Source organism: Camellia sinensis, chromosome 2, assembly GCF_055761805.1.
Source record: "Camellia sinensis isolate YWXY chromosome 2, ASM5576180v1, whole genome shotgun sequence".
In the NCBI taxonomy this organism is placed as follows: domain Eukaryota; kingdom Viridiplantae; phylum Streptophyta; class Magnoliopsida; order Ericales; family Theaceae; genus Camellia; species Camellia sinensis.
The window spans coordinates 196,941,835-197,013,923 of NC_138962.1; the positions used below are offsets into that span (position 1 = coordinate 196,941,835).

At 33.9% G+C, this 72,089-nt stretch overlaps 1 protein-coding gene across 4 annotated transcripts; it reads right to left on the reverse strand.

Annotated features, from left to right (window-relative positions):
• Positions 1 to 2,356: 2,356 nt before the first annotated feature.
• Positions 2,357 to 19,544, reverse strand: LOC114292553 (uncharacterized). Of its 4 annotated transcripts, XR_014362258.1 has the most exons (9): positions 19,225 to 19,522; positions 14,060 to 15,282; positions 11,910 to 12,033; positions 9,051 to 9,192; positions 8,227 to 8,320; positions 7,054 to 7,131; positions 5,781 to 5,895; positions 5,322 to 5,396; positions 2,357 to 2,957 (listed from the first exon to the last, which is right to left on the reverse strand). XR_014362258.1 is itself a non-coding variant. In XM_082916531.1 (8 exons), exons 2-8 carry the CDS (start codon positions 15,231 to 15,233, stop codon positions 2,668 to 2,670), a joined length of 1,977 nt encoding a protein of 658 aa, XP_082772657.1. In that variant the 5' UTR covers positions 15,234 to 15,282; positions 19,225 to 19,544; the 3' UTR covers positions 2,357 to 2,667. The 4 variants fall into 4 exon arrangements, 3 of the variants coding, with proteins under 3 accessions (XP_082772657.1, XP_082772658.1, XP_082772659.1); XM_082916531.1 differs by lacking the exon at positions 5,781 to 5,895 and having other exon boundaries at positions 19,225 to 19,544; XM_082916532.1 differs by lacking the exon at positions 5,781 to 5,895 and having other exon boundaries at positions 14,060 to 15,357; positions 19,225 to 19,513.
• Positions 19,545 to 72,089: the final 52,545 nt, after the last annotated feature.

Sequence of the window (72,089 nt, forward strand, 5' to 3'; positions counted from 1 at the left end):
CTAATTAGTGCATATAACATTATTCATTAGACTCCATATGATAAAATATTTAACAAATTAAAATTTGACACTTATAAAATACATCATTAGGGGTGATTTTAGGAGTGATAAATTAAGTGTTTTAAACATTTTTCATGAAAAAAAAAAATATGGCATGATGCCCACTTGATCAAGTCTCTACTACTAATTTTATTTTATTTTATTTGTTATTATTATTATTATTTGATAAACTAAGCGTTTCAAGCCTTTTTCATGAAAAAAAATATATGGCATGATGCCTACTAATTTTATTTTATTTTATTTGATATTATTATTATTCTTCTTCTATAGCACAAGATCTTCCTTTTTCATGTGAGTGAGAATTATTTTAAGAAGTAAATTATTAGATAATAAAATTATTAGTTTGCATATGGATGTCGAAACTTTGAAACTCCACACAGTTGCTTTTTGTACTTTTTATTCTTCAAATTTTACGTACTCAAGTGGTTCCATTCTAACCTAACACACATTTTAATTAGTAATAAAATATCCATCCCACTTATTAAATTAACAAATACATGACACATAAAATTGAACCTCACGTTTGCCTGTTTGTTTATTTTAACATGTACTTTAACGAATATTTTTAACACATCCATTATAAATGCTTTAAATCTCACTATAATTAAATAAAATTTTATATTGAAAACCCAATTAAATAAGAAAATTCTAAAAGCACAAAATCGATCACATAATCAGATATTTGTACATTTTTTTGAGTCTCACCTCCATATGAAAAGATTATATCTAATTCTTTAATTAGTTTATTTACAAGCAAAATTGTATTACTTATTATGGGTAGCCCATACTCTGATTTTATTTATGTATATATATATATATATTTTTGTTGCTCTGATCTTGTTTTGGGTAAGAACTCTTTTGATTGGTTGTTTAGAGGTCATGCACAAAGATTATGTGCTTGTTTGGTGTAATTTCTACCAATCTGAATGTTAATAATTAAAAATTAAAAATTAAAAGCATCTCCGCTACTTTTTAATAATCCACCGTTCGACTTTATTTTTGTCTAATAAATTTTACTAAAAAATTACACCAAAGTCTTATACAAATTTTAAAAATTAAAAAAAAAAAATTATAAATAGTTGCATAAAGTGCACCAAACAGTGCCTATGCAGGGAGGTGCATTAAAGTTTGATGTGTTTCAATTGGATCTTTAGGGATGCGATAAAGAAACAGGAATAAAGCAAATTACACTGTTTGTCCTTACCCTTCCATTCTTGTGTCATTTTAATTTTTATAATTTCAATGGATTCAATTTTGATTTTGAATTTTTTATTGTCTCAAATTAGTTCAATTGATCCTAATTATTAGTATTTTTTGACAAATGCACACATGAACAACATGTGTCATGCTTTTAGGAATAAAATTGAAAGCTTCATCAATTCAACGACTTAATCTTAACAAACTCATTAATAGTTTTTTGTCAAAAACCCTAACGATATTATCAATTGGACCAAATTAATATAATATTTAAAATTAAAGGTTAAAATTGACTCAATTAAGACTGTAGAGACTTTTATAACACAAGTAACAAAACGTAAAGACTATAAGTTTATGAATCCCCAATTTTTGTCTTGCAAAAATTACCGACACACAGTTTACACATGCTGTAACACTTGCAAGTTTCCTTTTTTGCAATCAATTTGATTACTTTTTACTTATTCTCATCCTCCATAATGTTTTAACAAACTTCCATATCAAAGTTGTCGCATTGAATGAACATATTTTTTTGCTTTAAAATATGTATATATATATATATGTTGTCAATTATTTTCCATTAAACCGAGGTAGGCCAAATTACAAAGCAACCAGAGAAATATAGGAAGGATAAAACGACTTCAACTTGAAACTAATTTCTTGAGCAATATCACACAGACTTCTTCCATGAAAGCATCGTTTTGTAGATAAATTATTCGACAATCTTACGTGTACTGTGTGAAAATCTGAATTTGGAAACAGTATTGGAAAAATAATGAAAACTGAAATGAAAAAAAATAGAAGGAAATACTTATAGACATAATGTAAAAATTCTATACTTTTAATTTAGAATTGTGTTCGACACAATTTCTCTAAGACAAATTTGTCTCGCTACAATATGCATGAGATTATTGGACGTTCACCTAACAACATACAACAATCAAACTTTATAGAGCAGCCTTTTAAAGCACCTCCTCCACCTGATACTTTAAATCTAATGTGACATTCCAAAAGTCATATTTTGACATCAAATATCAACTCTACCCAGTATATCGCACCAATAAGTTTACGAATAAAGAACCAACTACATATAAATAAAAAATACACAAAACAAAACAAATTTCATTATTATATATAGATAATAGAAACACACAATGTGACTCTAGAAAAACAACCCAAAGAGGTAGCTCTCTGTAAAGCACAAACCTAAAGGGTGAACAAACAACCCAGCAACAAGCAGTAAGTCCCAATGGACTTTAAACACCACTAGAAAGTCCAAGCATTTAGGGCATAACAAAATTACAAACCATCATGTTTTAGAGGTGCATGTCACCCTTTGGTAAAATTGTCTACTGTTTTATGACAACAAAGCACAGCCACACACGTCGGCAAATAAGTCCAAGAACACAGAAATCAGACATAGAAGCGCATTAGTCGTATAGCCAACATCAGCACGATGGAAAGGAGGAATGCCACTTCAAGATACTCGTCGCTTGGCACTTCACCTCCACCTCCACCACATCCACGTCCACGTCCACCTCCACCACCACGTCCACATCCACCACCTCCACTTCCACCTCCACCTCCACCTCCACCTCCACCTCCATCTTTCCGAAACAAGAACTTGAATATCTTTTTCCCAATCCTAAAGAATTCCAATAAGATCTTTTCCCATGCGTCAGGCTTTACACCTTCCTGTTGATCTGCATGAATAAGAATTAATAAAAAAATGAAAATGCTATGCTGGTTTTTTTTCCGTCACCATTTTGTATATACCCAAAAGCTTAAGGGGGTGTTTGTTTCAGCTTTTCAAAGCTAACTTATGGCTTTTAGCTTTGAAAAAGTTGTTTTGGACTGTTTGGTTAAACTTATTTCAAACAGCTTCTGATTCTAACAGCTTATTTTAACTCAAAAAAGCTGATTATGAGAAGCTGCTCACTCCTTACTTCTGATTATCAGCTTCTACTGTGGACATGTTAATTTATGGTTATACTCTTAAATTTTTTTATTTTTTATTTTTTTAAAAATAGAAAAAGACCCAAATAAACTATAAATTATTATTATTATTTTTTATGAGAAATGTAGACAAACAAAAAATAAAAATTAATTAAAAAAGCTATTTCACAGCTTATTTAACAAACACTACTCAGCAGCTTAAATCTATAATCCAACAGCTACACTAAACAGATTAACAACTTCTGATTAAAGTCATAATGTATAATCTGTTAAGCTATAATCTATAAGCTGTTTTAACAGCTATACCAAACGGGGCCTAAGTCCAAGTTATTGAGTAGCAAGGTAGTGGTGTTTTATATGCCCAAGATCAACCATGCAAACTTCCGATGTGGGACAGGGTGTTGCAAACTCCCCCACTTATAAATCCTCGCGTCCTCGCAAGGGTCAATAATCAATCAGAATACCACAACAAGCTCGTGACCAGCCCAGAATAAGTGGCCCACATGGTTGTGTGCATGGGTCAGCTCTGATACCATTTGTAACGCCCCACTACATGCTGGCCCAAATAACTTGTGGGTCGACCAACAATACCCAAAAGCTTAAGTCCAAGTTATTTAGTAGTCACTCTGGATATTTAAGATTGATTCTTTGTTAAGAAATCATTGTCATACCCTCATGATAAACAGAGATATATAGCAAGCAACGAAGGAAAAAAAAAGGGGGGGGGGGGGGGGGGGTGGTAACATAAGGTATAGAATATTACTGCAAAGGCATTCAAGAGACGAGAGAACTAAGGATATATATATAGTAGAAAAACTAATCCAATCCATAACAAAGTACCGCAAATACAACAAATACAAATAGACTAATCAATAAGATTGATGAAGTAACAATTAATAATAAAATAACAAATTGGAAAGCAATAGTCTAATTCCTTTTCTCAGCCAAAAAATTGTAACCCTGAATACATGGACTCTTTATAAAAACTTATTATTATTTCTCAGAAAAAATGCTAGAAGACAGTCTTCTCTTTTTGTTGTTTGGCCTTTGCAAAAAAGTCTTTAGCCACTCAAAAAGTCACAATCTCACATAGGAATCAAGGTTCTAAATAGTGGTTATGAATAAAATCCTGAATCGACTAAAAACCTATACATACCGTGACCTGGTCAATAGACATATATAATTTTTAGGAAAAAATCAATTTATCCCCTTGGGGTTTGGTCCTGTAACATTTTACCCCATATTATTCAAAAATAGTCGGACACCATCCATAAGGTTTCGTACTAAAGTGTAACCGTCAACTCCGCAAATGTCATGTAAAGTTACCTTAATACCCCTATGTCTTATTCCTTTTCCTCCTATTCTCAGTCTCTTCTATTAAAAAAAATATAAAAAATTAAAAAAAAACTTCCAAATCAAATTCATTAACCCTAAATCCTAACCATCTTTAAATTTTTTAACCTAAATATTAAATATAGTTTCCAACTTAACAAATTATTTAACATTAAATCCTATTACTTAACCTAGTTTTTCAATTTTAACCTAGACTATAAATATAATTTCTAACTTAAACCAATTATTTAACACTAAATCATTTTTATTTAACTTTTTTTTTTTAATTTTTAACTCAAACTTTAATTTAACCATACATACACACAATATATACACAAAAATGTGTATACAATTATATATAGTGGGTGAAATGAGGATGAGAATGGAAGAGGGGACCATGACGAGGAGGCTGGGGAGGGGGGTGGAAGGGGAGGTCGGAAATGGGAGAGCAGGTCAGGACTAGGGTTGGCTGTTTGCGTTAGGATTTGTAGGTTATGGAGAAGAAGACGACGGGGGCAAAAATTTCATTATGTGAACACATAGGCAAAAATGTACAGGGCCAAACCACAAAGGGGTAAATTGGATTTTTTCCTAAATTTATTATCACCATATATACAACGGAATGTATCAATATTGAAAATCAAAAAAATCAGTATGTATCAATTGGAATACTGAAATGTATCAATATTGAGAAACAAAAAAATTAATATGTATCAACCAACATAATACATATTGTTCAATATTTAAATCATAAGAAACACGAGTTTAGTTAGAAAGACCTGATGACCGTTGTTGGCTAGAGTGGTTGTGCGTCTGTGGGTTGCTACTCGGATTTGTCACTATGTTGTAGACTCCTGAAGAGGTGAGATAATATATTCACTACCATTTCTAATGATATTTTTGTAACAATAATATTACATAGCTCAAAAAAATTACTTAAAAACAAAGTTTTAGATGTATAGACTAGATTCGTTTTGGATGTGATCCATCACACTTCTCTAGTCTATATATATATTTTTTTTTTATTTGAACGGCAGAAAAGAGCTATATTGATGATAAAAAAACAACAAGGATTACAGAATACATCAACAGAGCGGGAAAACAATAGCAACAAAGCTAGACAAGATTGGTGAGCTACCAATCAAAACAACCAACAAAAACCAGCAGACAGTAGGAAAGAAGATCAAACTGCAGCAATGTAACATAGCAACCAAACAGCAGAAATGAAACAGAGGCACCTCCAGGTCTGAAACAGAGTTGAAACTCAGCAACTCAGATCAAACTGCAGCAATTCAACAACTCAGAACCCCTGCACAGAATCCCCAAACAGAGTCCAACCCACATATGCTGCTACTACACACCAGAAGATAGTAGAATATAAGCCAAAGCCTGCTGCAAAAACACTCAACCCCGACCACCTAAACAAACTCGAATCTGGCTGATATTAAAAAGAAAATCATTAATGGAGAAAGGGCAATCCTTAGAAGAGGCCTTCAGCCAAATAGCTAGCCTGATAATAATAGACTCTTTAAGGGGTTCTGCATATAATCCTTAGGCCAATATATACCTATATGGTCCCTGTAATTTTTCAGATTGTATAAACTTAGTCTAATTGATAATATTTGTTAAGAAATTGAATAGATATCAAGAGCAAAATAGTTTGTTAAAAAAGAAATGGACCATTTCAAATTGGATGCCAATCACTCAGTCATTCTGATATAAGTGAATTGACTATTTTACTCTTTCATTTCAGTCTAATTTCTAAATATTCTGAATTGGACTAAATTGACATAATATGACAAAGTCAAGGTAAAATCGATGCAGTTAGAATTACAATGACCAAATTGAAATAAGAGCAACAAGGGCAATGAATCTAAACTTTAAATATTATTTCTTAACCAATTATTTATCACAAAATCCATTGTATTTAACCTATTTTTTAAAATTTTAACCTAAAGTTTAATTTAACATACATAATACATAAAAGTAATATATATACACACAACTATATACAACGGGAGGATGAGAATGGGAGAGGGATCAATTTAGTCCAATGGATAATATTAATTAAGAAATTGAATAGACATCCAGAGCAAAATAGTCCGTTCCAAAAAGAAATGGACCATTTCAAATTGGATGCCAACCCCTCCATCATTCTGATGAGAGTGAATTGACTATTTTAGTCTTTGATTTCAGTCCAATTTCTAAATATTGTTATGAATTTGATTAAATTCACATAATGTGACAAACTCAAGGTAAAATCAATGCAATTAGAATTACAAAGACCAAATGTATATAAGAGGTAAACTACAAGGGCAATGACTGTATTTCACCCAAATTTATTACCATCAGCAAAATAAAGTGTATCAATATCAAGAAATAAAAAAAGTCGATATGTATCAATTGATAAATTATCAATATCAAGAAATTTAAAAACTGATATGTATAAGTTGATATACATATCGATTGATATTTAAAATCATAAAAGTAAATACAATGAATCAGAGAGACCTGACAACTGTTGCTGACTATAGCTAATGCCTTGCGTCTGCTGGTTGCCGCTTGTTATTGCCTCTGGCCTTTTGGCACCTAAATAGGTGAGATAATATATTCACTATCTTTTTCTTATGATATTTTTGAACAATAATATTACATAGCCTAAAAGAGTAACTTAAAAAATGTCAAAAAACAAAAATTTTGAAACGTCAACTAAATTTATTTTGGATGTGATTTCATTACGCTAAGTTTGAATGTACACCACCAAACTTTATTTTTTGATAAATTTTCACATTAGTTTTTAGACTCCCTCACTTTTTCTTTTTTCTAACTACTAGACAGTAGACACAAACTTGTCCACATTTTCATTAAATAATAAATAATATTAGAATTATTATATTTTTTACTATATTGTGATTACCATACGATGTGGCACACTTACAATCACTATTTCAATGAGTCTCGCAAGAATTTGATTAATATTCAATCATTATGTGTCTACCACATCAAACAATAAGCAAATTATAATAAAAAAGTGTAGCATTAATCTAGACAATAAGAAAGGACAATATAGCTTCTCTAATTTTAAGAAACATCATTCATACATACTAATGAAGAAATAAAGATAAATAAGCCACCTTCATTATGTTCCGGTCCGTGATGTTTTACATATATATATATATATATATTTTAATAATCGGTAGAATATAGGACAAGGCAAGTTGCACTCCCAACAGTAAGACCAATGTAATCATATCACTTTACTAGAGACGAATACATGAGACCAATGAGCAAAATTAATCAACCACTTTGGAGAAAACAAAATATAATCAAAGCAAAAATTCGTCTTAGCATGATATAAAGGTCTCAGACATGTAGGATCAGTTTAAGGTTGGATTTCTATCGATCAACCTAGGCTTTGTTAATGTGATTAATATAAAATTAGTATTATGAAAGATGTACAATTATTTTAACAATAATACCATGATGACTATATTTTCGTATCATGTTTTGCTTAACATCTCATGTGTGTTAATACTGCATTGGCAATAAACATGAGTGGTGGAATCCATTAAACTAATACAATGTTGACAAATAAGATGGTAAACCAATTGTGAAAAGAAACCATGATTATCCTAACATTACCAATATTTTAAATTTCATTAATAAATAAATGCATTTTTGAACCTGTCTTCAGTTGCCGCGCAAATTCCTGAACTTCATTAATGTTTATAAAAACATTCCACATCTCTTCATTAGTTGCTATAGCCTTGACCAAAGTCTACATACAAAGTGGGCCCAATAGATTTAGAGGACATAAATTGATGAAAATAATTTTCATGACAATAACTGCTTAAAACTTTAAGCTCCTTGTCACGTGATAAACTAATTCAAAAGATTAGCAAATAATATTCCTTATGTTCTTTGTGGGTGATTTATTAAGAGTCTTTTATTCTTTCTATTCAAACCGAATACTTTTGTTTCAAGAAAAAGATAGGCAAGTTGGTCATATACATGATTCAAAGGGATTCAACAATGATCACTTTGGAACATGTTGTGAGCATGATTTTAAATATCGAATGATATATAGCAATACCAGCCGATATGAATTTTTTTTTTTTTTTTGGTCTTTAATACCGATACACTCTGGTACACCAGTGGGAATAAAAATCGCATGCATATTGACCGGTTTGCGATATATATCGCTTCATAGCTGATTCATGACCTGATTCAGAGATGATATGTCAGGTCGGTTCACTGCTATGCAGTTCTTTTCACAGCTGATCATTTTAAAATTTTTGCAATACCTTGGTTACATTGTTTAAAACCTTGGTTGTGAGTGTACCTCATATCATTAATTGCTACTCGTCATTGAAAGCATGGTGTCTTGTCCAAGTGATTTATCAAAAGAAAAAAAAACAATAGTCTTGTCCAAGTGGGAAATGGATCTTGTCCAAGTGCAAGAGAAGAACAATTGTCTCAAATTACTGATTATGAGCAGAATAAGGCACCTGAATGGGCTTGACTCTGTTCATCAATTCAAAAGCTTTTTGAATAGTCATTCCTTCAACAGAATGCAGCTTTCCTAGACCATCAAGGCTTGAAATCAATGGAAGTGAACCGACTTTTGATCCAGCGTCAGATTGCAAAAAACTACACGAGGTGTCACATAATGGATAGGATTAAGATCAGACACATTCATATCCGAACTAGGCAAGGGAACCCAAATCAACTAGTGCAACACAAAATCACAATAAAAAGTTGTGTATATATATAAGTAAAATACGTGAACTATTGAAAAAGATAACAAGTCTAAATCATGAAGCACTAGACTACAACTAGAAGCAAGCCTAGATCATGTACTGCTATTCTATTCTCTCCAGAACTATTCTATTTCACTCTCTTTGGTATATTGTAATACTTTGTTTCTCTCCCTTTGCTATACTGTAACACTTTGCATTAAAAAGGGGCAATAATACTATGGTGATCACATTTGTATACCACAAATGGGAAAGTGTTACAGAAAGTAAAGAGGTTGGAGGATTGGGAATCAGAAAAATCAGGGAAATGAATTGAACGTCTTTTGATGATATGGTGGTGGAGATTTGGCACACAAGGGAATGCTTTTTTGAAGAGAATTATCTGCAGCAAATCAGGCAATGTGAACAACTCCTGGCTTCCTTTTGGCACATCTTCATACAATTCATCCAGGATCTGGAAAGATATCATTGCAATGGAAGGTAGGTGCACTACTTTGTTTAATTTCTTTGTGTCAAATATCGAGTGTTCTTTGGATGATGGTAGTGTTAGAAAGGTTAGTGCTATATGGGAAGTGATTGCATATGCAATTTTGTGGACAATTCAGAATGTTTGGAACAAGCTTGTCTTCGAGGATACACAACCCAATTGGAATCTCATTCCACTGCTCATTAAAATGAGAGTGGCATTTTGGGTCAAGGACTAAGCAAATCACCTTCCAAACTTTATGTTGCTTCTTTCAACATTTTATCCTTTAATAATTTCTAATTCCTCACTTTTTAGATTTCACCATTTGTTTTTCAATTTTGCACATTCTATAAAAACAATATTTTTTCTACCTATCTTTAAGATGCTTTGTTACAATTATTACTATGTCATTTCTATGTCTATCTTTTTCAGTATGGCAAATTTTACGGGTGAAAGAAAAACCGCCTACACCAAACAGACCGACCGCACCGACCGGTTTTCGGTTTGTTTTCTACACCGCCAAACAGTCAGTCTGTGTTGAGAATTTTTTTTCCTGAAATTCGGTTCAATGTTTGGTTTTGGAGATTTCATGCCAAACCAAACCGAATCAAATTTACAAATTATGCCAAATTTACCGAACATTCAAATAATATACAAGCATTAGCTCTTACTATTGTTGAATTTGATATTTGATAAATTAGTCTTGGTGCAACTACGTTGTTGTTTGTTGCCAAATCTTAATTAGATTGATCTTTTTTTTCAAAAAAAATAAATGAAGGTAGTTATTATTTTTTTTAAACAAATGCCCAAACTGGTAAACCACACCGAACCAAACCAAAACCAAATTTACCGGTCCAGTCCGGTTTACCTGTTCTGGTCGTTCTGTTCGGTGCCATAAGTGTAGAAAACCGACTTTACTGGTTCTATCAAAAAAAAATGCAAAACTGGACCGATTTCACTCCTAGTAAATTTTATACACAAATTTTATTAACTTTTTCTTCTACATCGTTACTACATTGTTACAATTTAGTTTCTTATAAACATCTTTTACTCTTTTCTTCTAATCATAATATTTACTAATTTCATAGTTTTACCTATTAGTGTTCGTATATTCAACATTGCTAATCTATACCTACAATTCTAGACTAATTTCTTTACCTGCACTAGTTTAGTAAAACGCTAAGACCCTTGCCTTCTTTTTACTGCACTCGAGTGCTGATGTGGTGCCCCTTGCCCATTTTTTGAAACGCTTAAAGGAAGGAGCAATGAGTTCGTTACAAATAGGAATGCAAATGGATCGAGCCGAGCTTTGGGATGTTGGAGCTCGGCTTGTTGAAAATTTGTTGAGCTCGAGTTCGAGTTGAGCTTAAGTGGAGCTTAAAAAAATCTCGAGCTCGAGCTTGAGCTCGACTCATCTATTATTTGTGAAAATCATGCTCAACTCGAGTCAGCTCAATTACTTAAAAGAGCCAAGGTCAAGCTTGAGCTTTGAAAGAAAATTAAAACTTAAATTACCATGCAAATTAAGAGAAAAAAAGAAGATTATGTGCAAAACGTAAGTAATGCTCATATTGTTGTTAGTTTTATCAACTAAATATGTAAATTAGCAAAAACTCCAAACATAAATACCGAAATAAATTAAATTAATGAAAATATATTATTAAAAACGAATATTAATTTATATAACATTTGTGTTCACGAGCCTACATGAGGCAAGCTTTGGTCTACTTGAGCTCAACTTGATAAATAAATGAACCTAAAAATTTTGCTCAAACTCATTCATTTAGTAAACGAGCCATATTCAAAAGAGCTTTCAATAACCCAAGCTCGAGCTATTCATGAATTGCTTGATTCGTTTGTAGCCCTATTTATGGGAATACCCTAGCAGTTATTTGCATATTCATATTAAGCTTCATGCTAGTGAGGGATATAAAGGGATTTTCAAGCTACACAACCCTCTTTATCCAAACATGGGATAAAAATGAAATACTGAGCAAGAAACATGTGGATTAATAAGTAGAGAAAGAACATTAATGAATATTATTTTGCCTTTCATAGATAAGTTGTAAACATAAAACTACACAAATAAATAAATAAAACCCACATAAGAAAACTTCCTAACCCAATATTTTTGTACTACTTACCTTGTAAACCCTGAGATGGCTGAGTCGACTTCATCTCCAGATGGAACGGAAAGTGGTATGCAGGAATTGGCTGGAATCTGAAAGTTAGCCTCAGAGGAAGTTGATGCTTCCATGGCTGTTTTCACTATACAAAACAAAATGTAATGAAGTTCACCATGAAATATATTGTAGCAAGTTCCTAACATATATATAACAACTACAAACTCTATTAAGTTTGACTGGACATGCATTAGTGAAGGTATGCAAAATTGGCGCTATATGGACTCCTAAAATTTGATTCAAAAACAAAGTACCGAATTAGTATTAGTTTAAAAAATTTATAAAAAAAAAAAAATTATAAAAAAATTCATAATAGAATAGCAAATTGATCATATATGCTAAGAAATTGATAAGCTTGGCTTGATTGCCGTTTGGATTTGGATTGTCCAGCATTCATTGTGCATATTAAGCCATTTGTATTAATTCCATCCAACTGGGTTTAAGATGGTTGGATAGCTAAGTAATGCCTGGCAGGTAACATCTTTGTACCTTTCGGGAAACTTCCCTGGTAGAAAGGTATGTTGCTAGAGAAGTTATTTGGTGGTCGTTGACATTGAGGAGCTTCTACATACCATCATTCTTCTCAGTTCACACCATTTTTTATTAAATTACGATTGTGTCCCGCAAACAAATTACCATTAAGGACAAAAGATGCACACCTTCCCTCTCAATCCCACCATTGCCAACCGCCACCCCTAGCCACCACCACCCTACCCCACAACATCATGACCCCCAGCTCCCCACCACTGCAAACCCCATTGCCAACCACCACCACCCTGCCCCACAACATCATGACCCCTAGCTCCCCACCACTGCAAACCCCTCGCTAGCCCTCCCACCACTGTGTCCCCCCTCCCTCCCCAACCCGTACCACCGCAACCCAATCCGCTGCCTAGGCCCCCACCATTGTGACCACCCCTCCCCCAAAGATCTAGGAGGAGGAGGAGGAGGAGGAGGAGGAGGAGGAGGAGGAGGAGGAAAAAGAAGAAAAAGACAAAGAAGGTGGCGGCGATGGAGAGGGGCAAGAAGGGAAGAGGTGGAGGTTGGGGAGTAGGTAACAGGGAAGAGAGAGAGTTGCGCCAGTGAGGGTGGCAGAGGGATAGAGATAGGGTTAGGGTTAGGGCTTGAAGGTTAAAGATGAGGATATTATGGGGATTAAGTGGTGTGAACTGAGAAAAAAAAGAAAAAGAAAAAAGATAGAATTGTTTGTGTGAACTGAATAATGATGTCAACTGACAAAAAAGTAGGGTGTGGGAATAGAAGCTCCTTCAACATTGTGCCAAGTTGCCAACACCCCAAGAGTCCCAATCACTTGAAACTTTAAATGATTATGTGACTCTTGAGTAAGGGTGTGTGCAGGTCGACTTAGGTTGATTTTTGGGGAAAAATCATCAACTGAATTATCCTTGGCAAATGGAGAATTTTTTAATATGCTTACCAACACAACCACCCTCAAAGCAGGTTGCTTGAATATTTCGGCGATTTCAAACCAATGGTTTGAACAAGTTGGATGGGTTATAAATACAAAATGAAATATAACATTAGTGAGCATATAACCTTAATTTATTTATTTTTTAAAATTTCAACCAAAAAATTTAGTATTTGTTCCAAATCCCAACACAAAACCAACAAATTAATCAATGCATGATGTTATTCAAAATTATACTTTACAAATTAATATAAAAAAGAGTCAATTAAAATATAAATATGCAATAAAAATGAGGGGGGAGAATTATTTGATGAATGGTATATAAGGTTAGGGAGAGATTGCTAGTGAGCAAGTGCAAGGTAATTTTTTCATATACATATAGGCAGGTTGGGTTGGTTTGCAGACAAGTTGACAAAAGACTGTAACTCAAATGCCATACCATAGATTGATCCATGTCTTCAGCCTTTAAGGCATAGCTTGCCTTTACTGGCATTGTGAGAGTAACCACCTTATTGGTGGCCATATTTATTTGAGCAATTTTCTTATTATTCTTCTTAGCAAGTATAGTGTATTCATCTTCAAATTTCACCAAATATCCTTTTTTGTATCAATTGGCCCACACTTAATAGATTTTGAGTTAAACTATTAGCATAAAGAACATCATGGATTAGCTTGGTGTTACCTCCCTTTGTTTGCACAGCAATGGTGCCTTTTCCTTCAATGTTCTGAACCTTCACATCTCCAAACTTCACTTTGGATTTCACTCCTTCATCCAAGCTAACAAAGCTGCTATTGTTTCCTGTCATATGGTTGCTGCATCTGCTGTCAATATACCTCGTGTCTTGCGCTTCTTGTTGAGTGTTCATGTAAGGATAGAACTGTTGGTTTGAAGATTCACGCTTTTCTGAAAAGTTAGCTTCATCCTTTATACGAAACCAACAATCTTTTTCAAGATGGTTAGGATTCTTGCATCTTGTGCATTTTTGGAAATGGCAGTCCATGCTTCCATGATTAGTATTCTTGCAAAATTTGCAGCGAGATTCAGATTGTGATATACCTCTTGCAGTCTGTTGAGTGTACCTTTTTCCTCCTCTTCCAGGGCCACGATTAGATTGGCGTCTCTGAAATTGATTGCCTTGATTTTGTTTCTCGTTTTCTCCATCCTTATTTTCTGACATTTTCATCTTTGTTTGAAAAGCTTGCTCCAACGGCTGATCAGAAAATCTATTCATTCTTTTTTCATCCACTTGAAGGGAACCCATTAGTTCATGTAAACTAAGAGTTGATAAATTTGTTGATTCTTTTATGGCAGCCATCACACGATTGTATTTGATTGGAAGGCTTCTCAAGACTTTTTCTACTACTCTTTCATCTTGTATTATACCTCCACAAGCCTTCAATTGATAAATGATAGAAAAAACTCTTAGAAAGAAAGTTTGGATGGACTCACCTTCCTTCATCGCCAAATTGTCAAATTCTGTCCAAAGAGTTCGAAGTTTGACATCGATCACCTTCGCCGATCCTTGAAACTCATTCTTCAAAACCTCCCATGCTTCTTTAGATTTTGTTGCGGCCATTATCCTTGGAGCAATTGATTTCGTGATTGCTTGTTGAATGTAGTACAAGGCTTTGGCATCTTTCATCTCATGTTCTTTCAGCTTCTCCTTCCTTGCCTCTGACCATGCTGATTCTTGGCTTTGAGGGCTTTCATAGCTATTTTCAACCAAATCCCATAGATCTTCTAAGATAAAAAGGGTTCTCATTTGAGTGCTCCAAAAATCGTAATTTTCTCCTTCAAAAATTGGTAGTCCGGCTGGTGAATATTTGAAGGTTGTAATGCTGGAACTTGCTGCCATCCTTTGGACTTTTGCTGACCTTCAATGCTCTTATACCACTGTTAGGTTGCTGCAGGGTGTGATGGGGCAGCAAGAATTCAGGAGAGTTAGGAAAGAGAAGTTCTGTGCAGAAATTTGTAAAAATCTGGAAATTTGTTACAAAAAATTGTGGGTATGAATCAGTTTTTATTTGTGGGAAAGAAGATGAAAAATATGTTCTCACTTCAAGTTATTTGCCTCTGTTGGGCTTGCATGGCTGAATAAATTAGATGCCTATTAATACTTGTTTACAGATCATTCTAGAGTGCAACTAACTCACTCGAGCTACTAACTACTAACAAAAGAATTTTCAGAATTGATTTTCATCAAGATTCCACTATTTTGCTTTGCACCAATCAAAAAGAGTGTACTGTTCGCAATCTGAGCTTGTGAAAGAAAATCAGACTCATCCCTTAAAACCCTTTGTTTATGGTTTACCATTGAGTAAATGCCACATCAGCTAAAATGTGTTTAACTGTGAAATTCTCTTCATTCCAGTTGTTTTGCCCCTTTTCAGAATTGATATCCATCAAGTTTCCATTTTTAATCAGCAGATGATAATAGTTAAATTTGACTCATGTGTATGCAATTTGGGTTTTGTAGTTGTCTCATTGTTAAAAATTGATGCTATATAATTTATTGTTTGGTTTATTTTTATGAAATTTTATTTAGGAAGATTGTCATCTTTTTTTTAATTCAAAGCACCATCTCTATCTAAACACCTTGAGACCTATGTGCAACAGTTATCTTTAACATTAGAGTTCCAGTAATTTATGCGTGATGGCACTCCTGTAATTATGCATTATTATCAATATAAAAGGGGATGAGGTCTCACTCATTCCCTATCTCTTTTTCTTCTCTAAACTTACATAATAAACTTTATTTTATGAGCGTTAAACTATTTGTTCCTCAATTGTGCAAAAAATATATTTTTCTATAACTGCCAGTCCTTTTAGTAGCATGTGCTATTTTTGCTTTGTTAATTATATCACATATTATGTCACATATTATCAATATAAAAGGGGATGAGGTCTCACTCATTTCCTATCTCTTTCTCTTCTCTAAACTTACATAATAAACTTTATTTATGAGGGTTAAACTATTTGTTCCTCAATTGTGCAAAAAATATATTTTTCTATAACTGCCAGTCTTTTTAGTAGCATGTGCTATTTTTGCATTGTTAATTATATCACATATTATGTCACACCCCAGATTTCTAAACCTAATGAGATGAACTAAAAAAAGGTAAGTCAGTACCTAAAAAGTCAAACCAATTAAAGAAGTTCATGATTACGTTAGGGTGCAATGAACCAGAATACGGTCGAAGGAATTCATTCCAGTCATGAAACTTGCAAACTCGTTATTTAGGGTTGTTTGGGAAGATCTACATAAGTGTACTTTTTGACTTTTTATGAAATATGGGTTGGGTATGGATTGCGTTTGAAGTGATGTGATAGAGAAGTGATGTGACAGGGAGGTGATCTGACTTAAATAAGATAATGTGACTTAAATAGGATAGTGACTTTTTGGCTTTTTGACTTTTTTAAGTTATGACAAACAAAGCCTTAATCTTGATTCAAATTCCATTTTATTTGACAATCATCTAAACATGTTGACAATGTTTCCAACTTCTAAAATTTCACAATAAAATTCACTTTTTCCCAAACGAAACATAAACTTCGAAGGTTAAATATTCATTAAAATAAAGCCTAGCCATTCACTTTCAAAATCATTTTAGAAAATTATAAAGCATGTGAGCACATAGACAAGCTCTAATTCATATACTTCATTATTTTCAATAAAAATGTAACTTACTTGACATCCTAGGAAGCATAGATACGGATACGAGATACGGATACGGCGATACGAGAAAACCTAAAAAAATAGGATACGGGTACGGCTAGGATACGTTTGTGGAAAATATATTTTTTAAAATTATTAATAGTGAGTTACACATAAGCTAAAGAATGTTAAGAAATCACAATGTAATTTTATAATGCACAATACTATCCTTTAAGGATTTTGTAATAATTTAAGCTAGTAGCTTGTTTACTTTTTAAATTTTTTATAGGTCTTGCAAATATTTCATTTCAGTATCAAGTTTAATATATTTATATTACAATAATAGAACGATTCACAACTTGTCTCTATGCTTTTTCATTTGACACTAGTGAAAAATATTATATTCAAGTTTACTTGCTTATTTATTTATTGATATTTAATTTTACCATTGTTATATTCTTTTGTTAATTCTTAGTTTCTATGTAGTTATAGGGGACATGCAAGAAATAATTAGGATACATCAATTTGATAAATTCTATTATTTAACTCACTATGCTCTTCTTATCGAAGAACTTACAAAGTATTAAAAAAATATTCTTATATTTATACTTGCAATTATATTACATTCTATTACTATGCAATAAATGTTACAATTCTAATTTCATAAAACAAGTAAACATGACTTGGAGTATCCGATACTTCAAAATTAAGTATCCAATACTCTAAAATTAATGAAAAATTAATTAAGAAGTATCCGATACTTTTAACAAGTATCCGATACGTATCCGCGAGTATCCAAGGAGTATCGGTATCCGATACGGATACGTCACCCTATTTGAAGTATCCGTGCTTCATAGTTGACATCCAATCTCCCATCTTTGACAACTAAACTTTAAAATATCATCCAAAGCATATTAATCATGTCAACTTACACCGCTAAGCATAGATCAAATACTTTAAAAAAATTATCTAAAGTAAAGTTTCAAAGGTATATGGCTTTAAAAATAAAGCCCTAATCTACCAAAATGTATAGAAAGATTATACATTTCAAACATGGCATAGAACAACTAATACTTCAAAATTTTCATTTTACATCATGGTTATCAAAATAGCAATGCAGATCGTAGAATTGTACAATTCTATATTGTCAAAATGATCCAAATTAGTGTTATAGTAGGATCGCAAGTAGGATCGTGTGGGATATTGTAGGACTTGTGATTTTGCACCTTATTTTTAATATATATCATCCTTATTTGTATCTTTACCTTATTTTTAATAGGAGGTACAATCTTATGATCTTCGATCCAATCCTACGACCCAATCCTATCCAATCCACAATACCCTCTCACTGATCCTACGTAGAATCTCGATCTTAACAACCATCTAACACAAGATTGTTAAAATCGGGATCTATGTGGGATCTTTGGAAGCGAGTCATGGATCAAATCATAGAATTAGATTGAGAATTGTAAGATTCTAATTTCAATGCAAAATAAAATGAAAAATTATCTATAATAATAATGTACGTAAAATAATTTTAAAATCATTAAAGAAAATGGTAATTTGATATAAGGCATCTTCTATGCTTACATTTATTAGAGGAGATGCTTCGAGAAGGATTTATGGCCAAATTTTTCATATAGACATACATATCTAAGAAATAAATAACAACAATTTTTTTTTTTGTTGGAATGGGATAGTAGTAGAATCATGATCGTAGTATGATTCTACAAAATTTAAGATCTTAATGTGATCCGGATTGTTTGGCTCAACTGGGGTTATACAATTTAAGATCCTAATGAGATCCGGATTGTTTGGCCCAATTGGGTTATAAATTGTAAGATCCTACGATCTGCATCGTGATTATGATAACCAACCATACTCTAACATGCCATTCAAGATAAATTAATTTTGAGTACTTTTTTCATAGACTTTCAAGATAAAACACCCTAGGCATGGCATCTAACAAGTAGTAACATCAAACATCCCATTTTCATGATTTTTTAAAATTACCTAATATTGAAAATAAAATACATACATGGAACATCACAAAATTCCTCATCCAAGAACAAAATAACAAAAAAATGCTTTTAAAATTAAGAACACCCTAAACGTGTTTACTTTAGAAAATCCTACCCTTTAATTTTTACCACAAAATCAAAAGAGATGAGATGAGAGGATTGAGTTTTACCCAAAAAAATTGAGAAGTCCTCCAAGTGAAGTAGACTTCAAGAGAGCTGCTTCGTCTTCAATGGTCACAGAAGCACCAAGAGGGGCATTTGGGTCTTAAGTGTACAAGTGTATAGAGAGTGTGTACAATCTTGGGCACGATGGAGGGGAGTGAGGAGAGCCTAACCCTTTCAAGTCTTTCAACTCAAGAAGACAATGCTAAGCTCACCAGATGAAGAGAGGCTCCTTGCCTGAGAAAAAAATGTGAAACAGAGAGACAGCTCTTGGTTTGTGAAAAAGACAAAAAAAAACAAAGACTTAAAAAGTGTAGTCTTCGAGTGTAAGTTTAAGCTACGAGGAAAGGAAGAATTATTAGAAATTTTAGAGACAAATTATAATAAAAAAAATAAAAATAAAAACTAACTTTTAATTTTTTAGTCTTATCAATTTAAGTTTAATATTTTAATTTATTTTCAATCTGAACTATTTATTTATTTATTTAAAATAAAATTGACAAAAAAAATATTTTAATCATTAAATTGTATATATAATATATCTAAAATATTATTTTTATTGATTTTAATAATTGAAATATCTATTTTTTCATCGATTTTAATTAATGAAAATAAACAAATAATTTACATTGAAAATAAATTAAAATTTTAGATATTAAATTGATAAAATTAAAATTTTATTTCATTATAATGCTCAAATCTTAAGAATTTTTTTTTGTAATTTTTCTAAAATTTTATTTTGTGATATTTTGACAATTAAAAGAGAGAAAATTAGTTTAAGGTCCCTCTTTCACTTTTAGTAATGTATAAGATCCACAATATTATTTTATAATATCTAAGGTCTCTCAATTTGACACTCTCAAATCAAACCCCTCTCTCTCTCTCTCTCTCTCTCTCTCTCACTCTTTCCTATTTCAACTCTCTCTCTCTCTCTCTCTAAATCCAAACCTCACTTCACTCCTTTCAATGGCCGCTCTAGATTCCACCGGAGCTCATCATCGTCGTCTTCTTCTCCAACTCTCTCTCCTCCGTCAAGCGAAGCTCAAAGCATCCTTATCCATGTACGATTTCACCGATATCGGAATCGAAGCATACCACGACGAGAAGACAACTCAATGGTGGAAGTGAACGACGATACCATTTCTCAGAACACAGAGCCGTTTGTGAATGGTGGTTTGGAGTTGACATCGTAGTCCAAAAGGCTTTGAGTATCAATTTCCATTGGCAACACCAGTAGTCAAACAAGCTCTATAAATTCACGAAGATACATACATGTATATATAGATATAGAGAAAGGGAGGCAAGGTGTTGGTTATCATAGTGGAGCTTCAGAGAGTTGATTAGAAATCAAAGCTTAGGTATTGTAGTAGTTATAAATTGTTTGTTTTGCTGTGTTTGGCCAAATAAATGAGTCAACCACCTGTGCATCATGGTTCAGGGAAGCAAGTGATGAGCTTAATGGGTGGTGTAGATGTTGAATTTGAAAACATCCTTATGTATCTCTGTGGTTATGTTTCTCTGCCATGTGTAATTATGATATGTGTTTGTGTATGTTTGTTTTGGATCAAATGCACCTCTAAAGAAAATCAAAGAAGCAGTATGGCAGAGAAAATTAAAGAAACAGCATGGTAGAGAAAATCAAATAAGCAACTTGACAGAGAAAATTAAAGAAGCAACATGAAAATCAAAGAAGCAACATGGCAGAGAAAATCAAAGAAGCAACCTGGCAGAGAAAATCAAAGAAGCAACCTAGCAGAAAAAATTAAAGAAACGGCATAGTAGAGAAAATCAAAGAAGCAACATAGCAGAGAAAATTAAAGAATAAACATAGCAGAGAAAATTAAAGAAACAACATGGCAAAGAAAATCAAAGAAGCAACCTAGCAGAGAAAATTAAAGAAGCAACACGGCAGAGAAAATCAGAGAAGCAACACGGCAGAAAAAATCTGAGAAGCAACCTAGCAGAGAAAATTAAAGAAGCAACACGGCAGAGAAAATCAAAGAAGCAACACGGCAGAAAAAATCAGAGAAGCAACCTGGTAGAGAAAATTAAAGAAGCAACACGGTAAAGAAAATTAAAGAAGCAACACGGCAGAAAAAATTAGAGAAGCAACATGGCAGAGAAAATTAAAGAAGCAACACGGCAGAGAAAATTAAAGAAGCAACACGACAGAGAAAATCAGATAAGCAACCTGGCAGAGAAAATTAAAGAAGCAACACGACAGAAAAAATCAGAGAAGCAACCTGGCAGAGAAAATTAAAGCAGCAACATGGCAGAGAAAATTAAAGAAGCAACACGGCAGAGAAAATCAGAGAAGCAACCTGGCAGAGAAAATTAAAGAAGCAACATGGTAGAGAAAATTAAAGAAGCAACACAGCAGAGAAAATCAAAGAAGAAACCTGGTAGAAAAAATTAAAGAAGCAACATGGCAGAGAAAATCAATGAAGCAACCTAGTAGAGAAATTAATGAAGCAACATGGCAAAGAAAAACAAAAAAAGTAACATGGCAGGGAAAATTAAAGAAGCAACCTGGTAGAGAAAATTAAAGAAGCAATATGGCAGAGAAAATTAGAGAAACAACTTGACAGAGAAAATTAAAGAAGTAACATGGCAGAGAAAATTAAAGAAGTAACAAGACAGAGAAAATCAGAGAAGCGACCTGGTAGAGAAAATTAAAGAAGCAACATGGCAGAGAAAATCAAGGAAGCAACCTAGTAGAGAAATTAATGAAACAACATGGCAGAGAAAATTAAAAAAGTAACATGGCAGAGAAATTAAAGAAGCAATATGACAGAGAAAATCAAAGAAGCAACTTGACAGAGAAAATTACGTATGACAGAGAAAATCACACAACTAGCCAGAGAAAACAAAGAAGCAACATGTTAGAGAAAATTATACATGCCAGAGAAAATTATACATGACAGATAAAATTAAACATACTAGAGAAAATTACATTGGGACTTTACTTGATGGTACTCAGTTCGATTCGAGTCGTGATAGGAGAACACCGTTTAAGTTTACTCTTGGCCAAGGTAAGGGTTTCGTAATCTTTTCATTATTTGATAGATCGATATTGGTTGTTCAACTAGAAAAGATTGTGAAGGGGAATTTCTCTAGGTTTGGAGAGGGGGAATTTCTCTGGTTTGGGAAAATTTCTTTGGGTTTGGAGAAGGGAAATTTCTCTGGAGAGAAGGGAAGGCCAAGAAGGCCAGAGAAATTTCCAAAATTTCTCTAGAGTGTGAAATTTCTCTGAAGGCCAGAGAAGGAAAATTTCTCTAGAAAGAAGGGAAGGTCAGAGAAATTTATCTAGGTTGGATAGAATTTCTCTGGTCCAGAATTTCTCTGGATAGAATTTCTCTAGTTTAGAATTTCTCTGGCAAGTCTAGAGAAATTCTCTAGATGAAATTTCTCTAGATCAGATTGAGGGACCATAGACATCATGAAAATATTAGATATCCTTTATGCTATAAAATCTTAATATCATAGACCTTAAAAAAAAAATCCATTAAAAAATTACAATTTATATTAATCGGGTTATTCCTTATATCAATAATGTTACATGATTTGTTTGAGACTACTTTAATAATGACAAAAGAGGGAGGAAGGTCACCAAAGTTTAAATAGAAAGCTTTGCAACGTGCCAAATTGTTGTTGGTCCAAAAAGAATTGAGAATAGGAAAAAGAACAGAAAAAAATATAAATAAAATAAATGTAGTCTAACATATCATTTAATTTAGTAATTGTGTAACATCACTTTATAATGTAAAGTTGTTAATTCGACTCTTTACAAAAATAAAAATAAAAATAAATAATGTCACTCTTTATAATGGTGGCATTAGTGACACTTCTCTAATTTTAGTCTGTACAATCTATTACTCATTATATCTGTCGTTCATCAACTTCCTTTCTCCATTTGTTACGAGTGGTTTGGGATCCAACTAAAAAAAGTGACATTTTTCCAAAATGTTTTGCTCTTAAGTTGATTTTTTTTATAATTAATATATGTAGGGGTTATTTTAAAACAGTGAGACAAATAAAAAGAAAATTATAAAAACATGTGAGGTACAAGTAATTTTGAGATGAGATGCAAGTGAAAGATTGTAAAGGTATAAGTGTGACTTACACCCTTTTATATTTATGTAAAAAAATAAATAAATTTCCCAATGAAATATAATTCTCCCACACACACATATATATATATATATATAGATATAGATATATATTCTAATATTCTAGGCCCATACGCCTTTGCTTTTTGGATGGCCAAAAGAGAGGCCTAACGACGTAGAGATAATTACCGTTAGATGGCCAAACGAGAGCAGCACTATAATAATTAAAGTGAAAGTAGAAGAACAACAATTGAAATCTAATTGGTCTTGAAAAAGTTAAGGAAAAAAAAAATTTATATTAAATCTCCTCAAACTACCGATCATTTACACTTTAGTCCTTTAATATTTTAAACCTAACAATTATCTCCTCAAATTATTTGAATTTGAACATTAAGTCTTTCTATTTTGTCAAGTGTTGTGCACATCATGACTATATTAAATTCTATGACTAAATTACTCTATTTTCTCTTTTGTAAAAGTTTAATATAATTATCATGTGCACAGCATTTAACAATTTTTCATCTAGATAACTAACAAATAACTAACAGAAGGATTTAATATTTAAATTCAAATAGTTTTTGTTCTATTCTTTTTTGGACCAATAAGGACTGGGCACGTGAGATGCTTCTCATGACCTTTTTTTTTTTTTTTTGACAAATTATATTAAACCCGAGAGAGAGAGAGAGAGAGAGAGAGAGAGAGAGAGAGAGAGAGAGAGAGAGAGAGAGAGAGAGAGAGAAGGGAAATGAAGTCCAACAAAATAACATATATAAAATATATGCGGGTTAGGCTTTTCTCATGTTGGTTATCTTAATTTAAGAGAACGTTTTGAATTGGTAAATCTATTTTGAGACTGATTTCAGTTATTTGAACAATTCACTTTTTAAAATTTGTTGGGTAGAATATTCATGCAAAAAATAAGATAATTGGATATCGATATCTATATATTTGAATTAAATTTATATTACAAAAAATAGATGATTATTCTTAAAATTATATTTGTCATCCATTTTTTAAAAATAAATATGATTCAAATGTCAAAACATATTTATTTTTTGCATAAATATCTATATGTTTGAATCAAATTTATATTACAAAAAATAGATGGTTATTCTTAAAATTATATTTGTTATTCATTTTTTAAAAATAAATATGATTCACAGTTACCAATATCAAATTATTTTAATTTTTTACATAAATATTACACTCAACTATTCCTAAAAAATATACAGTTTGAACCATCAAAATCGGTTTCAAAATGAGTCTACTATGTCCAAACACTCTCCCAAATTGAGATAGCAATTTGAAAAAAGCCAAACCCTATGTATGCAGTAGTCTAGGCCTATATGGTCTTTGATTGGGGAAAATTATTATTATTATTAGTTTTTGTCACTTGTTAAAATTTATTGTAAGAGATCATCCTAACACCACACACAAAAAGGAAAAAATGAATTTATTCACATATCTTTTTAATGAACAAATAATATATAAAATATGATGGATTCAAAAGTACAAATATATATATATTTTAAAATGTATTGATTCTATGTAAAATGGTAAATTCTATTATTTTACACCAATCAAAAAAATGTATATCATTCACACATACTTTGTGTGAATAAAATTGAACTCGTGAGGCTAAAGGCTCCTAGGCACTTTCGCTTTGTTTGTTTCAACAAAGAAATTGAAAATATTTTTTATAAAATTTAGTTGCAATTATAAAACTAATATATCAGTTATAGTGTTAGCAATGATGATGAGGTGGTAGAGGGTGGTGGAAGAGGTGGTTGTGGTGGTGAGTTGTGGTAATGTGGTAGCATTGAGTTTGGATAATGTTTTTCACTTTTAAAGTGGAAAGGATACTGTTTTTTTTTTACTGTTGGCCTAGTTGGAATTAGCATGCTACTACAGTGGAGGTCTGAGATGAGACCCAATCACAGTCGGCTTGTAACGCTTGGCATTATACCTTTTAAAGTTGCGCCTTCACTACTACTTCTGAGTTTTGTGAGATGGTAAACACTTGATCCTACATTCACCTTTTAAAAATGAAAATTATTTTTTGTCTAACAAATTTATTTTTGATTGACCACAAAAATAAGTTCTTCGTTCTTTCGTATTTTGAAAATGAGGACAACATATTTTGGGTTCGTTGGGGATGTGAGTTGACTTTTTGACTTTTTAAATATTTTAGCCTGAGACTAAAAAGTCTCATTTGAGATAAGTTTTTTTAGTTTTTTTCATTTTTGTGAGAGAAAAAAGAAAATGATTATGGTTTGAATGTAACATTTTGTCTTATTTAGTTAAAAAACTTATTTTATCTTTTTGTGACTATTTTAACTAAAAAATCCAATTTTAACTTATGGCAAACGAAGACTTTAAAAAATAATCCCAGTCAAAACAAACAGATTGTTTAACTCAAATTAAAGTGAAAGAAGTTTGAGACTAAAAATTGGAATAGTTGGTCTTGAACTGGACTACATATATGTGTAACTAAGGTTTTACTAGTACTTGGTAATTATTGGCCAAAACAATTTAAGTCAAGTTTGGCATAATAATATAAAAAGTCAAAAAGTCACTATCCTATTTAAGTCACATCATCTTATTTAAATCACATCACCTCTCTAATACATCACATCAAACCCAACCCAAACCCAACTCATATAAGCCAATAAGTCAAAAAGTACACTTTTTTAGAACATCTCAAACCAACCCTTAATTAACACATGCTCTTAATTAGTGGTGTTTGGGGCTTGGGTTTTTTTTTTTAAATTTTTTTCACAAAAAGACAAACTTTTTGCAAAATAAAAAAAAACACATCCAAACAAAATATCACATCTAACCCCATAATCATTTCACTTTTTTCTCTCATAAATATCACATCCAACCACAAAAAAACCCAACTATCTTCCCAAACACAACAAAAATTTTCTCCAATAATATCCTACAACTAAAAAAGCCTACATAAAAACTCACTTTCCAAACACCCACAATATCAAAAGTTTCAAAAATACAAAGTGAAACCCGAAAATTGAAAAAAAAAGATAAAAGACAGGTTTATTCCTAAACACGTGTTCTTTTCTTATTTTAATTATTTAAGTTTTAATTTTATTATTTTGATCCTTAAAATTGTCAATTTGATTCAATTTGGTCTTAACTTTAACATCCGTCTATATCGATAATAAGAATAGTATAGATAAAAGATAATAAAAAATGCTTGGGACCCCCTTCTTTAGGGACCCCACAACCCCCTTTGTGAGGGTCCTCAAAAAAAGAGAATCTTAATCATTGTTGAAAGATAATTTTGATTTCTAAAATATGTGTTCTTTGTTATTTTAGTCGCTTAAGTTTTAATTTTTGTCATTTTAATCATTAAAGTTGTTAATTTAAGTTAATTTAGGCCAAGTTTGGGTAGTTTAAAAAAAGCCAAAAAGTCAAAAAGTTACTCAAAAAGTTAAAAAGTCATTACTATTCACCAAAAGTCAACAATTACGGCTGCACAATTCCCAATTCTAATTTTCCCCTACAAACTAATTTTTACAATTTTTTATTACACATTTTTCCATAAAAAGTCAAAAAGTTAAACCAAACATTCATATTTTCAACCTCAACTTTTTAGTCTAAAAAGACAAAAAATGCACTTATTTAGTCTTCCCAAACTTGGCCTTAGTCCTAACTCCAATCATATTATTACACGTCTATTTACCTTGAATATATATATTATCATACCGTATCACCATACATAACGTCTTTTTCATTTCTCATTTATTTATTTTATTTATTTTCCTTTTGAGTTGTAATTCAAACCCCCAAATCATGACCATCATAAGATAAAGAGATTAAGGAGTCGTTTGGGAAGAGACTAATATAAAATGTAAGATAAATTGCATTTATATTTCCTGAGATTTAGGTTTAATACATATCATTCTCTGACATTTGAAAAATTATACTAATATCTTGTCATTGTAATTATTTAGACAGAATGAAGATACTGAACTAATGCACTTTCTCTTTTCTTATTTTACTTTACTTCCTTTGTTTTTTTTTTTCCCCCTTTCCTTTCCTTCGCTTTACTTTTTTTTTTTTCAATTTAATTTCCTCTATTTTTCTACTATGAGTTATTGTCTTTTATATAAGTAAGGGAGTTTGTGAAATGAGACTATTAACCATAAGGGTGGAAATATAATTTCTAGAACGTCAGGGGGTAGGATGTAATCGGACCAAATCTCAAGGGATGTTAGTATAATTTACCCTAAAATCTAATGAGTTTTGAAAAAAGAAAACTTGTTTGGTTATAAGTTTTGAGAAGACTTTTGAGTTGTATTTTAAAATTATTTTGGGTTTATTTTTTTTTAATATTTAAAAATTTTCTTAATTTTATTTTTTTAGGGTAAATATTTTTCATTCTAAATATTTATTTATTTTTATCGTACGCTGTATTTACTACATTTATGGCTGTATTTTTTAAATATTTTTTTATGTTTTAAAAAATTTTACTTTTTCAAATATTTTTAATTTTTTTAAAAAATTTTAAAAAATTTTGGATCACCTATATGCATATAAATCATAACAAATTATTTGGCCAATACTTAAAAAAATAACAAAATATTTTTTCAAAAAAATAAAAAATTTATTTTCTTCAAAAATTTTAAAAAATAAAATTTAAAGAACAAAATAAAAAATATTTTTTTGAAATTTTTTTAAAAAATGAAGTTTTGAAAAAAGTTTTTAATTATGAATTTCGAAAAAAATATTAAAAATTTTGTTTAGTTATGAGTTTAGAAATTTTTTGATCTAAATCATGATTTGAAAACTTAACCAAATGGAACCTAAGATTTTGTGTTGTGTTACTTATATATATAATATATATTCATTATGATCTAACCATCTAAATTACTCTAACATTACTTAATGACTAATAATTTAGACAAACAATAGAGATATGGTGAAATTGATTCAAATTGACAATTTTAATAACTAAAATGATAAAAATTGAAATTTAAAGAACTAAAATGAGAAGAAATATATACTTTAGGAATTAAAAGTTTCTTTTATTTATATTCTTATCATCAATTTAGATGGACGTTAGAGATAGGATTAAATTGACTCAAATTAAAAATTTTGAGAATCAAAATAATAAAATTGAAACTTAAGGGACTAAAATAAAAAATCAAAAAAATACATATTTTATAGATTAAAACTCTCTTTTATCCTTGAAAAAATAATACAATTGAATCTATAAAATTAAATGAGTCGACCCATGTACCGCTAATAATTTGCAAAACATCTATAATATTATGTTGAGTAGTGCTAGGGCCCTCGACAAATCGAGGCTCGAATTTATTTATTTATTTATATATTTATTTTTTTTGTATGTGGAAGGATTGTTATGTGTAGGGGTGTACTAAAAAATTTGTTAATTTCATATAATTTTGTATGTGTCTCTGCTATATTTATATTTCAAATCAGAAAGACTCGGAAGAAATTGAAATGGCTTTGGTATTGTTTATGCAGAAAAAATTGAAACAATACCAAAGCCATTTCAATTTCTTCCGAGTCTTTCTAATTTGAAATAGAAATATAGTAAGAACTCATACAAAACTATATGGAATTAACAAATTTTAACTAGTAGTCTAACCGATCAATCAATTTTATCACCTAACCACTCCAACCCAACTCACTCACCTTATTAAACCACACAGGCTAAGTTGGCGCGAGATATCTAGTTTTTTGACACATACATAACCACCATTTCAAAAAAAAATAAAATAAACAACACAGCCCAACAAATAAAAATAAAAAACCAACAACAACTAAATCAACACAACTCAACAAATAAAAAATAAAAAAATAAAAAGTAAAAAACAATTATGAGGCATTCGAGCCTCGTTTTTTCGAGCCCCAAGCATTAATCTAATATTATACTCAACACACTATGTATGTACATAGGAAAATGTTTGGTAGCTCAAAATTTTGTGGTTCAAATGGCTTAAATCTGTCAAAACGATGTCGTTTTACACTTAAAATCTGTCAAAACAACGTCGTTTTGAGTGATTTGAGTCACAAAATTTTGAGCTATCTAGCATTGTTGATGTACATATTTGTATTCGAATTGAATTCATGCTCGTAACCGAATATGTACCAGTGGGGTGATGTCAATAAATAAAATAAAACCCACATATCTATGAAAATTGCTGATTTTAGGTTCATCAAAACTTTGTTGAAATGGTCATTTTCCTCAAATGATCAAGGTCGGTTTCGACTTTTTTGGGATTCAAAGTGAATCTTAAGTATGGGGCCTTTCATACATATTTTTAAAAAAAAAAAAATTGCTGAAAAGATTATGTATCAAATTTTATTTTTTTGTTTTAAATTTTTGCATTTAAAGGTTGTTTAGAATAATTTAAATAAGTATACTTTTTCATTTTTTAATAAAAAGATATGCAGAAAATAGAGAGGTGATATGATCTACAAAAGATAAAATGATAAAAAGTGTACGTATATCGTGTACCCAAATGGTGCGTTAATAGTGTTCACAAAAAGACTATTAAAATTTACTTAAATATATAACAAAGTTTACAATAATAAAAAGACTAAAATATAAGATGGAGTACCAAATAAAAAGTAAATTAATTCTTCTATTCTTTGTTTTTTTTTTTTTTTTTCATGTCCAAAATTGTACTTCTAGGAATAGTGACATGTTTGATAGAGTTTATCAAAAATTATTAATATCATCATAATGCTAACTTAATCCTCAATCATTACAAATCAAATAATCAATTAAAGACAACATAAAAAATAATAAAAACATATAATTGTAATAGACAAAATATATATAATCAATGATCAAATAAATATTTAATCAAATAAAAATAAGAATTCATCTCTATTATAGAGTTTGTATCTTGAAATCTAACTTTATTTTATAAATTTGAGACTTTCCATCATAGTTGAACAAATAATAAAACAAATATATATATATATATATATCTATACATAAAAAGCTAAGAAATATGATAGTTCTTCAATTAGTTTTAAAAAAAAAAAATTAGATGAATACTTCTAATTCTTGTTACCGACAGAAACCAATTGGTAAAAACTTTGGTTTTATTATATGTTTATAATTATATCTCAAATGTATTTAAAATATAAATTGAGAGTCTCAAGATGTTGGGCATTTTTATTCAGATTGGACTTCTTATAAAAAACTTTAGATCTTTTTAAAAATTATCTTTGACCTCAAAAAATAAAATTATATAAAATGATGAGTGTTTTTGATTCTTTTTTTAAATTTCTTTCACTAAGTTAATTTATAATTTTTTTGAAATTTTTTCTAAAACAAATTTATGAAAACCAAACTATGGCCTTAATATTTTATAGAAGTAGGAAAAAGTAAGGGAAAGGCCGCCCTTCTTCTTTCATAACACCAATAATTTATTATGAAATAAATACAAAATGAAAGAAGAAACTCAATGTGAATACGCTTTCAAAATAAGAAATTAAAGAATAATGCTATATGTATTAATTGATATATCAATTAGTATACTAACTGATAATATGTTATAATTTTAAAAATTTAAGTATTTATAATTTATATAATGAATGGAATTAATAATAATGTTATAATATACGTTGGAGCATGTAGCATTACCGAAAATCAAATCTTAAGTCTCTAATTTACATATATTTTATATGATATAATATGATATGATATCAATATTAAGAAATTAAAAAAATAAATACATCACTTGGTATAAAAAAATTTGCATCAATATCTAAAAAACTGATATATCAACTATGCAATACATATTGATAGATATTAGGAATTACAATGGGAGTTACCACTACAATAATTATTATGCGTTGCGTGTTGTTGTTCGTTATTGCCACTGCTTTGTTGGTACTTTAGGCTGTATTTGATTGAGGATTTGATAATGGATATGGAAAGGAAAATGAAAAGATATGTAAAATTAAATAAAATGTAAGTATATTTTATTCATATTTCTTTTCAAATCTCCTAACTAAACACAACCTAAAGGGTGATGTTTTTGTAACAAAATATTAGATAGCCCAAAAAACATTACTTAAAAATTTGGCAAAAAATAAAAATGTACTTGGAAATTTTCAATTCAATAAATAATGACTCGAAAAGACAATAAATAGCTTTATTAGTATTGGGTTCATTACAAATTTATTAGAAATCGACTCATACAGTAAGTAAATGAAGTTTAAATATATTTTAAAACTTGTTAAATTTGTAAATTAATTTGGCCCGATAGAGATATATGCATTATAAAAAATCAAATTAGTCAATTTTTTTTTTTTTTTATCAATCGATGGGAGAGTAATTATAATTATAACAAATATTTACATTATCAAATAGCTACTAGTCGACAATAGATAAAAAGTCAACAAAACCTAACATAAACAATAAAGCAAGTCCGTTCAAAAATAAAATAAACCAAGCCCAACAACCACTATATAAACCCCCATAATAGGAGAGAATAAACCATCACCATAAATCCAAACCTAAGTCCAAGTCCAAGGCCAAGCCCAAGTCTAAACCCAAGCCCATACCAAAACCAAAACCCAACAACCATAACCCCCATAGTGAGAGAGAAATATATCACCATTACAAAGGGAAAGGGTATCAAACTCTTCAATGTAAGAGCTGAACGCAAGACTTTAAATCACAGAAGGTCTATGCCAAATGCCGTGATTAAATTATTTGTATTTGACTTATTTTTAACTAATTAAAAATTTGTTTAAAATTGATTTATTATATAAATAAATTATATTTATATATATTTTACAACTCGTTAAATTTTAAGCTAATTTTCACAAACTGATGAAAAGAATGTTCGTGAGGATAACCTCTCAAACTTTAATGCCATCTTTGATTATCTCCATCCCATAGGACCGGATTAGCAAAACATCAATTATGTTTAATTATGAAAATAGCATGAGAGTAAGAGTTTTCTGGGACTGGTTATGTTGTATTTTTGTAATTGTTTTTTGAAAAGTTCAAAAATTAAGCCAATGAAAAATTAAAATTAAAATTTAAAACAAAAATATTCATTATTTTTATATGATTTTCTCTTTTTTTAGATTAGAATTTTTTAAATTTTTAAATATTATTTTTTGTGTTTATTTTTATCAAACAAAAATTTAAATTTGATAAATAATTAAAAAATAACTTTTGAAAAGTTAACCAAATAAAATTGTATTTTCACGGAAGGTAGTATTACTGATCCTATCTTATGGGATTAACTATATTGCCCTCACTTTTTAAAAACAACAAATTGCCATTAAACCACCGGGGTGGTGGTAGAGTGGAAAGGTACCTTCCTTCCACAATGGTGAGCAGGGCTCGATTCTTGCAGGGTGTGATTAGCGGCCCGTTTTTTCAAACGGTTGAGGCTGACTACTTTGTACTCTGTTCGTGACTTTGCCTCCTGTGTTAGGGGTTGGTGCATTCATCTTTTGTCCCAGTGGTGGATCTTTTCCTTTGGGTTGAGTTAAATTTGACTGGCAACCGGTTATCTCGGAGCCGGGGCCAAGGCCCACGGATGCTATCATGCCCCCATGAAGCGTCTTTGTTTTTTTTTTTTTTTTTAATAAAAAAAACCAAAGCTGCCATTAATGTAACAGTGGTGCTAGGGACCCCCAGTGGGGGGCACCCCTAGTAGACCAAATTTTTTTTTTCTTTTCGTCCAATCACGCGATGCCACGTGGCACTGGAGGGGGGGCCACTGGGGTGGGGGTCTCAAGCTTTATTCTTAATGTAATAAGTGTATTCGCATAATTTTGTAAATTTAATATCAACCAATTAAAACAAAACAAACAGAACAAATGAATATATATAATTACTCTTACATCTCTAACCTAACACTGGGGGTGTTTGGTAAAACTTAATTTCAACTTAAAGCAGCTTTTGACTTAAATTAAGCTATATTGGTGCGTTTGGTATAACTTATGACGATAGCTTATGGCTTAATTTAAGCCAAATTTCAACTTAAATTTAAAGTTGCTCTGGAGATGCTTAAAAAAACGACTTATGCGCGCAGCTGTTTGGGGAGGGGCTAAATGACTGAAATGCCCCTCCTAATCTCCATTATTTACGAAAATGCCATTATATAATCCCATCTGAAAACATTGTTCACTCTCTCTTTCTCGATGGAGGCGATTTCCGGCGAGTGTGGAGGCGATTTTCGGTGGTCCAGGTAATCTCCGTCATTGCGATCTCAAGGCATCCGACACTCATTTTCATCCTCAACACAGCACAACATCCATCGTCATCACGACCTCTCTTCTCTCTCTCTCTCTCGATCGTCATCTCGATCTTCCCCGTCCGAGGAAACCCTAGCGCCGTCGTCATCTCGATTTTCCCCGTCGCGATCTGCTCTCGCGCGATCTACTCTCGAAGCTGTAGAAGCTCTTGAAACCAAAGGAAACCCTAGATCTGATCTGCAATCTCACTCGATCTCGTCTCTCTCTTCTCTGTTGCAGACCACCGGCGATGAGGGAGATCGAGGCTAGGGTTGCGGCATACGGAGGCTTAGGAAGGAAGAGGAAGGAAAAAAATTAAATAAATTAAACAAAAATAATAATGAAAAACAAAATAATAAATATAATATTGAACAAAATAAATTGAAATAAATATAAAAAATAAAATAATCAAAATAATAATAAAAATAATTTATTAATATTGAAATAAATTGTGCAATTCATATCCATTAAATAAATAACACAATTTAATTGTAATGAAAAAGAATAATAAATTAAAAAATGAATTATATTAACATTATAATAATTATATTAATATTAAAAGAATTAAATCAATTACACAATTTAATTGTAATGAAAAAGAATAATAAATTAAAAAAAGAATTCTATTAACATTATAATAATTATATTAATATTAAAAGAATTATATTAACATTATAACAATTTAATTGTAATTAGTATTAAAAAGAATTATATTAAAAAATAATAATAATTAGTATCAAATAATATTAATATTATTTGATATTAATTACATTTTATCAAGTGTAATAATTTTTATATTAGTTGATACTAATTAATGCTAATTATATTAACTTTTATTAATGAAATAATTTTTTAAAATTAAAATTGGAAAAAAAAATGACAAAATTATCATTTTTATATCATATAAGGGCAAAAAAGTCAATTATACAGAAAAAACTATTTTACAGCTTATTTACCAAACACTATTCTGCAACTTAAATCTATAATCCCACAGCTACACCAAACAGATTACCAGCTTATGCTCACAGCTGTAAGCTATAATCTATTAAGCTATAATCTATAATCACTTTCCCACAACTCTACCAAACGGGGCCACTAATAACTTTATCACTTAATTTCATTGTATTCATAATATGAATATCAAACATGGCCTAAGATGAGAATCCAAATCCTCCGTAGTGTGTTACTTGTAGTGAACTTTGTAATTCTCCCAAAACAACGTCATTTTGGCACAAAACTTAACCAAAAAAAAAAATAAAATAAAATAAAAGAAGAAAAACACAGAACATGCCTCTTTCCTCTACCCTTTCTTCACAAAGTGATATCATTTTGAGCCACTAAAGAATGCGCTACGCCAATCATTCACAATCTAAATTAAAATTCTTTAGAGCCTCTCTAACTATTCATTACTTATTTTTCATTTAATTTGAGTAAAACACCCGTTTTGATATGAACTTTTTCAACTCTTTCATCAAAATCTTTTTAAAATTCTCTTTTATCCCAAAATTTTTCTTTTCATCAAATTTAATGAGGAAAAAAAAACGATCATGCTACGTAGCTCGAATGTCGCGGCTCGACACCAAAACGACGTCGTTTTGGTGTCGATTTTGTTTTTTGTTTTGTTTTGTTTTTTTTTCTTTCTTCCCTGGTTTTGCAGAACGAAGAAGAAGAAGAAGAAGAAGAAGAAGAAGAAGAAGAAGGGAGAAGAAGAGAAGGGAGGAGGAGGAGGAGGGGGCCATAAAAACCGGTTTGAGGAGGAGGGGAGGCTGGGCAGACGACGGTGGTGCTGCGACATTGGCGGGGCTGCGACGGAGGAGGAAGCAGAGGCGGCGGTGAGAGCTACGACGACGGCGGGAGCTGCGACGACGGCGGGGCGGGGAGCTGCGACGCCAACCTTCTTCCTCTCCCTCCCTTCTCTTTCTCTCCCTCTCCCTCTCCCTCTCTTCCTCTCAAGCCATTTTCGAGCCTGGTAGCTTCGAGCTACCAGGCATTTTCCAAAAAAAAAAATCCAATTCTATGTGGGTACTACAAAATATATATATATATATATATATAAAAGTATTTACCATTTTATTGACAAATATTTATATATATTTTTTATTTTTGCTGTCATGATTATGTATTCAATAATACAAGATACTCTTAAAAACTAACTAAAAAAAAATATTTATGAATTACATTCATTCTAAATATAACTCACATTATATTAATTTTGAAACCTTCAAAATAAAATTTTGAATAAATATATATATTTTTAAACATGAAAGTCCCTACTTTTAAGATTTTGCCTTGAGACCCGAACATCTAAGGGTGGGCCCTAACCCAAAGCCTAATATTTTTGCAAGAAAAAGTAGGCAAGTTGGTGATACAAATGATTCGTCAATGGGGATTCAACATTGGTCACTGTTGAACATGTGAGCGGGCTGACTTAACTATCGATGAGGCCTAAAGTAAAATATCAATGAGAGATTTTTTTGATTTAAATAATATCTAATATATTTTTACACTATTATTATTATTATTATTATTATTATTATTATTATTGAGGAATAATGATTTTATATATAAATATCATGAAACATATATTTACTATCATCATACAAAAGGAGCTTCATCCTAAAGAAGTTACTTTCGCTGCATTGTGAGCAACTTGAACTACCTTTCTAGTCCTAAATACCTTTATAATACACACATAAACCTAACAAGATAGTTTTAATCTGCCAATCTGTTAGGGAAAATCGATGTGATTCCCCACAAGTAAATCAATCAATAGGAATAAAAACTAATGCGGAAAAATTAAATCAAAGGCAACACAAGAATTTTTACGTGGTTCCCTCAATGTGAGGTACGTCCACGGGATCGAAATCCGATTCCACTATCAACCAAATAAGTTTCAAACGATTACAAACGAGACACTAATGGTCTCACAAAACACCCTTAGGTAAATTCTAAATAATCACAAATAAACAAGAGGAAAGACCTCACCAAATAGATGAATCAAATCTTCTGAATCAGAGTTGAAGAAGATCCAAAATAACAACCCAAATCAATTCCACCAAAACAGCCGAAACGACGTGAAGAAAATTCCACGCGCCAGCCACCGAATAATAGTGCTTTTGAAAGGACAAAGCTTGAATCAATTTGTAGCACATGTACAGAGATTGAATAAACAAAATAGCTGCTGCCTCACGTCCTTCGAAAAAAGGTAAAGAACCAACAATATATATATTAGTTATATTATATATGTTGTGAATCTTGGATTTTTATAATTAAATCCTAATTGTATCCAAATTGAATTGGGTCTCCTGAAATATAATATATAAAAATATATTATACTAAACCAAGCCAAATTAAAACTTTTAATAAATCAATTGGGTCCCACACTCCAATAAGGAGGTATACCCAATAATTCTCCCCCTACCGACTTAGGTGGAGACATCAACCATACCCGCCAAAGTTCGACACTTTAAATGTTTGTCCTTCGACAAAGTCTTCGTCAACATATCTGAAATATTATCATCTGTGTGAACCTTTTCGAGTTGTAACAATTTCGAATCTAACACATCACGAATCCAATGGTATCTCACATCAATGTGTTTCGATCTCGAATGAAAAGTAGAATTTTTACTCAAGTGAATAGCACTTTGACTATCACAATAAAGCACATACTTTTCTTGCTTCAAACCCAATTCTTGCAAAAATTTCTTTAACCATAACTCTTCTTTGCAAGCTTCCGTAATGGCAATAAATTCAGCTTCGGTAGTTGAGAGAGCAACACATTTTTGTAATTTAGACTGCCATGCCACAGCTCTCCCTGCAAAAGTCATCAAATACCCCGAAGTAGATTTCCGAGAATCAACATCACCAGCCATGTCAGAATCTGTGAACCCATCAAGCATCGGCTTATCATCCCCAAAACACAAACACATCTTCGAAGTCCCTCGAAGATACCTTAGAATCCATTTTACTGCTGCCCAATGTTCTTTACCCGGATTAGAGAGAAACCGACTCACCACACCAACGGCGTGAGCAATATCCGGCCTTGTACAAACCATGGCGTACATCAAAGAACCAACTGCTGAAGCATAAGGAACTTTCAACATCTCTTCTTTGTCTTTCTTACTTGTAGGACATTGATTCGAACTAATCCTGAAGTGACCCGCAAGTGGACAACCAACCGGCTTTGCTTTATTCATGTTGAACCTCTCAAGAACTTTCTCAATGTAGCTTTCTTGAGACAACCAAATCAGCCCCTCTTTGCGATCACGAACAATTTTCATACCAAGTATTTGCTTTGCCAATCCCAAATCTTTCATAGCAAAAGACTTGCTCAACTCCAATTTCAACCTGTTTATCATGGTAGAATCTTGACCCACAATTAACATGTCATCAACATAAAGCAAAAGAATAATAAATTTACCATCCGGAAAATTTTTCACAAACACACAATGGTCCGAAGTGGTTTTGGAAAAACCATTATTCATCATGAAAGAGTCAAATTTTTTGTACCATTGCCGCGGGGCTTGCTTGAGACCATACAAACTTTTCTTCAATTTGTAAACAAATTTCTCTTTCCCTTTTTCCACAAAGCCTTCCGGTTGCTCCATGTAAATTTCTTCTTCAAGATCACCATGCAGAAATGCGGTCTTCACATCAAGTTGCTCAACTTCAAGGTTCATACTTGCAGTCATGCCAAGTACAACCCGAATAGAAGACATCTTCACAACTGGCGAGAAAATCTCGTCAAAGTCAATACCTTTCTTTTGCCCAAAGCCTTTCACAACAAGACGTGCTTTGTACCTCAGATTCTTGCCATCATTTTTCAATTTGAAGACCCACTTATTTTTCAGAATTTTCCTCCCTTTAGGCAACTTCACTAAATCATAAGTGTGGTTTTCAAACAAGGAATTCATCTCCTCTTCCATGGCCTTTTTCCAATCACCTTTCTTTACATGCTCAATTGCTTCTTGGTAGCTCTCAGGCTCCCCTTGATCAGAAATCAACACAAATTCATTAGGAGGATACTTTCTTGAAGGTTGTCGGTCCCTTGTAGATTTCCTCAACTCAAGTTGTGGTGGTGGTTCTTGAGTTGGATGCTCTTCCTCAATTTCTGGCTCAACTTCATTAGAATTAGCATCATCCTCTATATCTTCAATAGGTGGCTGCACATCTCCCCCATTTTCATCATCAACTGAAGATGAAGGAGATGGATCCATGTCAATGGGATCACTTGTTTTTGGTTCCGGTTGATCACCTTTGCCAAAGTCTTCAATTGTTTGGTCTTCAAGAAACACAACATCACGGCTTCGAATGACTTTCTTGTCGACCGGATCCCACAATCTATACCCGAATTCATCACGCCCATAGCCAAGAAAAATACATTGTCTTGACTTACTATCAAGCTTGGACCTCTCATCTTTTGGAATGTGAACAAAAGCTCGGCAACCAAACACTCTCAAGTGCTCATAAGACACATCTTTGCCGGTCCAAACTCTTTCTGAAACATCACCATTCAAAGGATAGGAAGGAGACAAATTGATCACGTCAACCGCTGTCTTCAACGCCTCACCCCAAAAGGATCTTGACAATTTAGCTTGTGAAAGCAAACACCTTGTTCTTTCCACAATTGTGCGGTTCATCCTCTCGGTAACGCCATTTTGTTGAGGAGTCTTCTTAACTGTCTTTTGGTGTCGAATATCTTGGCTGCGACAATACTCATCAAATGGCCCAATGTATTCACCACCATTGTCTGATCGGATGCACTTCAATTTCTGCCCTGTTTCTCTTTCAACCATGGCTTGAAAATGCTTAAATACTTCTAGAACTTGATCTTTAGTTTTTAGTAGAAAAATCCAAACTTTCCTTGAATAATCATCAATGAAAGTGACAAAATAAAGTGCACCACCATGTGTTCTAACTTTTAAAGGACCACAAACATCCGAATGAATAAACTCCAAAACATTTTCTTTTCTAGAAGCAACATTTTTATGAAAAGAAACTCTATGTTGTTTACCCGCTAAACAATGAACACAAGTTTTAAGATGTGTACCTTTCAAACCGGGTAGAAGCTCTTTCTTGAACAAAACTTGTAGCCCCTTTTCACTCATGTGGCCAAGCCGCTTGTGCCACAATTCGGTACAAGTATCATCTTGAAGTGCATTGACAACACCTTTACAAATTTTTCCTTGCATCGAATAAAGTGTATGAGTCTTCTTACACTTAGCCACCACCAAGGAACCCTTTGTGAGCTTCCATATTCCATCACCAAATTTGTTGTTGTAGCCTTCATCATCTAGCTTCCCGGTAGAGATCAAATTGAGGCGAATGTCGGGAACATGCCTCACATCTTTAAGCAACAACTTGCAGCCCAAATTTGTTTCCAATCAAACATCACCCATGCCAATAATTTTGGACAAACCTTCATTACCCATTCGAACAAAACCATAATCTCCTTCGGTGTAGGTAGTGAAGAAATCAACTCGAGAAGTCACATGAAAAGAAGCACCGGAATCAATCACCCAATTGCTCTCTTGGCCCACAAAATTGATACAATCATCTTCACAAACGACCATGAGATCACCATTGGTAGTAACTGCCGTTGTGTCTTCTTGGTTCTTGTCCACACTTTTGTCACGCCTTTTCTCCTTATTCTTGAGCTTTCGGCATTCCCGCTTCATGTGCCCTTTCTCATGGCAATAATAGCACTCAATGTCTTTCTTTGAAAAAGAACCATCTTTCATTTTGTCACGGCTTTGATCACGACCATGAGGAGTCTTACTCCTCCCCCTTGTTTTGCTTCGGCCTCTCACAACGAATGCTTCCGAATGAGAGGAACCTGCTGATTTTCTTCTAGTTTCTTCATTCAACAGGCTACTAGTGACTTGGCCCATTGTGACAACTCCATCGGGCGCTGAATTACTGACGGTCACAACCAAAGTCTCCCAACTTTCGGGCAAAGAACTAAGTAGCATCAAAGCCTGCAACTCATCATCAAAAACAATTTTCATAGAAGCAAGTTGGTTAACAATACTCTTTATATCATTCAGATGTTCCGGAATAGGGCTGCCCTCTTTATATTTTAAATTAACCAACTTACGAAACAGAAAGGCTTTATTTGTGGCTGATTTCCTATCATAAAGGCTCTCTAATTTTTTCCATAAATCATGTGCTGAAGTTTCAGTAGCAACATGATGAAACACACTGTCATCAATCCATTGACGGATAACACCAACGACTTTTCGATTAAGCCTATTCCATTCATCATCTTTCATACCCTCGGGTTTGCCAGAATCACCCTCAATGGGTCCATACAAATCTTTACAAAATAATAGGTCTTCCATTTTAGTTTTCCAAGTTACCCAATTGCTTCCATTGAAGCTAGACATATGACCCACATTCCCCTCCATTGATTTACACAAATAAATAAATCCAAATAAACCGTAAGCTCTGATACCAGTTGTTAGGGAAAATCGATGTGATTCCCCACAAGTAAATCAATCAATAGGAATAAAAACTAATGCGGAAAAATTAAATCAAAGGCAACACAAGAATTTTTACGTGGTTCCCTCAATGTGAGGTACGTCCACGGGATCGAAATCCGATTCCACTATCAACCAAATAAGTTTCAAACGATTACAAACGAGACACTAATGGTCTCACAAAACACCCTTAGGTGAATTCTAAATAATCACAAATAAACAAGATGAAAGACCTCACCAAATAGATGAATCAAATCTTCTGAATCAGAGTTGAAGAAGATCCAAAATAACAACCCAAAACAATTCCACCAAAACAGCTGAAATGACGTGAAGAAAATTCCACACGCCAGCCACCGAATAATAGTGCTTTTGAAAGGACAAAGCTTGAATCAATTTGTAGCACATGTACAGAGATTGAATAAACAAAATAGCTGCTGCCTCACGTCCTTCGAAAAAAGGTAAAGAACCAACAATATATATATTAGTTATATTATATATGTTGTGAATCTTGGATTTTTATAATTAAATCCTAATTGTATCCAAATTGAATTGGGTCTCCTGAAATATAATATATAAAAATATATTATACTAAACCAAGCCAAATTAAAACTTTTAATAAATCAATTGGGTCCCACACTCCAATAAGGAGGTATACCTAACACAATCAACATCATTAACATTGTTCAGTTGTTTCACCAGCTCTTGACTATTAATTTGAACTTGGATTGCTTTAACACTACTTTGAATACACCATTGTAAAGCTTCAAAACATGCTCGAGCTTCCGCTGCATGGGCTGAAGCATAAAATGATATTAGGGGAACTACGTGCACCCCCCCCCCCCAAAGTCTTTCATTTGGGAGGTAATTGAAGCTTCTATAATTTTTTCATTTGGGAGGTAATTGAAGGTTCCATAATTTCTTCCAAAACCATTAGTTACACTCTATTTCAGACCTACACTGCCCTCCTTCCAATCCCAACGATTGACAATAAGCTGCCCCCCCTCAAGTCTTTCATTTGGGAGGTAATTGAAGCTTCCATAATTTTTTCATTTGGGAGGTAATTGAAGGTTCCATAATTTCTTCCAAAACCATTAGTTACACTCTATTTCAGTCCTACACTGCCCTCCCTCCAATCCCAACGATTGATAATAAGCTGGCTTCACCAAATAAACACCATTTTTATTTACGGAAGTGATTGAGACCCCCTCTCCCCCCACCCCCACCACCCCCATACACACGTGAGGGCTGGTGAATGAAAAAAAAAAGAAAAAAAGAAAAAGAAAGAAAGACTGGCTAATCACAGGCCAGAGGGGGTCGTGGGGGTGACCCCTGTGGGGGTTCGGATCATTTTTCTTTTATTTAATGCCCAAACAACAGAATCAGACATTTCCTCCCGCAGGATATGAATGTTTAGTATGTGTTGGACCATCATTGGAGGGAAGAGGATTCACACCAAATTAGCATGCCATTCCGTGCTTTCATGGTTAATTAAGTGAGAAACCTGGAATGAACTAAAAGCATGCCCAACCCCCTGAGCCAGTAACTCATTTGTTAAAGTTGAAATTCATTGATCTTCAAAAGGATCAATTTGTTCCCCATTCCCCACTCTCCAAGACAGCCTTTTTTTGAGCAAATCCCTACCCCCCATAAAATTTTCTCGTAAGCAGTACTTAGCTCTAAGGACTTTGCTAAGTAGCAGATGCTGTTGGTCTAGAATGCACCAAGCTAATTTAACCAAAAGAGCTTGGTTGAAACTACTTGGATCCCTTAAACCCAACCCACCCATTGCCTTAGGCAAACATAAGCTCGCTCAGGGTTTCCAATATAAACCTTTGCCATCCTCGCCTTTCCAAATAAACCGACCAATTATACTTCTCACTTGCTTTATGAAATAATCAGGGGCCTTTAACACTGGCAATAAAGACATCGGGATGGAAAGCAGTGAGTGTTTTGCAAGAACACATCAACCCGCCAAGGAAAGAAGTCCACTTTTCCACCCTTGTAACTTTGCCTTAAATTTATGCATAATTTTGTTGAAAACCTGCCCCTTATGACCTTTAAAACCCATTGATGCTCCCTGTTAGGTTTTATTTCTTGGCATTCCCGTTTGACAAAACTCCTTTGAGTTGTAATTTTATTCGCATTTTTATTTCAGTGAGGCTATGAGTTGTTAGATGCGAATCCAACCCGAATCAAGCATTTCAGAGAAGTTTGTGATGATAAAGCTTTCAAGATTGCCACTTCGCTGATTATGACGGGGATCGAGCTGCCCGGTCAGCTCGCGGGGGTCGAGGGGGCAGCGCCCCTTGGCGGGTCCAGGGCAGCGCCATGGCGGGGTCGAGGGGCAGCGCCCCCGAAGCAAAATGCCAAAATGCATTCAAAATTGCCTGTCCGCTCGAGCGGACATACCCGCGCTCGAGCGGAGAATTCCTGGTTCCAGCAGTTTTGGTCGCCTGCAAAAGTACTGAGCTGTGTGATTTCGCGCTCGAGCGGGATTTCTGGCGCTCGAGCGGAGATCGCGGGACAGATTCTATAAATTCGCGTGTTGGATCAGATTTTAGGATAACTACTCCAGATCTTCTTTTTGTGTTTTAGGGTTTATATCTGGGGATATTTTGTGAGTTTTCTTTGATGTTTTATTGAGTATTCAACTCATGGTTTAAAAGAGAGTACATCAAAGGTTTTTGTTTGCTATACAAAAGAGAGAGTTGTTCTTCGGTGGATTCTGAAGAATTCGAGCCTGAAGCTTTGGTGGATTCCGGGGTGGCTCATCGTAAAGACAATTCCGAGGTGAAGATGGGATTGGAAGAGGCACATGGAGGTTGGTTCAATTAGGCGTTGTGGATTCGCTAGGTAATTGAGAGTATACCTGTGTAATTCCTTTAAATCTTCTTAGTGGATTGTTTTTGTGGCTGTTGCCCGTGGTTTTTTTATCACAGTTGGAGGTGTCTAATTGTGGTTTTTTCCACGTAAAATCGTTGTGTTTTTTTTTGTCTTGATTGTTTGATTGTTTGATTGGGATTGTTATATTCTGCTTAAAATTGATACATAATCACAAATCAACATCTAGGGGATTTCTAGATTTTTCACTCCCAAATATATACCCGGTTTCTCAACCACTTTAATTCCCAAACACTCCTTTAAAAACCCCCTATGTTGAGAGGACATATTCGGACTAACAAACAGATTAGATTTTTGGAAACTAAGTCGAAGGCCTGATTGATAACAAAAAGCATCCAAAAATCATTTCAAACACCACACATCCTCCATTTTGAAGGGCATAAAAATCATACAATCATCCGCAAACAACAGATGAGATATCTTCGGCCCACGCCTACTAATTGAAATGCCCCGACAGACCCCTTGAGACTCCAAATGTTCAAAGCCGAATGAAAGAGCCTGAACTACTATAAAAAATAATAACGGAGATAATGGATCACCTGACGTAACCAACACTGAGGCTGAAACAAATCTGTCCGCTTAGAATTAATGAGAATGCCAAAAGAAACTGTGGAAATACACTTATTTTTTATGCAATCGTTTGGTAGAGCTTTCTAAATTTAATTCTATCCTTTGGTTTGAGTGTGGTATTTGGCGAGAGCTTTCAAAAATTGATTCCACACTCACTGTTGAAAATACGTCTACCTAGTCATCTTCCCGAACGTCCGGCTGGTTGACCGGAATAGTTTTTTTTTTTTGACACCTGTTATTTATATATTTTAAATAAAAACTAATTTTAGAATATTAAATTTTTTTTTTATGTTCTTTGAATAGAATTTTGGATTGTGTGTTTGGTTATGAATTGTAAGTTTTTGAATCAAATATCATATGTCACATCAAAAATTTCAAACTTAATTCAAAACTCTTTTCAAAACTCATAATCAAACACTCAAATCATAATTCCAAAACTTACAAACTCAAAATATAACTCTATTCTCAAATCATAATTATAAAACTCTACCAAACGCTGCCGTATGTTTCTCATTTAATTTTTGTCACTAAAATATTTGGAGTTATTTGAAGCTTTATGAGTGTTATGAAATGAAAAGTAGAATGGATATTTTTAACAAACATATACAAATATCAAACCAGGGAAGCCTTTCTGCAAATATGTAGAACCTATACTATGTTCATGGAGGCGTTTTAGATCATTGTGGTGGGTTTGGAGTCGGGCTCCCCAAGGCCCAACGGTATCATATAGTTCGTTTCTTGATTGGAAAGCAGCTGTTTCCTTTTTCAAAATAGGACTTTTAAAGCAAACTATATAGAATTGCATTATGGGTTTTGATTAGAGAGTTTGGACCTCTCACTGCTGGAAACTAGGCTTTTAAACGCCACTATAGCTACAAAAACGCTGCTAATTGTTTTTGTGACGTTTAGTACTAAACATCGAAAATGCCACTGTTGCTGTACCTTTATGACACTTTAAAAGCGTCGCTATATTAGTAAAAATGCCGCTAAATGTGCTGCATAATGGTACAATGACGTCACGCTACATTTAGCGACATTTTAAAAATCTCGTGGTAGATCTTTTTTATTTTAAAAATATAACCATTGACATTATGTAGAGTGGCATTTAAAAACGCCATTATAGCTTCATTTGTTTTTTTTTTTGAAATTGTATTGATTCTTTGAGATTTAACTAAAAAAATACCTTTAATAAAGATGAAAAATATTCAATATATTGACTAAATTTAGGTAAACATAATACTGGGTCAATTCATGCTTCTCAATATGCAAAAATATTTCAATTCCAAGATGAAATAAAGTTAAACTAGTGCCTAGTGGTAAGTTGAAAGTTATTACAAAACATATCGGCACAAAAAATGCAATTCAAACTAATTATACATACAAGTACTATGAAAGCGTCTACCAAGAAACAAAAATTCCCGGTTTTTCTGTTCACGCAGTCAAAGAAATGTCTGAAAGATCATTGGAAAAATAAAATGAGATCTGATGTGCACTCTTCAATTCAGTCATGAGCTGCCAAAACTGCTGCTGCAACTCTCTTCAATGATTCAGAGGCCTTGTGCAGATCCGATTCAGCAAATGGAATGTTGTAGGGAATAAAAGTTACACCAGAATTATATGTGAAAGGTGAAATCAACACAATCTACTACTTACCAGATAAAAAAGATGTTCAAGTGTAAAACCTTTCTAAATCCAGCAAAAAATCTTCTGGGTCGTAACAGATACCTGCCTCAAGCTTAGGTCTCTTAATAAGTTCAGAAATTTCATCAGCAATTGAAGATTGACCAACAGATAAGCCCACTGCAGGTGCAAGATGTTATGTCCCAAAGATAAAAATTTAAAACCAGGAATTAAAAGTCATGATGTGCAAGAACCAAACAAGGATATACAAAAATTGTGAAAGCTATCTGAAATATGAACACAAAGTGTTACAACATTAAGGTCATATTTAAAATAAACTTTTGATGCAGCTTCTCGTTTATACTTTTAAGGCTTTAATGTGAGATATTTATAGCGCAAACAAATTATACCTTAATTGACAGCGGGGAAAAATGGCCCAAATCAGCAAACATTGCCTCCACACCTAAGACAGTAATTCGAGAAAAATAAGTTTCCATAGCTTTGTTCATTAAGTACACTGCTGTGTTTGTAACAGAAGCGTGACCCAAAAAAAAAAAAACCTGTGATTGACAGAACCACTCCCCCTAAGGACACCCAACCTTCAATGTGGTGCATCTGAGGAACTTCATCATGTATTATGCATAGGTTACATAAACACAAGATTTTGAGCAAATAAATAATTATATTATTTAAGTGAAATCATTGTTGATATCAAGCCTATCCTTTCTTGAGGAAATATATATATATATATATATATTTGGGGTAATGGACTAAATTGAATTATTGAAATAGGGAGTTCACATCCATTATTGATATCAGATAATGCGAGAAACAAGAAAGTACTATGCCTATGACATGGATAGTTTAATGGTTTTAGTTGAACTAACAACTTATTAAATGACATGGAATGCAATTGCATAAGGATAAGCCACTAAAGTTATGTGTACACCCTATACCCTGTAATGTTGACGTAGGTTGTGTCTGGATCTTGGATTTGTGGAGGGAAAAGAAATGGAAAGGGAAAAGTGAATGAAGTAGCTTCTAAGATCCAATCACACCCCAAAGAATGGTTGGAATTCAAAGGATCCAGGTGAGACATAAAAGACTTGAAGTAAACAGTATTGAAGAGGTTCCATCAGATCAAGCTACCTGATATTGTAGGAGTGAGAACAATGCAAAGGTACCATCTGATCTTTGTTGATTTGGTAGAATGCTAAGTCTAGTATGTCAACAGAGTATGGAGTACAATGCAAAGGTACCACCTGCACTATGAAGGCAAATTTGACACAGGAAAAGAAAAAATAGAGAAATGTGTGGTTATTTGCAGATTTGCTAAAATGAAATGAAAGTGATCTCAAAGGAAATGTTAAAAATGGTAAATTTTTGTCGAATCTTCTCTCAAAACGATGAAAATAAGCACTTTTGATTATCATTTTGGACTGATAGGAGCCAAATCAACCATATCCTTCTCATTTCTGTTTGTAAAGTATTACTCAAAGGAAAAATAAATATAAATCAGTCCAAAAGAATAAAAGAACATCTTGAAATGAGAAATAAAAATAAGTAAATACTGCCAAACAAGCCCTAATATGTTACTCTGTCCTTTTAGTCCTTTCTCAACCATATACTGCATATTTACCACCAAAAAACAAGTGGACGACAACCCAAGCTCATTTGTCTTGAAACAACCAGTAAACAAAACCATGAAAGGACAAACTGTACCTTCACCGTTGTCATTGGCTGATATCACAATGAAGATGTATTTGAAGAGAGCAATGAGAGTGAATGTCCAGAAAATAAAGGAAAGCACCCCATAAATCTTTTCATCATCCTCATGAAGGCTCAGTTTATCGGAGAAGGTGGTCTTGTAAACATACAGAAGGGAGGTACTGAGATCACCATAAACCACTCCAAGGCTCTGATATGCTAAAGCACAGTGGGAACATGACAGGAACATGACACCTTCTTCAAATTCGGATTACGCGCACAAATTTTGATCTATATTCAAAAAATAAACAGAAAGAGAATGCATAGCTTTTGTTTATGGAAAGTGGTCTTGCATCATTTAATTTTAGCAATTGCCCACCACAATTTTTTCCTACAAATAATTTATCTCATAAATTTTAGATATTCCTTCCAAACTCATCCCAACCTGGATGGGACGGCATTCACACACACACATGCACACATATATATTGGTCGACTTTCTTCCATTGGAAACCACTATGCTAGTTATTCTTTCAAGATAAATCTATAAATATTTTTTTTTATTAAAAAAAAAAGCCCATTTATTAAACTAACAGAGGTAAATTCCTGTAACAACCCCAAAATGTGTATAAGAAATTATCTTTATTTACCTATGAGTTAATGTGCTTTAATGTGATTATATCTTTTGAATTGAAACATTATCTGTTGAGTTACAACTTTAAAATTGGAATTATCGACCTTTATGGGTTCATAAATCAAAATTGAGTACTTGCATATGTTAATGGGAATTTTTAGAGCTACTTGGAAAAATTAATTGGAAATTTAATTCGTCTGATTCGTTAATGCATGTTTGGGTGGTTAACTTTGTACTGCAAATTGAGGGCCTTGGAGGCTTCAGAAACCAGAACAGGGGTTATTTTTATGATCAGCATAATTTTTAGAGTCATCTAGAAAGTTTAATTGAAATTTGATTTCGTACGATTCGTAAGGGCGCGTTTGGCTCTCCCTATTGTGATAAGCTTATGTGTGTGTGTATATATATATATTTAGATATGCCATATGAGTGGAGGAACTCGTCATTTTGGAGTCAAAACAAAATATCTAAGGGAGAGAACCGAGAGAAAGATAGACCAAAGAAGAGAGGAAGCTTCTCTGTGAGAGAGAGAGGGCTCACCATCCATGGGAAGCTTGAGGATAAACTTGAAGAGATTGAGTAGAGAAGAAGGAGATCAACCGTGGAGGCTTGAGGGAAATTGAAGAGAACTAAGAAGAAGGACAAAGATTGAACTAGGTTTGAAAATCTATCTTGAAACCTTAGGTTTAAAGCATCAATTTGGTGAAATCATAAAGATATTGGAAGATTTGAACCCATTTGGGTTAGGGTTTTATGTATGTATTTGCTTGAGCTAAATTTGAGGAATTAGAATTTGAGTTCTATAATTTTGTTTATCATTGAAGCTCAACCTTATGGATACCATGAAATGAACTTTAGATTGTTCAAAGAACAAGATCATGCAAGAATCAAGTGAATTTGTGGGCTGTGTTTTGAGAACCTTGAAGCTTATGAAAGATAAAGCATTGATCATGAACATTGAGGCAAAAATTGATTTGTTTGAAATGAAATTACATTTGATTGATGTTAATTTATCATATTGTGGTGTAATTTTACATGTTTTTGGGTGATTTGAGTTGGAAACCAAGCTTAGAAATGGAAAGAGCAAGAATTAGAGCAAACAACATTTTCGGACAGCAAACTGACCCAGAGCCACACATGCGGCAATCCATTTCTAGATTCTGCTAAAAAAGCACGTGGTCCCGCACGTGCGGCCCAATTCCCGCACGTGCGGCCCTGTTTCTCGCACGTGCGGGGACAACTCTGTTCAGCCAACTATAAACAAGCATATCTTTTGCATCTGGACTCCGTTTTAAGTAATTCGTGAGCCTAAATTCAAGTCCCGAAAGTTTTTTTTCCAATGGTGGTGGCCTCATTCCCAAATTGTTAGTACACAAATAGATATGCCCAATTTAGTGACGATTGTTCACTTTCTGTGTACTAGTTTTATACCATTTCTTCGTCTAAACCATTTTTCTGTCGATTTCTCCTATTTTCTGAGACATGAATTATGACCTATTGAAGACTAATGAATTTAGAACCACCATGGCTAATTGATTAAAGAATAAGAAAGTGATTGGTTTTATTCTCATATTATGCTATGTGCATTGTGTTGTAGGTCGTGACGAGGACATCGTCCCATGGCTACCGAAAGTCCCTCACTGTGAGTAATAGTAGTGTAATGTTCTGTTTTATTTATTGCTAATAGTTATTGGTGGCATTTCGTTATGCATAAGTAAGCTATGTTTCCTTATGGTGAATAACTGGAAAACTTTTGTGCGTTATTGAGCAATGATATCCTTAAGGACCGGAGATCGTTCTGCTATGCTAGTGATGGGCTTGAGGTCGTTCAGTTATAAGCCACGGAATGTGGACAACTCTGAGACTGAAGGAGGTGATGACATGCCGATGTCTCACCGACCCTGATATGATTCGAATCGATTATGATTCATGGCCAGAGGCCAAGGGAGGTAGTGTACATGTCGATGTTCTACCTACCCTCCAATGTGTGGACAGCAGTCGAGATATGGGCCTAAGGCCGCTCTGTATAATATGTTGGGCCTGAGGCCATTTTGTACATATATTGGGCCTAAGGCCGTTTCGTATCATATGTGGGCCCGAAGCTGTTCTGTATTACATGTGGGCCTGAGGCCATTCTAAAATATGAATATGATTAAGATCTGTGTATGGTTTGGGATGCATATTTATATTCTCTAAGACTATGCTCGTTTAATTAACCTCCTTACATTGCTATTATTCACTGAGCCTTGCTCACTCCGTTTTTATGCAAATTTTCATATAGGTGAGCCTTTAGGGACCAACACTAGAATTGTATTGAGGTCCGCCTCTTTGTCAAGCCGCCTGGGGTAGGCCTCCGTGTTGAGGCCTTAATTTTGATTATTGGGAATCTTGTAACTTTTGGAGTCTTATATAAGTGTGTGTGTGAGATTTGTATAATTCTGTGATTGTATATGTAAATATAGAAGTGTATTTAAATGCTTAAATCTATTTAAGCCAGCATGCATGCACAAGCTCAATCGATGTTATCTTATATTGATATTTGCTTCCACTAAGGCCCCGTAGTTGAATAAATATTTTTGGAAATTTGTTTTGAGGCCTATGTTCAGGTCGGTCATGGATCAAACTTTTAGGGGCGGGTTTGGGTCGTGACAGGTGGTATCAGAGCACGAGTTATGATCTCACACACATGTGCATTGAGCATTAGAGTGTCTAGAATGCATTTAAGTTGCATGTATCTAGTAACGAAATGTTATGATATGCATTTTGAAAGATGTATGTGAACTTCTGCAGTAAGTTAAGTATTGAGATTTAGAACAAGAATTCTTACGGACTGAGTAATAAAAAGAGATCCATATATGTTGTTTCATGGGCTGAGTTTTGTGACTAAAGAGGATTTGATAATTGTTATATAAATGAGAATGGGTTTGTGTAAGGAGTGTGATATTGAGGCTAAGGTTATGAAAGATGTGGAATATCGATGTTCTTAGAACATTAAAATTGAGAAGAGTAAGCATGATTGTGGAACGTGATGTGAATACAGATTAAACGTAGTTTATATGGATTACATATGAAATGAACCATGAGGAATTTTGGGAAACTGAAGTTATGGTTGATTAACAAAGTGTATGGAAGCATGGCAATTGAGAAATGTGGTGGTTAATAATGAGTATGAGACTTGGGAGTTAGGGAGCAATTTGGTATAAGAAATAGAGATGAAAAAATTGCCCCACCCATATTTTTTTGTATGCTTGTATGTGTCATGATTAAGGAAGTGACACTATGTGTTATGGTGTAGCTAGTAAATGATACTCGATGTGTCAACGATCTGCACCTTATGACTCTAGAAGTAGGTAGTGGAGAGTAAAGATGAAATGGAAGTTAAGTCGTTGTTGAGGCGACTGGCTAAGGTGGAAAGAACATGTCCAAATATGATGAGAATTATGTGAACATGTCCTGAGAAATAAGATCAAAGGAAGAAATTGAGTGTGAACTCAACGAAGAATCAAAGAATGTGGTAGGAAGTTTTATGTATGTTGTATGACTATCAGAGAGTGTAGAACCTTTTCAAGTGGATAAATGGAACTTGAGCCAAATGTTATGATAAATAGAGACACTTCGACTGGTGTTTTATGTGTTTGAGCTAATTGTGAGTAAAATGTTAGTTGGAACCCTTTCGTATATCTGAATCATCTAGCTATAGAACGAGCGGATCAGTGAGCTAAGAGTATGTGTTAGGAATTTCCTTATTACTCAAAAAATCTACTTTATTGGAATGTTATGTGGGCTTGATTTAATGCCTGAATGTAAAATATCGGGAAGGAAATAAAACATTATTAGCAAGCCTACGTAAGTTATTTGTGATCTTCGATTTTCAGACCCACCTAATTAATTATCAATGAGATATATAAGCTGTGTGGGAACTACTATTTGGGCTAATGTGGTTAAGAAATTTATGGACCAAGGCTTGTATTTGATCTTAAGGTTATGTTAGATGTTTAATCTTCTCTGAAGTTATGGAAACAAAAGAGATTTGAGGTTGATCTATGATTATTGGGAATTATGTGAATTGGGACTACTAGGATTAAGACATTTGGACTGCTTCCTGGAATTAGGTGGAATTTTATGGAAGAATAGTAGTACAGGGAAATTGGAATTTTGACTAGAACGTTGGTGGTTTTGGGTATATTGATTTATAGAGATATAGTGTATGTCGAGGAAATTGAAGTACGCGTGTTGACGGAAGAAAATATTATATGAAATTTTGAATTATAGTGCTTAAATAATTTTGTATGATATTTTGTACCAAGCTAATTTGCATTTGGTGTCTTGGGGTGATCAGTGAGGAATTGTTCCTTCTTTCAGTTAGGACATATACTCTTGTGAGTGGATGTGACTTAAAAAAAAAAAAATATTGTACCCCCTTTTTTGTAGAACCCCATTTGTCTGAAGGAAATAATTTTGCCTTGTTATGTTCTAAACTTATCATATTGCTATCATAAACTTACTGTTACTAATTAAGGATGAAACGTGTATAGGAGGACTAATTCAAGGCTTGTTCTTTTGTTGTGATCTAAAAATGAGTGATCATTGAAATAAAACTTATATGGTCTATGTTATTCAAAAATGTCATACCATCCATTAAATTCGGTATTTCCGACATAGATGAATAATATCTGATTTTGCGTGTGATGGGTAAATATCGACCATACACCTAAGCAAATTGTTTATGACTTCCAGAATTCTGTGCCCTTTGTATGGAACTAAAGTGGTAGATATCCACTTTAGAGTCTGTTATTGATGATTTATGACTTATACATGAATGTTTAGATAACTACTGCGAGGAAATTGGTAGACCAAAATTGACTTTTGTTATTGAGATTATATTAACACTCATTGATGGGAAAGATTTCATACGAAAGGTGAAAAAAAAAAAAATCATGAATATTGTTTATGGTATGTGTAAAGTACTAGGCGATATGTGATTAGTTTAAATAAATATCTAAGGAATGTGTTAGATGGAAGTCAGACATTGTGGTTGATGTGATTAATTTGGGCCCTATCCATTTGTTTGAATTGCTTAGATTTATAAGGAATTGGTTTTTTTTTTCTTAGGCTAATATTATGTATTAAGAATTTCCATGGGCCTAATTTAATATTTTTCGTATAGAGTATTGGAATGTATGATGAATCAATATTGTTAATATGCCTAAACAAGTTAGTTATGTCTTACGATGAATAAAACCAATATTTGGATTAGATGCGATGCTCAGTCTACTTTGAAGTTATAGGAATAAGAATACAGGAATTTTATGGTTAATGCATTTAATGTTTGATGTCATAAAATTAATTTTAAGACCCTCTCAGCAGACGTTGATTTAAGGGGTTGTTATTTTAAAATAAATTAGGGGTTTTGATAAATGGGGGTTTGGTCTGTATATGATTTTACTAATAATTTATTTTAAAAAAAGAAATCATGGTGTCTGATCTGAACAGATAATTTCTTGTTACGGAATTTGGGTTGTTATTTGGAGTCTGTTAGAAATCTGATTCGAACTGATAAGTTTAATTCTCATTATTTGGGCCTTCATTGAAGTTGAAGATTTGAACCTGAATCTGGTTATTCAAAATTTAGACTTCCTTTATCCCGTCCGTTATGAAAATAAATCGATTGGGGATACCTCGAATTACCAAGAGCCATAAAGTTGTTAATGTAGAACTCATTTGTTATTCTGGGTTGAATTGTTGTAGAATGGTTGCACCATTTGAAACACGATTAAGTAGTGAATACCTCCTTACTCTATGAAGGATTATAATATTTGGGATTGTTTATGAAGCTAAAGAATTTGAATCATGATTGATAGCTTACAAGTTGCTCACACTCGAATACTTCATGAATACCCTTGAGGTTATGTTACCATCTGGAGTATATGACTTATGACTTATGGATTAATGATTTAAAATGTATGGGGGTTGTGAATAATAAGGTCATATCTGGATGTTCCTGAGCATGATTATAAATTGGGTCACCAATTAGCCGGTAATGATGAATTAATTGTGATTCATGGAACAAACTTCATTGAATTGATGGTGTGAGGATTGAAGAATGTTGTGTATCCAAAATGAAACTGAACTATGGTAGGAAACCGAGATTTATGAACCGAACTTGTGTTAGGGTAAATCAAGTTTGGAGGACCAAACTTCTTAAGGTGGGGAGAATGTAACGACCCCAAAATGCGTATAAGAAATTATTTTTATTTACCTATGAGTTAATGTGCTTTAATGTGATTATATCTTTTGAATTGAAACATTATCTGTTGAGTTATGACTTTAAAATTGGAATTACCGACCTTTATGGGTTCAGAAATCAAAATTGAGTACTTGCATATGTTAATGGGAATTTTTAGAGCAACTTAGGAAAATTAATTGGAAATTTAATTCGTCTGATTCGTTAATGCATGTTTGGGTGGTTAACTTTGTACTGCAAATTGAGAGCCTTAGAGGCTTCAGAAACCAAAACAGGGGTTATATTTATGATCAGCATAATTTTTAGAGTCATATGGAAAGTTTAATTGAAATTTGATTTCGTATGATTCGTAAGGGCGCGTTTGGCTCTCCCTATTGTGACAAGCTTATGTGTGTGTGTATATATATATATTTAGACATGCCATATGAGTGGAGGAACTTGTCATTTTCGAGTCAAAACAAAATATCTGAGGGAGAGAACCGAGAGAAAGAGAGACCAAAGGAGAGAGAAAGCTTCTCTATGAGAGAGAGAGAGCTCACCATCCATGGGAAGCTTGAGGATAAACTTGAAGAGATTGAGGAGAGAAGAAGGAGATCAACCATGGAGGCTTGAGGGAAATTGAAGAGAACTAAGAAGAAGGACAAAGATTGAACTAGGTATGAAAATCTATCTTGAAACCTTAGGTTTAAAGTATCAATTTGGTGAAATCATAAAGATATTGGAAGATTTGAACCCATTTGGGTTAGGGTTTTATGTATGTATTTGCTTGAGCTAAATTTGAGGAATTAGAATTTGAGTTCTATAATTTTGTTTATCATTGAAGCTCAACCTTATGGATATCATGAAATGAACTTTAGATTGTTCAAAGAACAAGATCATGCAAGAATCAAGTAAATTTGTGGGTTGTGTTTTGAGAACCTTGAAGCTTATGAAAGATAAAGCATTGATCATGAACATTGAGGCAAAAATTGATTTGTTTGAAATGAAATTACATTTGATTGATGTTAATTTATCATATTGTGGTGTAATTTTACATGTTTTGGGTGATTTGAGTTGGAAACCAAGCTTAGAAATGGAAAGAGCAAAAATTAGAGCAAACAACATTTTCGGACAGCAAACTGACCCAGAGCCGCACGTGCGGCAATCCATTTCTAGATTCTGCTAAAAAAGCACGTGGTCCCGCACGTGCGGCCCAATTCCCGCACGTGCGGCCCTATTTCCCGCACGTGCAGGGACAGCTCTGTTCAGCCAACTTTAAATAAGCATATCTTTTGCATCCGGACTCTGTTTTGAGTAATTCTTGAGCCTAAATTCAAGCCCCGGAAGTATATTTTCCAATGGTGGTGGCTCACTCCCAAATTGTTAGTACAAAAATAGATATGCCCAATTTAGTGACGATTGTTCACTTTATGTCTACTGGTTTTATACAATTTCTTCGTCTAAACCATTTTTCTATCGATTTCTCCTATTTTCTGAGACATGGATTATGACCTATTGAAGACTAATGAATTTAGAACCACCATGGCTAATTGATTAAAGAATAAGAAAGAGATTGGTTTTATTCTCATATTATGCTATGTGCATTGTGTTGTAGGTCGTGACGAGGACATCGTTCCATGGCTACCGGAAGTCCCTTACTGTGAGTAATAGTAGTGTAATGTTCTATTTTATTTACTGCTAATAGTTATCGGTGGCGTTCCGTTATGCATAAGTAAGCTATGTTTCCTTATGGTGAATAATTGGAAAACTTATGTGTGTCATTGAGCAATGATATCCTTAAGGACCGGAGATCGTTCTGCTATGCTAGTGATGGACCTGAGGCCGTTTAGTTATAAGTCATGGAATGTGGACAACTCTGAGACTGAAGAAGGTGATGACATGCCGATGTCTCACCGACCCTGATATGATTCGAATCGATTATGATTCATGGCCAGAGGCCAAGGAAGGTAGTGTACATGTCAATGTTCTACTTACCCTCCAATGTGTGGATAGCTGTTGAGATGTGGGCCTAAGGCCGCTCTGTATAATATGTTGGGCCTGAGGCCATTTTGTACATATATTGGGCCTATGGCCATTTCATATCATATGTGGGCCCGAAGTTGGTCTGTATTACATGTGGGCCTGAGGCCGTTCTAAAATATGAATATGATTAAGATCTGTGTATGGTTTATGATGCATATTTATATTCTCTAAGACTATGCTCGTTTAATTAACCTCCTTACATTGCTATTATTCACTGAGCTTTGCTCACTCCGTTTTTATGTAAATTTTCATGTAGGTGAGCCTTTAGGGACCAAGACTAGAATTGTATAGAGGTCCGCCTCTTTGTCAAGCCGCCTGGGGTAGGCCTCCGTGTTGAGGCCTTAATTTTGATTACTGGGAATCATGTAACTTATGGAGTCTTATATAAGTGTGTGTGTGAGATCTGTATAATTCTGTGATTGTATATGTAAATATACAAGTGTATTTAAATGCTTAAATCTATTTAAGCCAGCATGCATGCACAAGCTTAATGGATGTTATCTTATATTGATATTTGCTTCCGGTAAGGCTCCGTAGTTAAATAAATATTTTTAGAAATTTGTTTTGAGGCCTATGTTCAGGCCGGTCATGGATCAAACTTTTAGGGACGGGTTTGGGTCTTGACAATTCCATCCAAAACCATCCATTAAATTGAACCCAAAATCAAAAGATAATAGTATTTGGGATCGCCAAGTATAGTAGTGTGTCCTTGTTCCCTTGGGTTTCTGTATGCATGCTATACAAATGCCCGTACATATATATATTTTACTAGAAGCTTTGCCCTTACTAATTCCATTACATATATAACGAATAATTATCAGGTCAAAGGGCTAGGTAGTGAGAAATAAAATATTTAACCATTAATCCGCTCTTTGACGTCACAAGAATCATATTCCAAACTCCACAAATGCTAAGCAGAATTCCCTCAAACAAACCACAGTCAATGAGATGGAGTGATATCAATCATAAACTTGAATCTCAAATGAATGCTAGAACTGAAATTACAGCAAAATCAAGTGCATGAAAAAAGAAAACAATCCAGATTTATATTCTTTAATATTTTTCCCCCCCAATTTTCTTAGCAACCAAACAAAGAAAAAGGCAATGAAACAGAGCATATTCAACTCATCAATGAAAAACAATTACTGAAACAGAGCACATACAGTTCATCAATCACTGAAACAGAGAGAGAGAGAGAGAGAGAGAGAGAGAGAGAGACGGTGGAGCTCACCTTAGCAGACGATGGTGCAGATGGTGGAGACCGATCTGAATCTCAGAATCTCTGCGACGAAATCACTGAGATGAAATCGTTCTGAATCTCTGCGATGAAAACTTGGATGAATCTCTGAATCGCTCTGATAAAGGTTTAGAGAGGGTTGAGAGAGAGAGAGAGAGAGAGAGAGAGAGAGAGATTTAGAGAGAGAAAGTAGATTTAGCGATGGAATCACTGAGAGATTTTAAACCTTCGTTGGTGCTCGCTACCTCGCTATGAGAATGAACAAGCGGTGGAGCTTCGAAATCGCTCTGAGAGAGAGAGAGAGAGAGAGAGAGAGAGAGAGAGAGAGAGAGAGAGAGAGAGAGAGAAATTTGGGTCTTAGGTGAGTCTCAGATTCAAAATTAGGGTTTGAAAAGAGGAGGAGACCAAGCTGTAACAAGCCCGCGGGGGACCTCGCCACAGCTCGGACTCGACTTTCGTTAGTCACGGTTCTAAATCTGAACCAAAGAGTCCAAATCCGGCAAATCGTTTTGAGAAAACAGATTTTTGAAAGAAGTGCCAAACATGGACTGCTTTGCCAGATACAGAGTCGCCACCTAAATGTTTTATTAATGGGAAATTTAGGAAACCCTGACTCGGTGCCAAAAGGCCACGTGTCCGTCATCACCAAAGTTGCCTCGGCTCGGGAACTTGGGTACGATTGGGGAAGGTCACTTCGTGAGCACCCCCGCTCGCCCGATCAAAGATCGGCCTCTACTAACCATGATATCAATTTTTGAAAACATTGTGAGTTCTTATTCCGGTTATTAGCCTAGGTTACTATGTGATGCGCACAGCATACAAGTATAGACTGGATCGCCTGAATTGGAACAAAACATTTCATGTTCGTTTTTTGAAAATGGTTTGCTACCCGCAGGTAGGCTTTAAAACATTTGATGATTTATTCCAATTCAGATAACCCAACCTTCACCCACAGGCATTCAGTCAGTTATATCAGATAAGCACATAGCCTCATGGTAAGCATGCTATTCATGGCAGTCACTCACACGCATGCAAGGATGCTAAAGCATAAAGCTTACCGAGTACTCCAAGCCAAAATAGGAATTCATTAGAAATCATGCATGATCCTAACTATACAGAAATGCCTAATGCAACACATGCAAAATGCAACTATAGCAGGCTCGGCTATTCTAAGATGGCATATGAAATGTTACAACTATCATGTATTCAACTTTGAAATTGAAAGTACAATGCAGTTAGTATGATGCGCCGAGCCCGGTGCATGCAATACAGATGAATGAATGCAAACATGCTGTCATACTGTATGCTAATTTTAAATATGCCCTAATCTAACCATCGTAAGCTGGTAAATAAAAGGGAAGAAAGACGTGGGGTTGGAAGACATACATCACACTCACGCACACTTATTACAATTATGCCCTCGCAGAGAGGGTCCGAATAAATAATACAGTCCAAATATTACAGTCCCGAATAAAAGAATATTACAGTCCGAAATATTACAGAATCCTAATTAATTAACAAATTAACTAAGAAAGCAAATAAAACTGGCGTGCAAGCCAGGGACTGCCTTGCTTCTGATGGATGATGCATGTCCGGATTGTCTTGCGCGGAAATCCACCGGAATGCCCCAATTAGCCTCTATTTACACATGTTCTTGAAATGCGTGCCAAGTCCCAAAAAGTTGCTGACTCTGCGTTTTGCTGCAACAGAGAGCAGGAAAGGGGCATAGCAATGTATTTGCACAGATATATGCATGTCTCGATCCTCGTGCCACCAATCACGCATACCGAGGCATGATGGCCGAGGAATCGAAATGCACAACTCAATATAGGATGAATGCACATGAAACTACAGCTAAAACCTAACTCCATCATGGATAATCCGGAGTGTCGGCGACTGGGGAATTGAGACACATTCCGTCACTCGGAGTACGAAACGTACCTCGTTTCCCGTGCCCGGGCTAACTCCTATTTCGGACATGATGCAATATGCACGATATGGATGAAATGCGACTAAGATACAATCCTAACATACACGATGCTATGGAAAATGAGATGCCTCGAAATACGTGCACGCGGGCACGCAAACCGAGGCAATGGTAAAATGCTATGAAAATGAGGTGCCTCGAAATGCGTGCACACGGGCACGCAAACCGAGGCAATGGTAAAATGCTATGAAAATGAGGTGCCTCGAAATGCGTGCACACGGGCATGCAAACCGAGGCAATGGTAAAATGCTATGAAAATGAGGTGCCTCGAAATGCGTGCACACGGGCACACAAACCGAGGCAATGGTAAAATGCTATGAAAATGAGGTGCCTCGAAATGTGATGAAAATGAGGTGCCTCGAAATGCGTGCACACGGGCACGCAAACCGAGGCAATGGTAAAATGTTATGAAAATGAGGTGCCTCGAAATGCGTGCACACGGGCACGCAAACCGAGGCAATGGCGGAATGTGATGAAATGACATGGAAATGACAAATGGGCTTATACTAACATGAGTGAGCCTCAGCCACACTCACATAGGATGCCGGCGGATAAAAATGGAGTGCCTCGAAATGCGTGCACACAAGCACGCAAATCGAGGCGATGACAAAATATGATGAAATGACATGGAAATGACAAATGGGCTTATACCAACATGAGTGAGCCTCAGCTACACTCACATAGGATGCCGACGGATAAAAATGGAGTGCCTCGAAATGCGTGCACACAGACACGCAAACCGAGGCGATGACAAAATATGATGAAATGACATGAAAATGACAAATAGGCTTATACCAACATGAGTGAGCCTCAGCCACACTCACATAGGATGCCGGCGGATAAAAATGGAGTGCCTCGAAATGCGTGCACACAGGTACGCAAACCGAGGCGATGACAAAATATGATGAAATGAAATGGAAATGAAAAATGGGCTTATACCAACATGAGTGAGCCTCAGCCACACTCACATAGGATACCGACGGATAAAAATGGAGTGCCTCGAAATGCGTGCACACAAGCACGCAAACCGAGGCGATGACAAAATATGATGAAATGACATGGAAATGACAAATGGGCTTATACCAACATGAGTGAGCCTCAGCCACACTCACATAGGATGCCGGCGGATAAAAATGGAGTGCCTCGAAATGCGTGCACACAGGCACGCAAACTGAGGCGATGACAAAATATGATGAAATGACATGGAAATGACAAATGGGCTTATACCAACATGAGTGAGCCTCAGCCACACTCACATAGGATATCGGCGGATAAAAATGTAGTGCCTCGAAATGCGTGCACACAGGCACGCAAACCGAGGAGATGACAAAATATGATGAAATGACATGGAAATGACAAATGGGCTTATACCAACATGAGTGAGCCTCAGCCACACTCACATAGGATGTCGGCGGATAAAAATGGAGTGCCTCGAAATGCGTGCACACAGGCACGCAAACCGAGGCGATGACAAAATATGATGAAATGACATGGAAATGACAAATGGGCTTATACCAACATGAGTGAGCCTCAGCTACACTCACATAGGATGCCGGCGGATAAAAATGGAGTGCCTCGAAATGCGTGCACACAGGAAGAACGGAAAAGTAGGGGCAAAAATGGAAAGAAAAATTAATGGCCGGCCATAAACTTTTAGGATCCTCCCAAGTGTGTAGATCACAAATATGTGGTTGAAAGTTGGCAACACTAACTCCAAGGTGTTCAACATTGGCCCGGAAGTTGGAAAAACGTGCGTCGGGAGGCTCCGGAGGAGAGATAACTGGTTGCTGCAACAATTACTAGCCTCCCGCCCTTCCATGGCCTTCCTAATGATGAAACAGAGGTCCCTGCCAAAAATGAGCAAAAACCGATGCAAAACGAATGTTCGGGAGCCAAAACACGCAGTTTGGGACCCTAGAAACTGCCTGTTAAACACCGAAAGTGGCGTTCGGCCACGAAGTGGGTTTCTCAGACCCCAGTGTCCCTCAAAAGGGAGAAAATAAGATGTATGCCAAAAATTAGAACAAACGGAGATGGTTAGGCGGTCCCGAACCGAGGCATACGGCCTGACAGCTCCGAAAACCGGAAACCGGGCTCCGAAATGGGAAAAATGGCCTACGGCCACCAAATGTAGCCCACGGCCACTGAGAGATGGTCTACGGGACCTCTCCCTCCCCTCGGGAAAAGAAACAGAGAAAATCGAGTCTGGTTCGCAAACCGAGACAAGGCACAGAAGAGGGTTCGGAAATCCGGAGGCGGGGCTCACAGCCAAGACTCTGAAACTTCTGAACGAGCACATTATGCAATATCACCAAGTGCTCAACTGGTGACGTCTGAGTCTCAAGGTCGGTCAAAAATGGGGTGTCTACACAAGCGCATGAGGCACAATGCATTTGGAGGCGTTTTTAAACGCCTCCTATTATAAAATGGTGTTGTTTTGTTAAATATGCGACGTTTCATAAAACGTTGTTAAATATCAGAAAGTGACGTTTAAAAATGCGTCGTTAAAAATACGCCACTTAAACCCCTTTTTCCTGTAGTGTCTTTCAAATGAGGGCTAAAGCTATTGTTTAAGTGGCTTTAACACAAAGCAAGCTCTGACTGCGAGCATCATTTTAAATATCAACTGATGTACATTGTATTGGCCGATACATTTTGGTTTTTTTGGGCTTTTAATTCTAATACACTCTAGTATACTAGTGTGAATAAAAATCACATGTATATTGATCGGTTTGTGATTATGACTCATTCATGACCCGAGTTAGAGTTAATATGAACTAATTTCCAGCTATGAAGTTTTTTTCTTCACGACTGATTGATATGTATCGTTCAATACTATGAATACCGCTGCACCATGACCCTTAACGATTCATTTCCCTTGAACTACTAAAATATTATGATGTATGCCTTGATCAATTTGTGATCATATTCACCCAAAAAATTGTGATCACAACTAATTTTTTGATTTTTAATGAAAAATAGAATTTATATTGATAAATAAAAAAATATTTTAACTTTTTTTTCCTGGAAAAAGAGAAAATTATAAGAAAATAATTGCATTTTTATTTTTATTTACTAAACTAAATTTTGAATATTTTTTAGAAATAGATTCCAAAAAGAATTTGGAGATGTGCAATAAAAACGGCGCCGTTTTGACGTAGGCCAAGCCTTAGAGGTACAGTGCCTAGCCACTGAGCAACTATGTTTCCTATCAATATTAAGAGCATATATATTATTTAAACAATCAATATGTATGTATATATACACAGGTGGTGTCATCGAAAGAAAAAAAAAGAAGGGGTACTTACGTGTAGGTCCTAATAAGTGAATTTATTATCTAATAGGTTTTATGAGAAAAATTTGTCATTAAAAAATGTCACTAATTGTAAGTTTTAGCGACAATTTATAAAAATCATGACAAAAAAAATCATTAATTGTCAATTTTTAGCAACATATATAAAAAATTGTCACAAAAAAATTATTTTTAACGACAATTTTATCAAGACTTATTTTCAATAGGACTTGATGTGAATTAAGTTCAACTATTAAGACCTATTGGTCGTTTACCAAAACAAAAAAACCTATATGTATATAAGTCTAATTAGGTGGATGTCATCATCTCACTTTATGCAGTTCTTAATTTCATAGTGAGAAAAAAATAATGTCCACCTAATTCGATTTATATTTTTATTAACTGATGACGTCACTCAATTCGATATATATATATATTTGCACCTATTCATCGAAACAAGAAGCAAAATGACAAAAAAATGACTATTGCAAGAACAAACAATACAATTGGTGAAATTAACAATTATAAAAAAAAATTATCAAGTTATGCCAAAAACTACAATATGTCCATCCAAAACAACACTAAAATTTTTTTTAAGGCTCAATTAATATTTTATAAAGCCCATTTGGAATATTCAAAATATGTCTAAAAAAAATATATCATTATCTAAGAATCACGGTAAAAAATAAAATAAAAATACTACATTTCAATTTTGTGAGGGAGGTTGTAAATGTCTATTCTTTTTTATTTTTATTTTTTTTAAATGTTTCATTATTTAAGAATGACTCACCTATCGTGGGATTGACCTCTCCTTCACTAAATGACATCCCCTGAAAAAATAAAATGAATAAGCGTGAGAGAATATATTGGAATCAATTTACATTGCAAACTTAAGAAAATTGCATACCTAAGAATTTTGTGGATTAAATGATGTTTGTGAAGATAAATGTGTAGATTGTGGGTGACTTGATGAGCATGCAATGCTAGTATCATCATGCTTGAAAAGATTGTAACCACAATTCATCAATTGTGGCCAATAGGGTATCCCAACATCCTCATTCATAAAATACCATTATAAGTAAATATACTATTATAAGAAAATTTAAACACAAAAAATAAAATCTAACCTGTGAGAAACTTTGAACATTTAAAGTGTCGCTCGATTGGGCAATTTTCTAAAAAGATTATAACATTTATCAATACATTGCATGAGTCAAAAAAAATTTAGAATCAAGTAGATGAACAATGCCTTATTAAGGCGGGTGGGTTGTGAAATAATTTTTGTCCTTTTATTAGTCTTCTCATGCCAAGGTTTTAATCTACCCCCATCCACCACCTGTTTTTTTTTTAATTTTTTTTAAAGCCCTTACCTCATGTAAAGTTAGGATTAGAACTCATATCAATGTTGCTTCCACTGCCACAAGCACCCAAATCATCAAATGAATCATTATTTTGTTCACTTTTGCACACAATTCCTTAATCTCTTCATCTACAAATTGATAAGTAGGCTTATACACAGATGCTTGAGTTGCTAGCTTTACCATTCTAATACAAAGATCCCTCTAATGTATCGATATCTCTAACTTGGGATCATTCTCATCCACTTCAACTTTCTCCCCCTTAATTCCACCATAGTTAGCATCTAATCTCCATTGAACTAATATGTACCTCTCAGGAATTTCCATAATATTCATTCTATCAAGTGCTTTAATTGTATGACCACATAAAATTCCAAAGTTTTCAAACTTTTGACAAGTACAATGAATTTTTTGACAAATTTTGTCTCCTCATAACTCATTAACTTCCATATTACCCTCTACAATGTACTCTTTGTCATCACCATATAAGCTAATCATGTACCGAACTTCTCCTTCTAACTCATTGCATTGCTTCACTCGACAACAAAGAGACATGTCCAACTCATTATGAAATAAGTCAAAGATAGGAGGGGTGTACAAATTCGCAACTTGGTTCAAAATAGGAGGCTTTCTCAATTTCATTATTGGCAATTGTTGTCTAGAATTATATATGGCTTTTACTTTCTCATACCACTTATCTAGAACAATCCAGTTGAAATGGGTAGAGAATTGAACAATGTTATGGTCAGCTTGCAAATACGTCTTTAATGCTGCACTCAGGTTTTCACTAAGTTGGGTGCTTTTCATTTTTGCAGTGAATAAATGTTTCATGTATACGTGCGCCCATTGCTCTTTTTTTTCCCCCAAGTCTTCTTCATCCACACATTTTCATGCAAGTTGAATTTATCAATCAAAGAATCCTAAGCTTCAATTAGCCAATGTTTATCCTCATATCCAAAAGTACGAGCTTTGAAATCATCACCAAATTGTGAACCACTCTTATACAAGTACCCTAAATGCTTCAAAGCATTTTACATTAGGTGGAAATTGCATAATTGATGGAAAATCTTAGGTATGACTTCAAATATTGCCTTAGCCATTGCCTGATCTTGGTATGTGAAAAAATTGCTAGGATTTTTCTCCGACATTGCATGCAAAAAGATTTCAAATAACTACTCAAATGAAGCTATAGTTTCATCATATAATAATGAGGCTCCAAAAATCATTGTCTTTCTAAAGTGGTTAAAGCTAGTGGTCGATACCTTATTTGTTCGAAATGTTGTGTCGAATGACAAGGCATCACCAAAAAGTTCATAATCTTTAATTATCTCATGGTCAGCCCAAAAAATATTAGTAATCATCTCATCCACATCCAATTGAATTGCATATTAAAAATTTGGATTTTTAGCTGCTTGTTGCTGAAAATATCTTAATAAACTCCCAGCTTCCCTATATTGCAAATTTCGTTGTCTTTTTTCATGCAAGTAACTTTTTTGGTCCTCTCTCGTGAATCCCAAATTTTCTTTTCCCCTACTATAGCACTAATGAGATCATGTGATGCTTTAAGAGAGATATCAGTGTCATCACCTATATCAATATTCAAAGCTTGAGCTTGACATAACTTTTTTTGAGATGGTATCAAATGTGTACACTGAGGAAGATGCAAAGGATGGTTGTGGTTGTCATCAAACTTTTTCACTGTCCACTTTGATAAGTCTCAATCCAAAGATACATACATAAATGCACTGCACTTTGTTCTTGTATCATGTTTGGGATGATTTATAATCATGTACCGTTTATCTTTTTATTTTTCTCCCTCTCACAACAAACAAACTTCATGTTAATCATAACACCATCTTTTCTACTTTTGTTATGGTAATATCTTCTAATACCAAACCCCATAATCCTTCCATATTCATCATAGAATTGATATGCGTCTTCCTTTGCCAAGACATGGAGTTTTATCCTTGGTCAAGTCTTATATATCTTTGCTACAACCCTTATGTCCACCATTCTCCATCCCAACACCAACACCAACAAATCTAAAAAGTTGAGAACAAGTAATCTAAAAAGTTATGAGCATGGACATGGATCCTCCTGAGTGAAGGTGATAGAAAGTCTGCAACGAATGTAATAAAAAGTCTCTGGTGACGGCAGATGGATGGTTGGCCGACGGGAAGAAGCTTTTAGGGTTTTTGAGGCACCGACAGTTAAGAGTTTGACTGTAAAAAAAAATCAGAATAAAATAAATTATAAGATCATAAAAGATGTAGTTTTGAATTTAGGTTTTCTTATTTAAAATTATGAAAATAGTATTTTTGTTTCTACCATACAACAGTTTTTACAAAGTTTGATATTAATATATCTATAATTATACTTAAACAAGATAATAAATAATATATATATACCAGATATGTACAAGCAAACTTGATAGTGTAGTGGTTTAATAGTGGGCCTCTACTCAGGAGGTTCCATGTCCATGCTCAAAACTTCTAGATAGCAAACATTTTTTCAAATACTGAGCCTACATCAAAACTGCGCTGTTTTCGTTGCTGAGGTTGCGCAGCAACATCCTCAAATCCTTCTGGAAATTCAAAACATTTCAAAGCACTTATTATAATTTATAAAACAAAAATAAGGCACCTAAATGGGTTTGATAGCCTCAATCAAGTGAAAGGCTTCCTGAAAAGTCATTCCTTCAACAGATTGCAGGTTTTCTGAACCATCAAGGCTTGAAATCAATGGAACTGAACCAATTTTTGATCCATCTTCAGATTGAAATAACTGTGTGACATGTCATGTCATATGATAAATAGGAGGGAACCAAATCAACTAGTGCAAAACTAAACCTTGAATATTATTCAAATTAACAAAATTAAAAATGCAAAGTTTATTTTGTTATGAAGTTTAGATCTTGAATTTTTTTTTAAATATAATTTTCTCTAAATTTTATACGTAGTATTTTTTTAAATATTATTTATGTAGTTTTTCACCTATCCATTTAATTTCTTTTAAAAATGCTATATTGACTTTCCTTTTTTTTTTTTTATCAACAAAGTAAAAATTTCATTAAAAATATAAAATTATAGGTATAGAAAGATGTAATGCATCGAGAGAGATTCAAAAAGTACAAAATATCCTTACTACTACTACTACTACTACTGCTACTACTACTTGCATTCATACAATCAACCTCTCAATCTCACAAATTTTATTTTTAAAGAAAACAACCAAAAAAAGAAAAAGAGACCGAGTTAACAAGAGCCTAACTACAAAGCAAATAAAAGCAACAAGAATCCCCGGACAGCCTACTCAACCCAAAGCTCCCAAACCAAAGAACAACACTCTTAAAAAATTAAAGCCATAGCTTGCCCTCTACACCTGCAAAACACTCTAAAATAATTAGCCCAACACAGTTATGTCCCTCACACCTTAGAGTATCTCTAATGGACTTGTCAAAGTACTTGCCAAAGCTACAATTTGACAAGAGTGACAAAAAGAGGTTCTCCAATGGCCTGCTATTCTACTTGCCAAATATAATAGATGTCATTTCTGTTATCAAATTTGGTAGGTTAAGTAGCAGCTACCAAACATGCCACATCAACAAATATGAACATATTTTTGGCTCCAAATTCAATTGAAAAAATAGAATTGAAACAGTAGAAAACCTCCCAAATTTCATAATCAAACCCAAATTTCAAAAGAGTTGCCAAATTCACAAATTTCACAATTTCATAATAAATCTCACAATTGCAGAATGAATTTCAGAATAAATTTCAGGATTTCAGAATAAATTTGAGAACTTCAGAATCACACAAATTTCAAAATCAATTTTAGAATCACACAAATTTCAATTTGAGAATCAATTTCAGAATCACACAGCAAATTTCAGAATCAATTTCATAAATGAATTTAATCGATAAATACTTGGAATGGGTTTGAGGACTTGACTAGAATTGATTATCTTCTTCAATTGGCTGGACTGGTTACGGAGATCGGAGATCTGTGATCGGTTTGAGGACAGAGAGACGAGAGACAGATTGAAGAGTATACTGGTTTAAGAGGAGAGGGAGAGAGAGAGAGAGAGAGACAGAGAGAGAGAGAGAGAGAGAGAGACAGATCAGACAGTAGACAAATCGGAGTCAGATAGGAGAGTATACTACTCTTGAGCTCAAAGAGAGAGAGAGAGAGAGAGAGAGAGAGAGAGAGACCATAGAAAGATTGAAGAAAGATCGGTAGTGCTGACTGTTGTTGAGCTCAAACACAAAGATAGGGAGAGATAGACGTTTCCATGATGGAGGAGGAAAAGGGAATGAGAGAGTGAGAGTCAGAGTGACAGGGATAGTGAAGACAGAGACACACACACACACACATAGAGAGAGAGAGAGAGAGAGAGAGAGAGAGAGAGAGAAAGAGAAGTTTTGATGATGGAGGAGGGTGAGGGAAGAGAAGAGTGAGAGTTAGAGTGAGAGGGAGAGTGAAAACAGCCGTTGTGTGTCTTGGAATGGGTTGGATGATTCTAAAGAGATCATCTCAACCATTGGTTAAGGGTATGTGGACCGTGGGGATCAGTCTTGGAATTGAAAAGAGCCGTTGTGCTTTGTTTGCCTAAAAATAAAATAAAATAAAATAAATAAATAAATAAATACAAACGACGGCTATCTTCAAACAGTAATCTTTAATAACTATTATCTTCAAACGGTAATATTTGTATTTCTATAAATAGAAACCTTCCATCTCAATTTCATTTCACAACAAACATTCAAATATCATTTTTATTTTCTCCTCTCTTTATCTAGATTTCCTTTCACAGCAAACCTCCAAAATTATTTTCTTTTTGGTTTTGTCACACAATCACTATGGAAGGTTCATCAAAAACAAAAAGAGGAAAATCATTCACTATTGATGAAGATGTAGCAATTTGTAAATCTTGGTGTCACATTTTTGAAGACCCAATTGTTGGCAATTCACAATCGTATGCTCATTTTTGGATGGGAGAATTTATAAAAATTATTGCTTGCTTCAGAATGACCAGTCAAGAACACAAGTGTCTATCCAATCTTGATAGGGTATAATTATGAAATGTTCCAACAAATTTCGGGGGTGTTTAGAGCAAGTCGAAAAATCTTCACCCAAGTGGGATGTCTCAAGTTAATAAAGTAAGATTTCATCTTCAGTTATTATGTTTTGTTTCTTACTTTGGTATTGTATAAAAATTAACTAATTATTTAATTTAATATTTTATTGATATAGATGCTTCAAGAAAAACTGTTATACCATTAAGATGAAAACAAACATTTTGCTTTTGAATATTGTTGGCCAATCTTGTAAAACAATATCAGGTGGCAAGATGTAGCTCCTATGAATATGGTAAAGTCAAGGATACATACATCGTTTTCCCCTAATTCAACCCCTGATTCTCCTATGGATAACCGCCAGGGTGCGATAATACCATTAGCAAGATACCATCAATAAGATAATACCCCATGGTGTACGCGTGATTATTGATGGTATAGTTGGTAGCAGGGGCACGTCCTCTAGTTAATTCAACAAATAAAGGCGACCTGTTGTAGCTTGCTTTTCGTGCTCCTTTTCGATATGATAGCCTTATAGTTCGGACTCCTGTGATTCTGAATCTGATTTCACAAGTGCAATGTGAAACAGACAAATACAAATGAGTCCAAATCCGAAAAATCTTTTGAAAAATCAATTTTGAATCAAAAATGTCAAAAATGGACTGCTTTGCCAAATTACAGAGTCACCACCTAAATATTTTTGAAAAATTTAGGAAACTAGAGACTCATGCCAGAGGCCACTTATCCATTATTATCACCAAAGTGTCTCGGCTCGGGAACTTAGGTATGAGAGGGGAAGGTCATGAATTGAGCACCCCACTCACCCGATCAAAGATCGGCCTCTACTAATCATGATGTGATTTTTATTTACATTATATGCTCGTTCTAATTATTAGACTATTTTACTATGTGATGCACACAAGTATAGACTAATTTACAAAAGTTAGAATGCTTTGATTTTATGTTCGCTTGGAAAGTGTTTTGAATATGTGTCACTAGAAAAAGTGATCTCACATGTACATTAATCAAATTATCCTAACTTAAGCGAAAAAAGCCTTTATCCACTGGCATTTAAGAGATATATCAGTTAATCACATAGCCTTATGATATTATGCTTGACATGACAACAAACACACGCATGAAATATGCTAAAGCAATAAATACCCACTTACTACTCCAAGGCAAGCCAAAAAAAATAAAATGGTTAGAAAAAATGCATGATCCTAACGATGTAAAATGACTAATGCAGCACATACGAAATGCAACTAATAGGCTCGGCTACTAGTATGACACGTGAATTAATTTGATAGTATGTAGTTAGCACGTTTTTAGAATAATAAACAACCACAAAGTTAGAATGATGTACTGAGCCAAATTTACGCAAAAATGAATATTGTAAGCATGGTAATGATATGAAAAATGTAAGACATGATGCTACCATTATAAGTAGATAAATAAAAGGAAGAAATAAATGGGGTTGGAAGACATATACAATATTGCAGGAGGGTTTGAATAAATGTCCGAATTCAACTAGCTATTACAATACCAAATAAATTAATTAACGAAACTAACTACTTAATACAATTTAAAATTAATCTATTAATCTAAGTAATGAACAAATTATTACAAGCCGTTACAAATTAAGGAATTTAACTAATTAATGAACAACACACTATTAAACATAATTTAACGGGCTATGGGGGACGAAGAATCGCTTATGCAAAAATGCGAATTTCCACTCGACGATGTCTTTGTTTTGCTGCCAAAACTTTGTTATTCGCAGTCAGAACATCACTCTGTTTTCACCCTCAACCTCTGCTCTGTTCTACTATAAAAATGGCACTGCTTGGTCAACAAAAGGTGGCTGGTTGGCCAGATAAAGTGGTCGGTCGGATGGTCAGGTGGTTGGCCGGCCACTATATTGGGGGTTTGCCCTGTTGCAACAGAAAGGAAACAAAGCACAAACAGAGTGTTTCCAGGGGCTGTTTGTCCTTTCTGCCTCTCTTTATCATCAAATAGATCAAAGGAGAGATAGGCTCGATTTGCAAACCACCAATACACGAACTCCTTTCGTGATGATCTATGAATCGACGAGACAAAAACTTAATAAATGAAAATAAAAGACCAACAAAAACCTTCTTCCTATAATGGAATTGTCTCTCTGGGGAAGTGGTAGACATCGTTTCTCGAGTCGTTAACATCACTAATGAGTAACTAATGAGTATGTAATGACTCGAGACACGATAGGTTCAATTAACGTCTGATTGAACCCAAACCAACTTTATTAGCCTCTTTTAATTACCTTTCTATTCTTTAATCAATCAATCAAAAAATGAGAGTTAAGTCCACTAAAAGGAGGGAAGTGTCAAACAA

Coding starts and splice junctions, on each gene's coding strand:
- LOC114292553 (XM_082916531.1), bottom strand. CDS start 15,233: ATGGCAGCAAGTTCCAGCATTACAACCTTCAAATATTCACCAGCCGGA. Junction 9,193..11,909: donor GCCATCTCAGGGTTTACAAG/GTAAGTAGTACA, acceptor CACCTCGTGTAG/TTTTTTGCAATCTGACGCTG. Junction 2,958..5,321: donor TAGCCAACAACGGTCATCAG/GTCTTTCTAACT, acceptor TTATTCATGCAG/ATCAACAGGAAGGTGTAAAG.